The sequence below is a fragment of the Canis lupus genome, chromosome 2 (assembly GCF_003254725.2).
Source record: "Canis lupus dingo isolate Sandy chromosome 2, ASM325472v2, whole genome shotgun sequence".
NCBI classification, from domain to species: Eukaryota; Metazoa; Chordata; class Mammalia; order Carnivora; family Canidae; genus Canis; species Canis lupus.
The window spans coordinates 63814029-63885543 of NC_064244.1; the positions used below are offsets into that span (position 1 = coordinate 63814029).

A 71515-nucleotide genomic window follows, 5' to 3' on the forward strand; every position below is an offset into this window, starting at 1 on the left:
AAAAAAGAAAGTAAATGATGCCAAGTCAGAGCATTCTAGGAATGGTTAGCCACTCAGAGAGGGAGTAGTCTGTGATTGCGATTTTCAGGGATTTTTTTTTTTTTTTTAACATAACACTCCTTCTATTCATTGCACCCATTAGCATGCATGCCCTCCTGGGAAGGTGAGTGGAGGTGGGTACAGGAAATCCTGGGAACCCTGCCTCCGAGGTTGAATGCCCTGAGAAGAGTTCAGCTTCTTTCAAGTAGTACTTTTAGGGAAACCTCTGCAGGCTAAGCTTTACACACGGGTTTTGTCACTCTTCCATGGACAGAGTTTTTGCAGCCAATCAGTACTGTGCCACTAACCCACCGCGTGAGTCAAGGAAGTTACCTAAGCTTCCTGTGCCTCTGTTTTTCCTCTTTAAATGTTAATAACAGGGACACCTGGGTCGCTCAGTGGTTGAGCCTCTGCCTTTGGCTCAGGTCATGGTCCTGGGGCCTGGGGATCGAGTTCTGCATCAGCCTCCCCTCAAGGAGCCTGCTTCTCCCTCTGCCTGTGTCTTGCCTCTCTCTGTGTCTCTCATGAATAGATAACTAAAATCTTAAAAAAAAATGTGAACAACAATAAGAAAACTCTATTACAGGATTAGCATAAGCGCTGAGCACGAGAAAGCATGCGAAAATGCTTAGAGAAGTCCCGCCCTGGTTCATAGTAAGCGCTATGGAAACGTTAGCTATTAATATTTTTATTATCCATCCAGTTACTTAAGCCGGAAATCTAGGAGTTGTTCATGCTCTTTCTTTCCCCTATTTCCATTCTTCAGAATGGATCTTAGAACCGTTTTCTTTTTCTTCTAAATATTCTCAAGTTTTGCCTATCCTACTAATCTTTAACCTGTTCAGAAACCTATCCAAAGTCTCTTCGTTTTTACGTGGTCTACCAGTTGTTCCAGCGCCATTTACTCGTGGCCCATCCTCTTTCCCTGTGATCTACCTGGGCAGTGCCATCTGATATCAAGTTTCTACCTCTGCAAGGGCCTGTTGTTTGGAGTCTGTTCCATTGGCTGGTTTACTGATTTTCCCTTTTCCTCGTTCCTTACGGATACCCCAACAGCAAGTCCATTCTACCTCCAAAATAGCTTTCAAATCTGTCTTCTCCTTGCATTGCCACACTGCTGTCATTTCTCAGAGAGACGATTGGAATGGCTCCAATCTACTGCCTACCCACCTCTTTCTCTCTGGAACTCTCCTACCTCTGGCCATTCTCCTTAGCAATATAGGAAAGATGTTAGTGTTCTAAGCTGACGGCCATGTAACAATTCTTGAGAGTTCTTTGGTGAAAAAAGGTGGTTTTATTAAAGCATCGGGACAGGACCCGTGGGCAGAAAGAGCTGCACCGGGGTCACGAGAAGTGGCCCATTATATACGTTCAAGTTGGGAGGGGTTAGGGATAGTGTGAGTCTCTAAGGAATTTTGGGAGCAAAGTTTCCAGGGCCTTGAGGGGACTAGCTATTGTTGGTCATTTATTACTGTCCAATAAAATCTGAGTCACGAGATGTAAATCGATGAGTCATATGCTTGGGGGATGATTGCAACATATATCTTGGGGAGGGTAGAGATAAAGGAAGTTTTGAAAGGAATTTTATGTTAAAGTACATTTACAGGGTCCTAGGGGGTGGGCTAAGATTTCCTTTTGCCCCTAGCAAAGTATCAATGTCAGGTTTGATCCGGTTGGCGAAGTGAGATAGAGAGGCCAGGCAAAGGTGGACGAGGCGAGCTTCTGGGCCCACAAGGGAGTGAGACGGGGGAGTGGCCGTGGGGAACACAGGCAGGCTTTTACAGGGAAGGGCAGGGTGGCGCGGGGAGCGGGGGATAGCTGCTGCTGTCTATATGTGGTACGGGGTTGGGCAAGGCTCGGTTTCTGTTTCCTGCGAGGGTCCTGTTTTCCCATGATGACGTGTCCTTGCGGGTCCGCTAGTGGCGGGAAAGTCCCGAGGCGAGGGTGACAAGATGGCGGGCCGGCCGCCATTTTGTCGGTGCCTCTGGGTCCGTCCCCCTTGATCCCGCCGCCCCACGGTATCGGGGCGGAGGTAGTTGAGCCCCCAGAGGAAGACCACTCTGCCTCTTCCAAGGGCTTGCCAACGGGCTGTAGGCGGGAAGGAAATTCAGTAATTTTTCCTCTGCTTTTGTTTCCCACGCCACTTAGTGCACTCCAAGAGACCACTTTTCTCTCTTAAAACGACAAAATGTTTGATATGTACAGACATTTAAAAGAACTGCATGTGGAGGTTAAGAAGCGTGGCAACAAAACAATCTCTGTGGGCCTACCTCCCTACCTAGGAAAGGGAACAGTCCCAAATGCTTTGGTGTCCTGAGTGTCCTCAACACTACTGGGAATTTGGCCTTTTAAAAAAAATTGTTGGCTTGAAACTATTCCCTTGCTTTCTTTTATCTATCTATCTAAGTATCTATCTATCTATCTATCTATCTATCTATCTATCTATGTAATCTCTACCCAAACTTGGGCTCTTGAACTGAGATGAAGAGGGGCGTGCTCTTCCGACTGACCCAGCCAGGCACCCCATCCTTGTTTCTTTTATAGTTTTACCATATATATGTGTGTGTATTCTTGAGCGATTTATTACTTGCTTTTGTTTGTAAATTTTACAAATGTTAAGTTTTTTTAGTAACTAGATGGAAATGAGACCGCCAAGGCAAGCGAGGGTCCAAGAACAGATTTTATTGCAGGCACCCTCGGGCGAGGTTCCACGACTCACGGGGGAAAGAGAGTGAGTCGAGGAAGTCGCGCCAAGACAAGGTGGTCGGGGGTTTACATAACCTTGTAAGGCAGAACGGTTTCCTATTGGTTGGCTCATATGCAAAGGAAGGATTGCAATTCGACCAGTCAGAGTGACCCTCGCTATGCAAAGGAAGGATTGCAATTCGACCAGTCAAAGGTGTCTTCGTCCTCTGGGGTTTGAAGGGCATTGGGTTAGGTTGGGGAAGTCCAAAGGAGAGGTGTAAGGGTCTGCTCAAGCTGTGAGCAGTTCATTGGTCCATTGGCGTCCCAAGTGGAGGTGGTGACAGGAACCTCAGCCATTTTGGCGTATCCGCCATCTTGAGGAGTTTCCCTTCCCGCCTGGCCCCAACATTCCGACCTTTTGTTTTCTATAATGGTGTCGGGGGCGTCAACTCTGCTCTGGCTACTTCCTGCTGACGGTGGGGCGTCGTTGTAGGGGTAGTCGGATGTGGGCAGACGAGAGTATGGGTGAAGTAAAAGTTGGTTGACAGATACCCGGGTGAGTTCTTGCAGGCGTTCCAGTCTTGGGGTACCGGCTGCTAGGGGATCGGCTGGTTTGAGAAAGTTCAGACATCCAAAAGGTTCCTTCGGCATATCTTGAAGTACAGGTGATGGGTGTCTTCACTGAGTAACAAGTTCTGGGCATGTGGGTATAAGATGAAAAGTAGCGCGAGGTACCGCTGCCTTTCATGCAATCACATTCTACCCCTTGTATCGGGGGGCTCAGGAGAAGTATGAAAAGGAGCCCTAGCCAGGCGGAGTTTGGTGGGTCCCACCATCTGGGAGGTCCATTCGATACCTGTGGGTGCCCGTTTAAGGTTGTTGATGTGCACCCATGCCGTATGTCCCAGCAATTTTGCTGCGGTTGGGGTGGTGAGCATGACCGTGTGAGGTCCGGTCCATCGGGTCTGCAGGGAGCCTGGCTGCAGATTTCTGAGAAGGACCTGGTCCCCTGGGGATAAGTCTCATGGAGAGGCTTCCTCGGAGGCATTGTCGGTCGGGGCCGGAATGACAGCATCGGCATGGGCTCTCAAGAGAGCCCGGAGGAGGGTAAGGTAAGTCAGATAGGATAAAAGAGGTGGAGGAATGGCCGGGAGGTTGTGGTTGATAAGGAAGGGCCGACCGTACAGTAACAGTAACTCAAAGGGACTCAAACCTGATGGTCCTCGCGGGGACGCCCGGAGTCTGGTGAGAGCTATAGGTAACAGTGTGGGCCACGACAGGCGAGTCTCCAGGGTAAGTTTAGTGAGTTGAGCCTTAAGTAGCCTGTTTGCCCTTTCCACCTTATCCGAAGACTGAGGGTGGTAGGGGATGTGCAGCTTCCAGGTAATGTTGAGGCTCTCGGCCACCTGTTGGGTCACACTGGAGATAAATGCCGGCCCGTTGTCTGACGGTAGGGTCCGGGTAACCCAAACCTCGGGATGATGTGCTCGATGAGGATTGTGGCCACCACATCTGCAGTCTCTCTGGGTGTGGGGTATGCCTCAATCCATCCTGTAAAAGTATCAACCAAAGTCAGTAGATAACGAAAGGCTTTATGGCAGGGCATGTGAGTGAAGTCCAGCTGCCAGTCTTCACCGGGCTGATGGCCTCGGAGCTGATGGTTAGGCCCCGGCCTGTGGATTCCTCCCTGTGCATTTACGGCCGAGCAGGTTTTACAAGCCTTATGGACAGCCTCAATCACCTTAGGTAGGGATGGATAGTAAAACAGGGGCTGGAGAAACTGGTTCAGTGCCCTTGGGCCAATATGGAGAGATTGGTGGATATCAGTAATTAGGGTATGGGCCAGGTTTTCTGCGAGGGCAATCTTCCCTCGGATGTAAATCCATCCTTTACCTTCTGCCTTTCCTCCCAGGGCCTGGAGGGCTTGAGTTTCCTTTATAGAGTAGGAAGGTCGATGAGGGGTATTAAGGAAGAGGATGGGAGATATTGTGTTACTTAAGGCCATTTCCCTGGCCACTGAGTCGGCCTTTGAGTCGGTGTAGATGGTGACTCGTTGTCCCTTAGATAGATGTAGAGCCCTGGTGAGAGCTATAAGTTCAGCCTTTTGGGAAGTAGTCCCAATTGGGAGGGGGGACTGTCTCCACTACCGTCTCTGGGGTGACTACAGCATAGGCGGCGTGTCTCCGACCATCCGCAGCCAGGAAGGAGCTGCCATCTACAAAGAGTATACGGTCAGGGTTGGATAATGGCTGATCAGAGAGTCCAGGGTGGGGAGAGGTGAGATCCTCTATGAGCTGCGTGCAGGAGTGAGTGGGTTCAGAGGTGGGCGAAGGTGTAGGCAACAGAGTTGCAGGATTTAAGCGGGGAGAGGTAGAGAGGGTGATTTGAGGGTTTTCGATGAATAGCAGATAGAAGAATTGGAGACGAGAGGGGGTTAGGTGGGCCAGGGATCGGTGGCTAAGAAGATCCCCAAGTCGATGGGGGGAGTAAACCACGAGGGGTTGTCCCAAAGTCAATTTGAGAGCCTCCTTAGTTAAGGAGGCAGCAGCTGCGAGCGCCCTAAGGCAGGGCTGCCATCCGCGGGCGGTGCTGTCTAGCTGCTTAGATAGATAGGCTATAATCCGGTAAGTAGGTCCAACCGGTTGGGCCAAAAGGCCAGTAGCTGAAACCGACCGCTCCTCAGTGTAAAGGTGGAATGGTTTTGAAGGGTCAGGCAAAGTTAGTATCGGCCCAGCGGTGAGACAGTCTCTTAACTTGGAAAACAGGTGGCGGACCGAAGAGGGATCAATGAGAGGACCCTGGGGAGTGTCCTTTGCCGCTTGGTATAAGGGGCGGGCCAAAATAGAAAAGTTTGGAATCCAGTGTCTAAAGAAGCCCGCCAACCCGAGGAAGGAAAGTATTTCATCTGCCGTCTGAGGGGGTTGGAGCTCTCGTAGGAGGCGGATACGGTCTCCGGTAAGAGATTTAGAGGTGGGGGTCAGGTGGATTCCCAGATAAGTGACCGAAGGGGTGCAGAGTTGTGCCTTAGAGGGTGTGACCCGATACCCTTTGCTCCCTAGGAAGTTAAGTAGGGAGGTGGTGTCATCCTGGGAGATGGTGAGGGCAGGGCTCCAGAGGAGGAGGTCGTCTACATATTGTAGTAAGGTACTAGCCTTAAGGAGGCATTGCTGTAAATCCGCAGCCAAGGCCTGACCAAAAATATGGGGGCTGTCCCGGAACCCCTGGGGTGAGACAGTCCAGGTTAATTGTTCAGAGGTATGTGTGTCTGGGTCTTCCCAGGTGAAGGCGAAAAGAAAGTAGGAATCGGGGTGTAGGGCAATAGTAAAAAAGGCATCCTTCAGGTCCAACACCATACAGTGAGTGGTGCTTGGAGGGATATGGGATAGCAGGGTATAAGGGTTAGGAACCACTGGATGGAGAGGGACTATTGCCTCATTAATGAGTCGGAGGTCCTGAACCAATCGATAAGCTCCGGAGGGTTTACAGACCGGCAGGATGGGGGAGTTACAGGGAGAGCTTATGGGAATCAGAAGTCCCTGACGCTTTAGTCGTTCTATGATCGGTTTGAGGCCGAGGTGATGGAGGAGGGAGATAGGGAACTGGGGTCTAGAGGGGAACTTGGAACCGTCCTTGAGTTTTATTTTGACGGGAGGGTGGTGGGAGTCCACTACAGGTTCCGAGGTATCCCATACTTGGGGGTTCACGAAGGGTAGGAGAAGATGGAGTGGAGAGATATAGGACGAGACGAGCTGAGGGTGAGGAGGGAGGAGAGGGGGACAAATGAATAGTTGCCCCTAGCTTTTGGAGGATATCCCTACCCGGCAGGGGCACTGGGCATGAGGGAATCACCAGGAATGAGTGAGAGAAGGGGAACCCATCCAGGCTACAAGTAAGGGGAGGTGTGGCCCTAGGAGTGGAGGGGTTCCCGTCGATCCCCATAACAGCGACTGGTGAGGGTCGAGTAGGTCCCGCGTAGGAAGGCAGAACAGAATAGGCAGCCCCCGTATCCAGCAGAAAGGAGATGGACTTGCCCGCTACCTGGAGCATGGCCCTGGGCTCGGCCTGGGTGAGAGGGGCGGCCGAGCCTGGGCTCCGTCAGTCTCCTCCAGCCCGAGCAGTTGGAAGCCTGGACTCACCGTCTGGGTCTTCCCCCGCGTTGAGGCGCCGAGGATTCCCTGAAGCTAGGGCAGTCGGATTTCCAGTGGCCCATCAAATGGCAGAGAGGGCATGGTCGGGTTGGTGCCCTCGGGGTGGGGCACTGACGGGCCCAATGGCCTTCAGCCCCGCCTTTGAAGCAGGCCCCGGAGGGGTGCGGGTGGGTCCCCCTCTCTGCTGGCTCCTGGAGCCGCGGCCGCAGGGCTGCTACCAAGGCCTGGGTTTGTAGCTGAACCTTCTGCTGGAGTCTGGCCTGTCGCTTCAGCTCTGCGGCTTCCTCACGGGAGTTAAAGACCTTAAATGCCATTCTCACTAGGTCAGAAATGGGGGTCTGAGGGCCTTCCTCGACTTTCCTTAATTTTTTGCGGATATCTGGGGCTGACTGAGAGATAAAATGTGTGGCTAGAACCGTGGCCCCCGCGGGACAGGCCGGGTCCAAGCGAGTGTACTGAATTAATGCGTCGGTCAGCCGGTTAAGGAATATAGCCGGGTTTTCGTCAGGGGCCTGTATGATTTCCCTGATCTTGTCATAATTTACGGCCTTATTAGAGGCCGCCCGCACGCCAGCGATGGGACATCGGACCACGTGGTCGCGGCGCCGGCGGCCATCTTGACCGTCTTGGTAATCCCGGCCTGGCTCTACGGGGACCGCCTGAGCGCCGACCGGCATTGTGGCGTCGGTCAGGTGGACCTGATCAGCGTGTCCCCGGGCAGCAGCCTGGATACGTTCCCTCTCCTCAATGGTGAGGGTGGTGGTCTGGATGACATGTAAGTCATGCCAGGTTAGGTCATAGGCCTGCGCCAAGTATTGGAATTCCTTGATGTAGTTGTCGGGATTGGCCGAAAAGGAACCTAAGCGTTTTTCTATTTGGGATAGGTCTTGTAGAGAAAAGGGCGCATGGACTCGGACAACCCCTTCAGCCCCTGCAACCTCCCTCAAGGGGCAGACCAGGTCTGGGGAAGAGTTTTTGGATCTGGTACGGGCAGAGATAGGAGGGGAAGGGAGGGGGCTGGAAGGTGGTTGAGGTTCTGGGGCTGGGAGGAGAGGAACGGTTGGAGAGGGTACGCTCGAGGCTGGGCCTGGGCCTGGAGTGTCGGAGATTGAGGAAGGAGTCGGGGACACAGGTTGTTGGGGAGCGGGTTGGTAGGGAGGAGGAGACAGGTGTGGGGCCCTTACAGGGGGCCTGGAGAGATCTTCAGGAGGCTCGGCGAGGGGGGATGGAGGGGCCAAGTTGGAGTCTCTAGAGGTGGAGTGGGGAAGAGTCCGCGGGGGAGAGCGGGCGAGGAGTACCTGAGAGGTTGAGCAGCTAGAGCAGAGTTCTGGTCTGGAGCGCAGGGTCCAGAAAGCCTGGACATAGGGCACCTCAGACCATTTGCCTTGGCGTCTACAGAGATTATCAAGGTCCGTAAGTATCTGATAATCAAAAGTGCCTTCAGGTGGCCATTGTGATTGGTTATTCAGCCGATATTGAGGCCAAGCGACGGTACAGTAATGGATAAGGCATTGCCTTCGTAAGTCCTGGTCTAACTCCAGAGTTCGGAGATTAGCCAGTAGGCATCCTAAAGGCGTTTTGGAATCGAATTTGGTCTCCTTTACTCCCCGGAACCGCGGAGCCACCAGGTGGCGGAGGAGGGTTTGCCCTGACACGGCCGCGATTAGGACAGGGCGCCCCGGGAGAGGGTCGGAAACCAGGGAACACTCACCGCAAGGAGTCCGGTGACCCCAGCAGAGAAAGAGAGCGGAGTCCCAGTCCGACGGAGGAGGAGAGAGCCTCCGTGCTGTTGCAGGGGCTCGATCTCCTCCCGGGTTTCGGCACCAAATGTTAAGTTTTTTAGTAACTGGATGGAAATGAGACCGCCAAGGCAGGCGAGGGTCCAAGAACAGATTTTATTGCAGGCACCCTCGGGCGAGGTTCCACGACTCACGGGGGAAAGAGAGTGAGTCGAGGAAGTCGCGCCAAGACAAGGTGGTCGGGGGCTTACATAACGTTGTAAGGCAGAACGGTTTCCTATTGGTTGGCTCATATGCAAAGCAAGGATTGCAATCCAACCAGAGTGACCCTCGCTATGCAAAGGAAGGATTGCAATTCGACCAGTCAAAGGTGACTTCCTCCTCTGGGGTTTGAAGGGCATTGGGTTCGGTTGGGGAAGTCCAAAGGAGAGGTGTAAGGGTCTGCTCAAGCTGTCAGTAGGTCATTGGTCCATTGGCGTCCCAAGTGGAGGTGGTGACAGGAACCTCAGCCATTTTGGCGTATCCGCCATCTTGAGGAGTTTCCCTTCCCGCCTGGCCCCAACAACAAATATAGGATCAACTTGTGAGTACTCCTTCGCAAATTGGTTTGCTTATTTCCTAGTCCTAATTCTAAGATTCATTTGTGTCGATGTATATGGCTATGAGACAGTCATTTCTGTTGCTATTTAGTAATCCAAGGTAAGATGCATTATTTTTTTATTCTTATTACTACTGATAGACATTTTGATTGCTACTGTATCTTTTCTCATTCCTTTTTTTTTTTAATTTTTATTTATTTATGATAGTAACAGAGGGAGAGAGAGAGAGAGGCAGAGACACAGGCAGAGGGAGAAGCAGGCTCCATGCACCGAGAGCCCGACGTGGGATTCGATCCTGGGTCTCCAGGATCGCGCCCTGGGCCAAAGGCAGGCGCCAAACCGCTGTGCCACCCAGGGATCCCTCTTATTCCTATTTTGAACAGTACTTCTACATGTCTCTTGGTGCACTCCTATAAGGGTTTCTTGTGAGTAGTGGCCTTCATTTTTGCCCTTATATTCCTCTCTGTGTTTATGTCCTGACCCATTACGCACACATATATTTATCCTGATTTTTGGGGAGGCACCTTGGCATTTTCTATACTACTCTATTTCACTTTAATTAGTTAATTAAGTTTTAAAGATTTGTTTATTTGACAGAGAGAGGGCATGCAAGCAGGGGGAGCAGCAGAGGGAGATGGAGAAGCAGGCTCCCCGCTGAGCAGGGTACCCTATGCAGGACTCCATCTCAGGACCCTGGGATCCTGACCTGAGCCTAAATCAAAAGTCGGATACTTAACCAAACTCGGACACTTAACCGAAGTCAGATGTTTAACTGACTGAACCACCCAAGCTCCCCTCTATTTCATATATATATATATATTTTTTTAATATTTTCTTTATTTATTCATGGGGGGGCGGCGGGCGCAGAGACACAGGCAGAGGGAGAAGCAGGCTCCATGCAGGGACCCCTTGTGGGACTCCATCCCAGGTCTCCAGGATCACACCCTGGGCTGAAGGCGGCGCTAAACCATTGAGCCACCTGGGCTGCCCTCTATATTTTTTTTAAATATTTATTTTATTTATTTTATTTTATTTATTTTATTTATTTTATTTTATTTTATTTTATTTTAAAGATTTATTTATTTATTCATTCATTCCGAGAGAGAGAGAGAGAGAGAGAGAGAGGCAGAGACACAGGCAGAGGGAGAAGCAGGCTCCATGCAGGGAGCCCAGTGTGAGACTCGATCTTGGGACTCCTGCGCCAAAGGCAGATGCTCAACCGCTGAGACACCTAGGCATCTCTCTAGAATTATTTCTGTCAGTTTCTAGAATTATTTCCCCCTTTTGGGAGAAATAAATTCTGCCATGATATTTTTCTTTCTTTTTTTTTTTTTTTTTTAAGATTTTATTTATTTAAACATGACAGACACACAGAGAGGAAGGCAAAGACCTAGGCAGAAGGAGAAGCAGGCTCCAAGCAGGGAGCCCGATGTGGGACTTGATCCTGGGACTCCTGGGTCACGCCCTGACCCGAAGGCAGACAGATGCTCAATTGCTGAGCCACCCAGGCATCCCCTACCATGATATTTTTCTAAGAAATCTCTGTCCAATAAAAATAGGGGAAAAGAAACTAAGGAGAAAAGGATGGGTAATTTAAGCAGCCTAATCAAAAGGGAATAGGTTCAGGGTGCCTGGGTTCCCTCAATGGTTGAATGTCTGCCTTCGGCTCAGGTTGTGATCCTGGGGTCCTGGGATTGAGTCCCACAACATGCTCCCCACAGGAAGCCTGCTTCTTCCTCTATGTCTCTCTCTCTCTCTCTCTCTGTTTCTCATGAATAAATAAATACAATCTTTAAAAAAAGAGGGGGAATAGATTCAAAATTAGGAACCTGTTGAAGTTTATTAGAGACCCCTACTATTTGAAATATTTTAATATTCTGAGGCAGGGCTTGCTGTGTAGCAGTGGGGTTAAGCACTGCGTGTGTAGCTCTGGTATCAATAAGAACACAGAGAGATTCATTCCTAATCTGAAGACTTTTTTCTTCAACCTGAGTAAGAGGGAGGATTGGGAAAATCCTCTATAGTTCCCCGGAGCCCCATCATTGGGAATTAGGAGGCCGCTGGAAAGGCTAGAAAGGCTAGCTGGAGGGCTGATGGCGCTATAAGTTGGTAACAGTCTTTTTTCCAATGTTCTGGCTTTTTGCAATAACAGCAGAGATCATGAGGTTTTGCAGTTTTGTTTAGGGACTTCTATTTGCCGGAGTTAAAAATTCAGAATTTTAGTGGTCTCTCTTTTTAGGTGACTCATCTAGCATGCAGGTGAGCCGGTTTGCCAAATTAACTCAATCTGGAGTGGACACAGTTTCCCATTTCCCCCTGTCCTTCAACAAAAAGAAATTTCCTGGCTCAGCCCATTAATAAATATGGGGTTAAAGGCTTACCCAAGTGGATTCAACATCTAAAGGAAGACCAGAATTTTCTTTGAAAATCTGATGTAAAATAGTCATGAACAGGTTCCTCAGATTTTGTGTGCAAGTTTGAATTTTGTTCCAGTCAAAATTTGACTGGTTTGGAGAAAGCTACTGCAATTTTTCGGTGGAGGTTTTCAGCATGTGTTTTTAGTATTTTGCCAAAAAGTTAGGGGTTTGTTTTTCTAAATCCCATTTAGCATGCTCCCATGGGCAAATTTCATCCAATGTTTGGCTTGGCTGTCACTGGCAAGCATGTGGGCTAAGTGATAGAAATCTGAGAAACCGGGTTGGTAAGTTTGAATAACTGTGTTAAATTCTTCAGCAAACCTATGGGGGTCCTCAGTCACTTTAGGAAACTCTTTAACTATGGCTCACAATACAGCTTTAGTCCAGGGAACATAAGAAATTTGGGATTTGTTTGTCCCCCAGAAGCCTTTTTCTCTTTTCCTAATTGTTTGCCTCACTTAGTCTAGAAATTGTATTCAGCAGAGAGGCAATTTTAGATTCCTGATGACATTTGGAAGCTTCAAAATACCAATCAAAATAGGCATCCCATTCAGCTTTGACAACTTTAAACCTGTGGCTGTCCAATTTGGTTTGGAGAAAAATAAGTTCGTCCAGATTGAAAGTTCCCTATAATGGGCATCGGTGTTTGAAATTATTTTTGGTTAAGTCGGTCCATTTGCTTAGAAATGTGTACGAGGAACCACAGGTTGTTTTTTTTTTTTTTTTTTATAAAGTTGATTGGTCTATTTTCCTTTTTAAAGGTTTTATCTATTTGACAGAAAGGGAGAGAGAGCCAGAGAGCACAAGCAGGAGGAATGGCAGAGAGAGAGAGAGAGAAGCAGGCTCCCCACTGAGCAGGGAGCCCAACACAGGACTCAATTCCAGGACCTGAGATCATGACCTGAGTGGAAGGCAGGTGCTTAACTGACTGAGCCACCCAGGCACCCCGGGATCACAGTTTTTAAACATAAAACTGTCTGGAATCCAGAAGGGGGATGCCTCAAAACATTTTGCTGACTGGACCCCATTTCTTACAGTTGAGTTGGGTTTTTTTTAAGTATTCTCTACATCCCCCATGGGGTTTCGAACTCACAACCCTGAGATCAAGAATTACATGTTCTACTGATTGAATCAGTCAGGTGCCCCTTAGAGGTTTTTCTCTAGAGTGAAAAGAAAAATTCCTAAACTGCTACTTTAATAGGAATGGCCCATTTCCAAAAGGAATCAGGCCAAAGGCCAGCACAGTTCTGATAGGAACAGTACAATTCCAAAATGGAGTCAGACTAAAGGCCAAATGAGTACTCTCAGAAAAGACAGAGCCTTCAAATAGATCCCAAATAAAGGCCAGGGAGCTCAAAACGCAGAGTAGACTACTTAGCAATTCAGGAGAGACTTACTCACTCAGACTCCAGGATGGGCAGGAAAGCAGTGGGCTCAATGGGCTCTATAGGTACCAGCACCTGTTTGCTCACCATCCTTGGAGTTGGGGGTGGGGTGGTGTCCTCTCCAGATCCCACTTATGACACCATGTAATTTCATTAAACAGTTATTTTACCAACAAATATGGTTTTACTTGGGAATCACAAAAAATTGCCATTCTGGACAGGCAGGCTACAGTAAAAACCATAGGCTAGCTAGTACAACAAATAAAGGAATGAGAAATGTTATTTTATGGAGGAGGAGGAAACTAGGAAGAGTTATTTTGAACAAAAATCCACTGATGAAGAGCAAGATTTCAGGGTGATGATGTTTCTCATTGGCTGAGTTGCTGGAGCTGTTGATTTCTTGTAGGTGATGCAGTGAACGTCTTTTCTTTTTGGGGCCTATAATTGATGATCCTTGTGACTATTCTGTTGGGGTCTGTAATTGATCATTCTTCCTGTGATTGACATCAAGTGGTATGGCATAAGAGCTCCCCCTTCTGGCCTCCTGGCTTTATTTTAGTGAGATTTCCTTTTGTTAATTTTCATACCCTTGAAGATGACCTAAAACATCTCAAATTGCATAGGGAGCCAAAGGGGGTTAGTGAAGCTGCAGATGTTTGGTGTTCTTTTTTTTTCTTTTTAATAATAAATTTATTTTTTATTGGTGTTCAATTTGCCAACATACAGAATAACACCCAGTGTTCATCCCGTCAAGTGCCCCCCTAAGTACCCGCCACCCAGTCCCCCCACCCCCCACCCGCCTCCCCTTCCACCGACCCTAGTTCGTTTCCCAGAGTTAGGAGTCTTTCATGTTCTGTCTCCCTTTCTGATATTTCCTACCCATTTCTTCTCCCTTCCCCTCTATTCCCTTTCACTATTATTTATATTCCCCAAATGAATGAGACCATATAATGTTTGTCCTTCTCCGATTGACTTATTTCACTCAGCATAATACCCTCCAGTTCCATCCACGTCGAAGCAAACGGTGGGTATTTGTCGTTTCTAATGGCTGAGGAATATTCCATTGTATACATAGACCACATCTTCTTTATCCACTCATCTTTCGATGGACACCGAGGCTCCTTCCACAGTTTGGCTATTGTGGACATTGCTGCTAGATGTTTGGTGTTCTGCAGACAATTTCCTGTGAATATAGATTAGGATCTTACCTTGACACAAAAGCAAGAAAGGTGAATTCATTGAAGATATAAGGGAGAGACTCTTTAACACTTTATAACTATTTTTTAAAGTGTACAATTCTGGTGCATTAAGTACATTCACATAGTTGTGTAACCATCATCACTATCCATCTCCAGAATACTTTTCATTTTGAGAAACTAAAACTCTATCCATTAACACTAACTCCCTGCCCTCCCCAGCTCCTGGTGATCACTGTTCTACTTTCAGTCTCCATGATTTTGACTTTAAGTACCTCATGTCAGTGGAATAAAATAGTATTTGCCCTTTTGTGAATGACTGATTTCACTTAACATTTGGTGCTCAAGATTCATCCACATTGTCATGATTGTGGAGAATATGTCAGAATTTCCTTCCCTTTGAAGGCTGAATAATATTCCACTGTATGGGGGTGCTTGAGTAGCTCAGATGGTTGACCGTCTGCTTTTGGCTCAGGTCATGATGTCCAGGTCTAGAGTTTGAAACCTCCGTCAGTCTCCCAGCTCAGTGAGGAGTCTGCTTCTCCCTCTCCTATCCCTCCCCCTGCCTGTGATCTCTGTCTCTCTCAAATGAATAAATAAAATCTTTAAAAAAATATTCCACTGTATGTATCTACCACATTTTGTTATCAATTCATTACCCTTTGACAATTGGGCTATAATTAGAAGATTCTCGGTTCCTCTAAAAGCAAACAGTATGAAAAGAAAAATTGCTACTCCAAGCCATCAGACCAAGTAGATGAAATGAAGAGTACTTTCCACCTTATCTTTCTGGTTTTGCTCTTCAAATCTTTGGTTTATTCTAGTCATGTTGCTCTTCATTCTCTGCCCATTTACTATAATATGTAAATGGAAAATTGCTTTTATGTTAACCTTTTTTTAAGGTTTATTTATTTTTTTTTCTGAGTACGACATTATAGCTGGTTACAAATGGCTCACTCAATACCCAATCTTCAGAGAAAATCGATCACTATGCATGTTTCTATTCTGCTGTATATGCTGATTACTTTCTAATATTTCCCATTTCCTAGCCAAAACAGGTAAAACACCTTTTCAGAGACAAAAACATGGGGGAAAATGACTTTTTTGGAAGTTGATACAGTCAAAGACCTAAGGAACACCAGCTTAATTCATGTTATGATGTGGTTTGCATAAAAGGAAAATGCGTTTGGGGAAATTGGGCCCAACTTTGAGACCCCAGGTTGGCACTAGAGAGTACAAGAAAAGTTATATTTAGGTTTCCCTGCCAGGAGGAAAGTTTAATTGGCAATGATCAGCCAATCCACCTGGGCTGCCTCTCCTGTATTCCTCTTCTTTCTTTAGCTCAGAAGAAGGGACTCCTTATTTTCTACATCATCCAAATGTGGAGGATTTTTTTTTTTAAGATTTTATTTTTTATGTAATCTCTACACCCAGTATGGGGCTTGAACTCACAACCTCAAGATCAAGGGTCACGTGTTCTACCTACTGAGCCAGCCAGGTGCCCTCAAATGTGGAGGATTTAAGATGGTTACGCTCTTTGATATTCCTTACATCAAGAGATGTGGTCTGTTGCCCTTTCCTTGAGTCTGGGAGCTCTTTGCTATTGCTTAGACCTGTAGAATACAGCAAAAATGATGCTGTGCTCAGTAAGATAAGGCTATAAATCAATAAATAATTGTTTGGTTTAGGAATTTGTTCAGACCTATTTTTCTGGAGTTTGCAGGATGGGCTCTTGAACTAGGAATCTCATTGAGATTACTCGTCTGGGAAAACACATTCCTGTCAAATAGCAATTTTACTGACTGAGACTTGCTTTAAGATCCTTGCCTTGTATTCACTAATCCTAAAATTTACTCCAAGACGTTTGCCCAATCCCAAACAATCCCTATTTTTAAAAATAATTCAAAATGTAGGGGTGCCTGGGTAGCTCATTTGGTTGTGTCTGCATCCTGCTCAGGGTCCTGGGATGGAGCCCCACATGGGCTCCCTGCTCAGCAGGGAACCTACTTCTCACTCCACCCCTCCCCCCTGCTTATGTACTTGCTCTCTCTCTGTCTCTGTCTCTCAAATAAATAAATAAATAAATAAATAAATAAATAAAATATTTAAAAAGTATTTCAAAATTTATAATTTATTTAGTACATAAATATCAAGGAAATTACATTTAACATTTCTTTAAAATTAGAAGGATGTTATTTACTAAAGCTACTTACTATAGGGTGCCTCGGTGGCTCAGTTGGTTGGGAGTCTGACTCTCCATCTTTGCCCAGGTCTTGATCTTGGGGTTATGAGTTTGAGCTACATGTTGGGGGCTCTGTGCTGAGTGTGGAGCCTACTTTATTTATGTATTTTAAAGATTTTATTTATTTCTTTCCACAAGAGACACACAGAGAGAGGCAGAGACATAGGCAGAGGGAGAAGTAGGCTCCCATGGGGGCCCGATGTAGGACTTGATCCTGGGACCCCAGGATCATGCCCTGAGCCAAAAGCAGTTGCTCAACCACTGAGCCACCTAAAAAGCCCTGGAGCCTGCTTTTAAAAAAAAAAAGAAGGACAAGAACAAGAAGAAGAAGGACAAGAACAAGAAGAAGCTATATTACTAAAGAGGAAGTTCTATAGCCTTTTAAACTCATTGATAGCCAATACACTTAAGGAACTAAAAATGTCCTTTTAAAATTCAATTTTTCCGCTTTCTTGATAACATCTTTCTTGCTTGTTAGGTCTCACAGACTCCCAGTCACTCCTTATCTTGAAAGACCTGCTTGAACTACCCAAGCCCAGACCCCGACCCTATATACATTTCTGTTGGGCAGACTGAGGTAGGGCCTCTCCAAAATGGGTGACCTAAGGCTACTAGGTGGGGTCACCCTTCCACTAGATGTCACTACGGATAAGGTCCTGGAACTCCTCAAGCCACAAACAACTCACGACCTACCGAGACCCGCCTAAAAGAGGAAGAACACCAGAATCAGCCAAAAACAAGAGCATGCACCCTGCTTCACCCTATCACAAAAAACCTTATGTCCCTAAGCACCCAGAGTGCTTCATGTTAAAGCACTCTCGAACCTGGCGCTGCCTGGCTCTGCAGTCCCTAATTCTTCAGGCCGACCATGTAAAACCTAACAATTTCTTTCTTAAGATTATTTATTTATTTATTCTTGATAGAGAGAAGCGGAGACACAGGCAGAGAGAGAAGCAGGACTCCACACCAGGAGCCCGACGCAGGACTCGATCCCGGGACTCCAGGATCGCGCCCCGGGCCAAAGGCAGGCGCTGAACCACTGGGCCACCCAGGGTTCCCCCTGAACCTCACAATTTCCTTTCCTTGTCCCTCCATTCCGAGATCCTACCCGGATTGTCAAGGTTAGCGTTTTCCATTACTACAGCAAAAGCCTTACAGAGTTAATTGTGGTTGGTCGCAAGTTTTTCTGGTTGTCTTTTGAGGAGCTGCCAATCTCCTGGGTAAGTATTGCTCCATGAAGCCTGAGCTTGAGTTTTAGGTGTGTGTGTGTGTGTGTAAGTGTCCTGGGAAGGGACGGGGTAAAAGGAGTCGCAACGGCAGCTGGGAGTAACAAGGCTGGAAAGCCACTCCTCTGCTGTCCTCTCCTAGAATGTAAGCTGATGGGCACAGGCATTTTGTCTTCTCTGCTTTATCCTGCGAACAGTTTCTGGCACACACTTAATTGTTTTTTGGGGGGTTGTTGCTGTTGTTTTTGGCACACAGATAATTATTAAGTGTAAGAATGAGCACTAGAATGACTGTGTGACTGAAAACTTGAAAGACCAAGGAAAAGCCAGGGAGGGAGGGAGGAAAGGGGAAAAGCCGCAAGAAGGGCCTAGAAGACAGTTAGCGAGCCTGCGCCTTGCAGCCTTCGCAGCCTCCCAGCCTCCCAGCCGGCAGGGGCGCTGTGGGCGCTATGGGTCGCCCGAGCGGGCGGGGGCGGGGCCTGCGGGGGGCGGGGCCGCAGGCGCGCAGGGCAAGGCGGGAGCGGAGAGGCTGGAGAGGAGGCGCGAGAGGCCGTCTGAGAGGCCGCCTGAGGGGCCGCGGCTGTCCGCCTTGGTCAGGCCAGGTGAGTGCCTCGCGCCGAGGGCAGCGGCTGGGCCCCGCCTCGGTGCTTCCCTGTGCCGCTGACCACCTCCGGCAAGGAGAGCTGAGGGGGGCTGAGGAGTCCGGTGCTCAGAACCCGCGTTCCGGCTCCTCAGGGGCCTCAGTTTGCCCAGTTGAGAAGCGGCTGGTGGGCCCGCCGCGCTGCTGTGGGACGAGCCGGGCCGGCCCTGCCCCGGCTTCACTCTTCCTTCCGGGATTTACCGACGGGCAGATTAGGGGATTACCTCAGGCGTCTCGAGTCGGGCCGCGCGTGCGCCTGGGCGGGCCACCGCCCGGCGGGGTGACCCCGGGCGCGTCCCCTGACCTCTCTGTGCCCACTTTTTCTCATCCCCCAAGTGGGATAATCCTAGAACTTACCGTATAGGGTCTTTTGATGATTAAATGAGTTAATATGGATAAAGATTTAGAGCAGACACAGTCTCCTGTCGCACCATTTCCAAAGCGCCTCCACTTCCCCTGCCCGTTACCATATGTAGTTGTAAGTTTGCTTCAGGGATTATTTAATAACCGTTTTTGGCTGTTTAATGTTTGGTTAATTTTTTTTTTTTTTAAAGACTTTATTTACTTATTCATGAGAAACACAGGCAGAGGGAGAAGCAGGCTCCGTGCAGGGAGCCCCGTGTGGGACTCGATCCAGGGACCCCAGGATGCCGCCCTGGGCTGAAGGCGGGCGCCAAACCGCTGAGCCACCCAGGGATCCCATAATGTTCGTGGTTAATAAATTATTCCCGTTGAGGGCAGGGCCACGCGCTCACTTGCTCGCCCTATGTTCCCTGCACCAAGCTGGTTGCCTGAGTCGGGGAGTCTGAAGCCAGGGTTGCCCGGGCTGGGAGTACATACAGGGGTGATCAGGGTTGCACCTTCAGTCCGAAAGGCGCATTGGAGCGGGTCTGGCATGGTTGGGTCTTATTTGGGGAGCTCAGTGTCTGGGGAAAAAAATCAGTTAAGGTTAATGTTACTCTTGAAGGAAAGGTGCCTGGCTGGGTCAGGAGGAGGAGCATGTGACTCGACCTCAGGGATCCTGAGTTTGAGCCCCTGCTTTGGGTGTAGACAATACTTAAATAAACTTGAATTAAAAAAATGCGACTCATGAAGGAATTGAATCTTGAAAGCTCCAAACTGAGATTTCTGGGTTTTTTGGTTGGTTCGTTCGTTTTTTGGGGTCATCTCTGTATTTCAACTTTGTCCCAGTCCTAGGGGGCAGTAGGGTCCAAGAAGCTACCTATTTTGCAAGGTAAATGCCTGCTGCCTTGGATCGGCCATAATGGAGGAATGAGAGCAGACAAGAGGCTGCCTGCAATTCAGTGCTGGTTTTCTAATTCTGCTCTTAGTTAAGTGTTGACAACGCCATTGCGTTCTCACTACCCACTAGTGTGGGTAGTTTCTAGGGTGAGGTTTTATTTTGCTAGTTCCCGTGGCAAGGCTGACCTGTGGTATGACCCTGTTCAGGAGCTCCTGGTGGGAAAATTTGTTTCCTCCTTACATATTTGTCAATTGACAACTACAGAATTTTTTTTGTTATACTTCTAAGGAGTTGCAAAGGCTATCACGACCATCCTGTTCTGTGGTTTTCATGTGCGGTGTTTTAATCCTATTGGAGTAAAATCTAGAAATTGTAGATTTCACTCGTTTAGTTTATGGAAATTGTATTTATGGCAGAACACCTATCTGACCAAATTGTCCCTCACTGTCCAACCCAGAAGTCTGAGTTCGCTTTTTAAAAACAGCTTATTGAGATATAGAATTTACATATCACATAATTTGCTCATTTTAATGATTTTTTTTTAAGATTTTATTTATTTATTCATGAGAGATACAGAGAGAGAGAGAGGCAGAGACAGGCAGAGGGGAGAAGCAGGCTCCATGCAGGGAGCCCGATGTGGGACTCGATCCCGGGTCTCCAGGATCCGGCCCTGGGCTGAAGGCAGTGCTAAACCGCTGAGCCACCAGGGCTGCCTAAAATTTAATGATTTTTAGTAAATTTACATAATACCATTACCACAGTTCTTTTGGAGGATTTCTGTGACACCAGAAAGATGCCCCATGCCCATTTTCATTCCCTTCCCAGTCCACCATAGGCAACCAGTGATCTTTCTGTTTTTTTCTTTTTTTCATGAATTCACACTTTCTGTATATTTCATATAAATGGAACATAATTATATAAATGTTGGTTTGTAAGCTTCTTTGGAGCTTCTCGGTATAATCTGAAACCGGTTGAGGGTAGAGAGAGACCAAAGAAAGGTGAGCCACTCCAGATTGGTAAGTGACAGGTATAGTAAGTAAAAGAACTTAAGATACAAGGTGTGTCTTGGGCAGCTACAAGATAAGTAGATCTCTCACCCAGCTGCCAAATCTCTCCCTCCCTCCCTCCCTCCCTCCCTCCCTCCCTCCCTCCTTCTTTCTTCCTGTTTCTTCCTTCCTTCCTTCTTTCTTTCTTTCTTTCTTTCTTTCTTTCTTTCTTTCTTTCTTTCTTTCTTCTTTCTTTCTTTCTTTCTTTCTTTCTTCTTTCTTTCTCTTTCTTTTCTTTCTTTCTTTCTTTCTTCTTTCTTTCTTTCTTCTTTCTTTCTTTCTTTTTCTCTTTCTTTCTCTTTCTTTTCTTTCTTTCTTTTCTTTCTTTTTTATTTTTTTATAAGATTTTGTTTATTCATTCATGAGAGACACAGGCAGAGGGAGAAGCAGGCTCCATGCAGGAAGCCCAACGTGGGGACTCCATCCAGGTCTCCAGTATCAGGCCCCGGACTGAAGGTGGCGCTAAACCGCTGAGCCAGCCGGGCTGCCCCCTACAGTATCTATAAAGATCTTACCTGCATTCAGTTCTGTGTACTGTTCAGATGGTCTCAATACCACATCACTATCTTAAGGCTTTGTTAGGGCATCCTCTAGAAGTGGGAACGAGAAGCTGGTTGCACAGCCTAAGGATAGGGAAGTGGGTAAGGAGCCTCAGCCTGTGGTCAAGTCCTCTCAATGACCTCCGACACCAATAATATGTAGTCTTTTTTGATTGGCTATCACTTTAGCATACTGGTTTTGAGATTCATCAATGTTGTAACATCTCAGTATTTAATTCCTTTTTATTGGTGAATAGTATTTCATGGTATGAATATCCCACATTATTTTCTTTTTACCTGTTCACCAGTTGATGGACATTTGAATTGTTTTCATCTTTTGGCTATTGTGAATGATGCTCCCATGGACATTCACACACAAGTCTGTGTGTGGACTTGTGTTTCATTTTTCTTGGCTAGGTAGGTTAAATTGCTATTTATGTTTATTTAACTTTTTAAGAATCTGCCAGACTGCTTTCAAAGTGGCTTTTACATTCCCACCAACAATGTGTGAGAGTTCCAGTTTCTTCACATCCTCCCTAACACTTGTCCTTTTGATTATACCCATCCTAGTAAGTGTGAATTGCATTCTCATTGTGATTTAAACAACAAAGCAAAAACTGAGAACATAGTCTATAGTGTTGTAATAGTGTTGTATGGTGACAGGTGGTAGCTATACTTGTGGTGAGCACAGCATATAGACTTTCTGAGTCACTTAGTCACGGGGTAGTGCACCGGAAACTAATGTAATGTGTATCACCTACACTTCAATTTAAAGAATCATGTTAAAAAAAAAAAAAAAGAATAGTGGTAAAACGCACATGACAAAATTGCCATCTTAACTGTTTTTTTTTTTTTTCAAAGATGTTCATTTATTTTTAGAGAGAGAAACAGAGTGCATGTGTTGAGACCACACATGAGGAAGGAGGAACAGAGGGAGAGGGAGAGAGAATTTCAAGCAGATTACTTGCCAATCACAGCCAAAATCAAGAGTCAGAAGCTCAACTGAGTGAGCCACCCAGGTGCCCCCATCTTAACCACTTTTTTGTGTTTAGTTAATGGTGTTAAGTATGTTCCCCTAATTGTGCAGTCAAATCTCCAGGACTTTTTCATTTTGTAAAAATGGAACTCCTTGCACATTAAACAACTCCCTACTCTTCCTCCTAATCCACCATTCTACTTTCTGTTTCTTTATATTTGACTATTCTACATATCCCATATAAATGGATTGATACAGTATTTGCCCTTTTGTGACTGGCTTATTTCATCTAGCATAATGTCCTCAAGATTCATACATGGTGTAGCATATGTCAGAATTTCCTTCCTTTTTTAAGGCTCAGTAATATTCCATGGTGTGTATATACCACATTTTGTGTATTCATTCCTTCACTGGTGGACTTTATGGGTTGCTTGTACCTTTTGGCTATTATGTGTGAACAATGTTGCTATGAACATGAGTGTACAAACATCTCTTGAGACCTTGCCTTCAGTTCTTTTGGGTATATACCCAGAAGTGGAATTATTGAATGATATGGTAATTCTATTTTTAATTGTTTGAGGAACTGCCATTCTGTTTTCTATAGTAGCTACACCATTTCACATGCACCAACAGTGTGCAAACATTCCAGTTCCTACACACCTTAACCAATGATTATTATTTTGTTTTTTGATAGTTTTTTGAAGAATGATAGCCATTCTTGTGGGTGTGACAACATTATAGTTTTGATTTGCACTTGCCTTATGACTGATGTTGAGCACCTTTTCATGTGTTTTATGCCATGTGTACATTTTCTTTGAAAAAATGTCTACTCCAATCCCTTGCCCATTTTAGGGATGCCTGGGTAGCTCGGTTGAGGTCTGACTCTTGGTTTTGACTCAGGTCATGATCTCAGGGTCCTGGGATTGAGCCCCTAAGCTGGACTCCATGCTCAGAACAGAGTGTGCTTGTCCCTCTTCCTCAACTCTTCCTTCCTCTTGTTCTCTCTCTTTCTCAAATAAATGAATAAATAAATAAAATCTTTTTTTTTTTTAAGATCTTATTTATTTATGAGAGATACACAGAGTGGCAGAGCCATAGGCAGAGAGAGAAGCAGGCTCCATGCGGGGAGATGTAGGACTCGATCTCAGGTCTCGAGGATCACACCTGGGCCAAAGGCAGGCGCTCAACTGCTGAGCCACCCAAGCATCTCATTAAATAAAATCTTTAAAAAAACAAATCTTTTGCTCATTTTAAAATTTGGTTATTTTTCTTTTTATTAATGAATTGTAAGAGTTCCTTATATGTACTGAACACAAGTTGTTTATCATTATAAGATTTACAAATCTATTTATTTATAAAGATTTTTTTTTATTTACTCATGAGAGACACAGAGACAGAGAGGCAGAGACACAAGCAGAGGGAAAAGCAGGCTCCAATGCAGGGAGCCTGACGTGGGACTCGATCCCGGGTCTCCAGGATCAGGCCCTGGGCTGAAAGTGGTGCTAAACTGCTGAACCACCCGGGCTGCTCTATAAATCTTTTTAAATGATATCTTTTCAAGCCCCAAATTTTAAAATTTTGAAAAAAATAAACTTTTCAATTTTTTCTTTTTTTTTTAATTTTTTATTTATGATAGTCATACAGAGAGAAAGAGAGAGAGGCAGAGACACAGGCAGAGGGAGAAGCAGGCTCCATGCACCGGGAGCCTGACGTGGGATTCGATCCCGGGTCTCCAGGATCGCGCCCTGGGCCAAAGGCAGGTGCCAAACCGCTGCGCCACCCAGGGATCCCTGCTTTTCAATTTTTTAAGGTGTTTTTTTTTTTTTTTCCTTCTTTTAAGAGAGCATGAGGTAGAGTTGAAGGGATAGAGATCAAGGGAGAGAGAGAATCTTAAGCATGCTCCACGCTCAACGCAGAGCCCGACGTGGGGCTTGATCTCATGACCCTGAAATCAGGACCTGAGCTGAAATCAAGAATTGAACACTTAACTGACTAAGCCACCTATGTTCCCCCCAACTTGTCAACTCTTTAATGCTTGTGCTTTTGGTGCTATATCCAAGAAATCTTTCTCTGACTCAAGGTTGTGAATATTTGCTCCTGTGTTTTTTTTTCCCAAGAGTTTAATACTTTTGACTTTTTCATTTAGGTCTGCAGTCCATTTCTTTTTTTTTTTTTTTTAGTCCATTTCATTTTTAGTTGATTATTGGTTTGGTGTAATCAAACTTATCCATCCTTATGTTGAACATTCCACTCTTCTAGGATGGACAATGCTTAGAGCCATTTAGGAATTAGATGAAATAAGGCTCTGTTCCTTTCAGTATCTCTTATTGAAATTGTTTGCATTACTCTGCCTTCTCCACTTACTTTAATCTCATTCTGAATTTTTTACGCTGGGGCAATCCAAGTAAGATTCTGGGTGGTGAGCAGTTGGATCTTTCTTTTGTGCAGTGGGATAGGGTGATTGAGCAACAGGAGAGGAGAAGGAGGTCACAGGTCTTTTCTCGGCACGTTAGATCAAATCCATGTGGGAAAGGGCATTATGGAAGCAGAGGGCCTGAAATTGTATTCAGAGTATCCATTATGCTCATGCTCTCCACAGAATGTCTTCCTTTCCCTAGCTCCATGTACCCAATTTGAAGACCGCTGCTTAAGATTCATGTCAAGTGTTGGCAAGGTTGGGGAGAAATTGAAATCTTCATGGGTTATTGGTGAAAATGTAAAATAGTATAGCATATGTGGCAAACTGGCAGTTCCTCAAAGAGTTAAACATAATTACCGTGTCACCCAGCATTTATATAAGATGTCTGAAATACATAATTCCAGAGAGACTGGAAGTACATTACTGGTTGCCAGAGCATAGAGAGTGAGTGACTACTGCTGAATTTTTTGTCAGGGGTGGGGGGGAGGTGGGCGTTGATGAGATAGTTCTGGAATTATGTAACTGGTGATGGTTGCATAACTATGTGAATGTACTGAAAAACACATATGATAAAATTTACCCTTTTAAAGGTAAATTTTATGGTGTGTATTATGTCATTTAAAATAATGGAGGGGTACCTGGGTGGCACAGTCCGTTGAGCAGCTGAGTCTTAATTTCTGCTTTGGTTATGATCTCAAGGTTGTGAGGTAGAGCCCCACATTGGTCTCTGTGCTCAACGTACAGTCTGCTGGAGATTCTTCCTCCATCCCTCCCCACTACCATATGCACGCACACATGTGAGCTTGCATGCTTTCTCTCTAATGAATAAATCTTTAAAAAAAAAATAATGGAAAGCCATCCTTGCTGGCCCCAGATCTGGCCAGTATGCTGGACAGTATGTTTTGTGTTGGTTTGGCTTTGCCATGTCTCTTTAACAAGCATCACATGGTTCTAAAGGAAGACAGGACACCCAAGTTGAATAAAGTTTGTATGAACTAAAACTCACATTTCCACTGTAAGTTTTAGTTCTTACTTACTTCTTTTCCTTTTCTCCAATCTGTGAGCCTTTTTCCCAGTCCTCCCTGCATCTTCCCTAGGTGTTGTGTTGACTTAGACTTTTTCTGTAGCAGAGAAATAGAGCTGGGGAGTGTATCTCAGGGTTGTGATTAGCTTCTTGTTGTGTTTGCTTGAAAATTGGTATGATGGGATGCAGGGTGGAGGACCTTAACATTGCTGCTCATTAATGTTTCACAGTGCTATTGATATTGTGAAATGGTTTTCTAATTTAATCCTAAAAAAAAAAGGCAATTTATTTTCCTAGGACTTAAGATGTCTTCATCAGCTAGGCTTCACAGAAGACAATATGGAAGATCTTCAGTAGCTAAAAGGTAAAGTGAAATGTTCTTTGGTTTTTAGGTGTCCCTAGGGTAAAATAGTAAAATTAGATGAAGATGTAAATGCAGATATCAAGATTTAATTTTAGCACTTGTTGCTGATTTTGCTTTTAGTTTATATAATTTACAAAATGACATTCTTTTCAATCTAAGAGCAAAAATAATGCTTTTTTTTTTAAACTTCTTATTTTGAAATATATACTCATAGGAAGTGCAGTAAGTATTTGTTTTTAAATATTCAAACAACATGCATAACACAGAAAAGTGCAAATCTTCTATAAGCCCACTCCTGAGCATTTGCCACTGTTAACAGCTTGGTATGTGCTCTTTATGCTTTTTGTTATATTGCTTAGAGAAATCTGTGAACAAACTAACTTATTGATTTTTACATGTTTGATGGTAGTTTGCAAATTTAATTGTATACTCAGTGTTTTACCTCTGCAATCACCAAAACAGTTACCATCAAATCTTTGCACTTTTTTTTTCTTGCAATGTTATGTTTAGACATTCCTTAGAGGCTTTATGGCCCTTACTCAGAGCCTTGTTACTTCCAGAGAGCCGGGGTTGGGCCCCCAAGACCCACTGTGGCCTTGCTTCTCAAACTTAGGGCTGCCTAAGAGTGAGTTTAAGAGCTTGTTGAAATGCAGATTCCCAGGCCCTGGGCCTGCAAGATTTTGAAACCTCGGGCCCAGGGAGATGCACGTTTATATATTACTCAGCTGTTGGTATTGGAACCACTTCAAGAATCTTGTATCATCAAATTGCTGGTATCAGTTATCTGAGAAACTTGGCAGCCTGCTGAGCCTAGCTACACCCACCACCAATCACTAGTTGTGCTTGGTTGGAGTCAGGGTGCCTGACTAGTGTGGGTGCTACTGGAGGTCTGGGTACACGCACTAATCTCTTAGGATGGTCCCTGTTACAGCCCTGGTGTCCAGCTTACTGCCTGCCTTATACAGAGCAGGCACTCCTTGGATATCTGCTAATTGGTGTTGAACAAATGAACAAACATATATTTGCTTTCCACTCCCATAGCACATTTGAAATGGGGAATAAGCAGCAATCATAGACTATAGCCTCAAACGAAAGGAAAGTAGGGGAAAAATGTAAAAGGCAGACAGAAATATTAAAAGTCATAGATATTCTGGACCACGTATTAGTTTTCCATTTCTGCTGTGTCAGATTATCCTACATTTAGCAGTTTAAAAGAACACATTTGTTACCTTACAGTTCTGTAGGTCAGAAGTGCAACCTGGGTCTCACCAGACTATAAAATCAAGAAAGCAGAAATGAGGGCATGGGAGAGTGGAAGCAGGGTCACTCAAGTGGTCAGTCATCCAAATCACCCAGGATTTTCTGTAAGAGGAACTTAACGGGTGTGGGTGACCTAGTTCCTAATCTGGTTGTTTTACCTAGTGATTGTGTCATACATTTGGCAATATGTTTATTCAAGAGGGATATCTTTTGAAATGGATATCTTGACAATCAGAAGCTTAATGTCAGGAACTTACCCTACATTTAGTTACCTCATGTAAGTGAAATCGTATAATATTTGTACTTTTGTGACTGATTTATTTCACTTAGTGTAATATCCTCAAGGTTCATACATGTTGTAGCATGTTATAGGATTTCCTTCCTTTTAAGGCAGGATATTCCATTGTATATACAACAGTTAATTTTATGTATTAACTTGGCTGGATCATGGGGTGCCCAGGTATTCGATCAGACGTGGTTCTGGCTGTTTCTGTGATGGTATTTTAGGATGAGATTAACATTTAAATTGGTGGGCTTTGAGTAAAGGAGATTGCCCTCCAAAATGTGAATGGCCTTTATCCAATCAGTTAAAAGCCTGAATAGAACAAAAAAGATCCACCTCTTTTAGCAATTGAGAATTCTCCAGTAGACTTCGATTGGACTTCATCTGCCACATCAGGCTCTTGCTAGTTCTTCAGCAGACTACCTTCAGACTCAGTATGGAACACTGCCTCTCTTGGGTTGCCAGCCTGTCATGTTACCCTGCAGATTTTAAACATTTCAGCCTCTGTAGTCAAATGAACCAGTTACTTATAATAAATATGTGTGCATACATCATGTTGGTTCTGTTTCTCTGGAGAACTAACAAATACAGTATGTATAAACCACATTTTGTTTTTCCATTCTTCCATCGATGGACATTTTGATTGCTTCCACTTCTTGACGATTATGAATAATTTTGCTATGGACATGGATGTGCAAATATCTCTTACATGTTGCAGTTCTTTTGGATATATACCAAGAAGTGGGATTGCTGGATCATATGAGTGTTCTAATTTTAATTTTTTGAGGAGCTGCCAGATTATTTTCCATAGCTATTGCACCATTTTATAATCTCGCCAACAATGCAGAGGTTCCAACTGCTTCACAACCCCACCGATACTTGTTTCGGTTTTTTTGGTAGTAGCCATCCTAATGGGTGTGAAGTGGTAGTGTTTTTTGTTTGTTGGTTGGTTTGGTTTTTGGTTTTTTTCTTTACGTAAACTCTATGCCCAATGTGGGACTTAAATTTACAATCCAAAAATCAAGGGTTGCATGCTCTACAGACTGAGCCAGCCAGGTGCACCTTATTGTGGTTTTGATTTGCATTTCTCTGATGATTAGTGAAGTTGAGCATCTTTTTAGCTGCTGACTGCCTATTTGTATACCTTGGAGAAGTGTCTGTTCAAGTCCTTTGCACATTTTTGGGTTGGGTTTGTTTTTTTTGTTGTTGTTGAGTTGTAGGAATTCTTTATATATTTGGCATATAAGAGTCTTATCAGGAATGTCTGGGTGGCTCAGTGGTTGAGCGTCTGCCTTTGGCTCAGGGCATGATCCTGGAGTTCCAGGATCAAGTCCTACATTGGGCTCCCTGTGAGGAGCCCGCTTCTTCCTCTGCCTATGTTCTGCCTTCTCTCTGTGTTTCTAGTGAATAAATAGATAAAATCTTTTTAAAAAGACTCTTATCAAATATATAATTTATAGATATTTTCTCCCATTTGTGGGTTGCCTGTAATTGTGACCTTTAATGTGCAAAATTTTTAAATTTTCATATAGTCCAATTTATCTATTTTTTCTTTTGTCTTTGCTTTTTACTGTAGCATCCAAGAAATCATTGCCAGATCTAGTGTCAGAAAGCTTTCCCCCATTTTCTCCTAAAGCTTTATTTTTTTAAGATTTTTTTTATTAAAAAAAAAGATTTTATTTATTTATTCATGAGAGACACAGAGAGAGAGAGGGGCAGAGACAGAGGTAGAGGGAGAAGCAGGCTCCATGCAGGGAGCCTGATGTGGGGCTTGATCCCAGGTCTCCAGGATCATCTTTTAGGGCTTTAATAGCTTCAGGTCTTTTTTTTTTTTTTTTTTTAATTTTTTAATTTTTTTTTTAATTTTTATTTATTTATGATAGTCACACACACAGAGAGAGAGAGGCAGAGACACAGGCAGAGGGAGAAGCAGGCTCCATGCACCGGGAGCCCGACGTGGGATTCGATCCCAGGTCTCCAGGATCGCGCCCTGGGCCAAAGGCAGGCGCCAAACCGCTGAGCCACCCAGGCTGCCCTCCAACTTCATTCTTTTGCATGTGGATGCTAGTTTTCCCAGCACAATTTGTTGAAAAGACTGTCCTTTTCTCATTGAATGGTCTTGGCACTTAAAAAATTATTTAACCCTTATATGTGAGAGTATATTTTGGGCTTTCTTTTCTGTTCTTTTGGTCTATATATGTTTTTATGACAGTACCACACTGTTTTCATTACTGTACTTTTTATAAGTTTTGAAATTAGGCAGTATGAAACTTCCAACCTTGTTCTTTTTTTCAAGATTATTTTGATTATTTTGGGTCCCTTGGAATTCCATATGAATTTTAGGATGGAGTTTTCGACTCCTGCAGAAAAGTCATTGGGATTTTTTTTTTTTTTTAAAGATTTTATTTATTATTCATTCATGATAGACCTAGAGAGAGAAAGAGGCAGAGACACAGGCAGAGGAAGAAGCAGGCTCCATGCCGGGAACCTGACACGGGACTCGATTCCGGGACTCCAGGATCACACCCTGGGCCAAAGGCAGGCGCTAAACCGCTGAACCGCTGAACTACCCAGGGACCCAAGTCATTGGGAGTTTCATAGAAATTGTATTGAATCTATAGATTGTTTACAGTAGTACTATACATCTTAGTAGTACTAAATATTCCAATATATGAAGATGGGATATCTTTTCATTTATTGGTGTCTTCCTTCATTTCTTTCAACAGCACTTAATAGTTTTCAGTATACATAGTCTTTGACCTCCTTGTTTTATTCCTAAGTATTTTATTCTTTATCTTGCTCTTGTAAATGGAATTGTTTTCTTAATTTCCTTTGATATTGTTCATTGTTAGTGTATAGAACTGCAACTGGTTTTTGCAAGTTGAATTTGTGCCCTACAATTTAGCTTAATTTATTTATTCGTTCTAACAGGGTTTTTTTTTTTTTTTTTTTTTTTTTTTTAGTTGTTTTTGGTGCAATCTCTATAGGGTTTTCCCTACATGTATAACATCATGCTATCAACAGAGATACTTTTACTTTTTTTCCAATTTGGATACCTTTTATTTCTTTCTTTTGCTTACTTGCTATGGCTAGGACCAGCATTATGTTGTAAAGAAGTAGTGAAAGTGGGCATGTTTGTCTTGGTCCAGATCTTAGAGGAAGAGCTTGCAGTCTCACCATTGAGCATGATGTTAGCGTTGGGCTTTTCATATGTAGCTTTTATTATGTTGAAGTAGTTTACTTGTATTTTTAGTTTGTAGAGTGCTTATATAGTAATTTTTTTTTAAATCATGGAAGTATGTTGTATTTTGTCAAATGCTTCCTGCACCAATTGAAATGTTCATGTGAGTTTTTCCTTCATCCTGTTAGTGCAGAGTTTCACATTGATTGATTTTAAATATATATATATATATATATGTTGAATCATCCTTGCATTGAAGGGATAAATTGTGCTTGGTTATGGTGTTTAATCATTTTCTTTATACTGTTAAATCCTGCTTGTGTTTTTTTTAAGATTTTTACAGCAATGTTTATAAATCACAGGGGTGTATAGTTTTCTTGTGTCTTTGTCCTGCTTTGGTATTAGGGTAATGCTGGCTTTATACAATGAGGGAGAAACTGTTCCCTTCTCTTCAGTTTTTTGGAAGTTTGAGAAAGATCTGTGTTAATTCTTTAAATGTTTGGTGGAATTTACCAGTGAAGCCATCTGGTTTTGAACTGTTCCTTAAGGAGATTTTTTGTTTGTTTTTTCTCTTGCTGTCTCAAGTGAGAGAACAGTCCTCAGTGGCAAAAGAAAGCTGCAGAAGCACCACCCAATGTTGGCTTCACGCTAGGGAGAAAATGCTATGCCTATGCCCCCTCCTCATGGTTTTGGGTACTCTATACATTCAGAGAAACTTTCTAGTAACAAACTATCGAAATGATCCCTGAATGAGGTCCTCTATGGAGTCTTTTAATTAATGATTCAGGCTTCTTACTAGTTACAGATCTATTCAGTTTTTTATTTGTTCATAATTCAATCTTTGTAGGTTGTGTATTTCTAGGCTATCCAATTTGTTTTGTATAATTGCTCATAGTAATCTTTTTTTTTAATAGTTATTTTAGAGAGAGAGAGAGAACTCGAATGTGCTCACAAGCGGGAGAGGGAGAGAGAATACCAAGCAGACTCCTGCGCTGAGCTCCACGTGGCTCTTGATTCCAAGATCACATCCTTGAGATCACAACCTAGGCTGACAACAGGAGTTGGAAGTTCAACTGATTGTGCCACCAATGTGCCCCCATAGTACACTCATAATCCTTCTTATTTGTGTAAAACTGGTAAAACTCTTTTTTATATTCTTTTAATTATTTGTGTGTTTTTTATTTTTTTTAATCCAGCTAAAGGCTTATCAATTTTGTTGATTGTTTTCAGAGACCCAACTCTTCATTTCATCAATTTTCTTCTATTGTTTTTCTAGTCTTTATTTATCTCTGATCTAACCTTATTTCCTTCCTTCTGCTAGCTTTGGGTTATTTGTTCTTTTTCTAGTTCCTTAAGTGGTAAAGTTAGGTTGTTGATTTGAGATTTTTTTTTTTTAATGTAAATGTTTACAGCTATACATTTTTTCTCTTAGCATTACTTTCTCTACATCTCAGAAGTATTGCTATGTTGTGTTTTCATTTTCATCGTCTCAAGGTATTTTCTGATTTTCTTCTTCTTTTTTTTTTTTAAGATTTTATTTATTTATTTATGAGAGATACACAGAGAGAGGAAGAGGGAGAAACAGGCCCCTCTCAGGGAGCTGGATGCTGGATCTGGACTTGATACCAAACCCAGGATCACGACCTGAGCCAAAGGCAGACGCTCAACCACTGAGCCACTCAGGCATCCCTATTTTCTGATTTTCACTGTGGTTTCTTTGACCTGTTGTTGTTTAAAAGGGTATGAATTTCTCTGTTTTTTAGGATTTTTCAGTTTTTCTTCAGTTATTAATGTCTAATTTCATTCTATTATGACCAGTAAAAGATACTTTTTATGATCTCAATGTTTCTAAAATTATTAAGACTTGTTTTGTGACCTAACATGGTTTGTCCTTGGCAATGTTCTGTAGTGGTTGATGTCTCTTACGTCTAAAACCTATAGGTTCCCTCTTTTTTTTTTTTTTTTTTTTTTGTATTTTGTTGTTATTAAAGAAGCAAGTCCTTTGTCTTCTAGATAGAGTTTCCCACAATCTAGGCCAGTTGCATCTTGTGGTGTCATTTTTTTTTAATATTTTACTTATTTATTTGTGAAAGAGAGCAAATGAGAAGGCACAGCAGGGGGTAGGAGCAGAGGGAGAGGGAGAAGCAGACTCCCCTCTGAGCAGGGAGCCTGACATGGGGCTTGATCCCAGGACACCAGGATCATGACCTGAGCTATAGGCTCAGATGCTTAACCAACTGAGCCATGAAGGCACACCTTGTGGAGTCATTTAACTTGTCTTTCTCCCTCTTGTATTTCCAGCAAATTAGAGACAGGTCTAGAGTTGTGACAGGATTCATGTTCTTTTTTTGGCAACATAATTCATTCCAAAAGTGATCTGCACTTCTATTGAAAAGGATCTTAATGCTGGGCAGCCTCTGTAGCTCAGCGGTTTAGCACTGCCTTCAGCCCAGGGCGTGATCCTGGAGACCTGGGGTCAAGTCCCACGTCCAGCTCCCGGCATGGAGCCTGCTTTTCCCTCACCTGTGTCTCTGCCTCTTTCTCTCTGTGTGTCTCTCATGCATAAATAAATAAAATCTTAAAAAAAAAAAAAGAATCTTAATGCCTAGTTGTCTTTCTGTATATGTTGTTAGCAACCATTGATTTTTGTCTAGGTCCATTTATTTACTGGTTGTTGCAGGATGTTTGATAATTTTTTATTCCATTATTTTCTCATTATTTATTAGTTGGACTACTTCTATAATATCCCCTTGTAAACAGTTTGGTTATTCTGAGATATAGTTCCAATTGGAAAGAAAAATCATTCATCTTAATAGTAGCTTCTTTTTTTTTTTTTTTAAGATTTTTTATTTATTCATTTGAGAGAGTGAGCGAGAGCATCAGTAAGGGGGGAGGGTCATAGGGAGAGGGAGAAGCAGACTCCCTACTAAGCAGGGAAGCCTGATGCAGGGCTTGATCCCAGGACTCCAGGATTATGACCTGAGCCAAAGGCAGCCACTTAACTGAGTGAGACACCGAGGCACCCCTTAATAGTAACTTTTAAAAGGAAAATACACAACATCAAATGTATGTATTATTATAAGAAGGATCCCTAATTTCATATATGGAAAACAAAAAGTGCAGGTCTTACATTTGAGAAAATATGGTCATGTTGGTCATAATTGACCTTGAATAGCCAACAAACAGACAAAGGATGAAAGACTTTCAGCTGTTGAAGAAGGACAAGGGGAGTTTAGTACATTTTAGAAAGGCCCATTAGAAAAAGTGTAAAGTGAAATGCTTTGACATTACGTGCGTATGTGTGTGTCTGTGTGTGTGTGTGTATGAACTGTCTTAATATCCCAATGATACTGCTTTTTTTAAAATTTTTATTTATTTATGATAGTCACACAGAGAGAGAGAGAGAGAGAGAGGCAGAGACAGAGACAGAGACATAGGCAGAGGGAGAAGCAGGCTCCATGCATGGGAAGCCTGACGTGGGATTCGATCCCGGGCCTCCAGGATCACGCCCTGGGCCAAAGGCAGGCGCTAAACCGCTGCGCCACCCAGGGATCCCCCAATGATACTGCTTAATGAGAGGTTAACATATGTCAGTCGACTTTGTTAGGTAGCACCTGTAAGGTTTTTGGAAGAAGACAGAATAAAAAACACAAAGTAAAATTTTCCCAAGGCTATCTGTTTGATACACTTAAAATTCATAAATTTTCCCAGAATATAGATTTGGCAAGGAATACTTCCTAAAGAGTATTTGTTTTAATATCTTGTAGTTGCATGGGATATATAGAAGAGTAGAAGCACTAGAAATAAATTTTCCATGTTTATGTAGCTCTTTCTCTCTTTTCTTTCTCTTCTCTTCTCTTCTCTTCTCTTCTCTCTTCTCTTCTCTTCTCTTCTCTTCTCTTCTCTTCTCTTGCTTCGCTTCTTTCAGATGGGAGAGGGAGAGAATCTTAAGCAGCCTCCATGCCCATTGTGGAGCCCAGCACACTACATGATCTCTTGACCCTGGGATTATGACCTTTGCCAAAATCAAAAGTTGGATGCTTAACTAACTGAACCACCCAGGCATCCCCCATATTGTTCATTTCTAATAAGGTTTTGAATCACTTCATCTTCATGTGTTCTGTAAGTATTTATTTAGAGCATAGTATATACTGGGCACTGGGTGAGTTGAGAAAGGACACATTTGAAGTTCATGCTTATTACATTTTATTTAGCAATTACTGGATTCCTGTTTGGTTATTGCTAAAGCACATGTTTAAAAGTTGCCAAACAAGTATAGTGAATGGGGGGATTCCTTGATATCTTTTCCTGAAAAGATACTCAAGAGGAAGGAATGAGTAAAAAATAGAACTGTCTATCTCATGTGACAGGCTATTCATGTCTCTCCATTTACACACTGCCATTCATGAGGTTTTCTAGCACTTGGTGTGGTTTCAGGTGATCAGCCAAGACCTAATCAGAAGAATCTGATTTGACCTGAAAGATTTCAGTCCTGTTTGTCACTTGCTAGATGACTTCTTTAAGTATTGGTGTTGGCATTTTTTTTACTTAATGTTTATAAAATAATAAGGGCAAAATGCAATAAAATATTCGAGTCATTGACCCAAATAAATACCATTCTGCAGAAAAATCTTTTGAGGTTGCTGAGAATGAGTATCAGCTCCCAAGTTCCCTGTGGGCAACTTGAAGTGTTGGACTGACACTGATTGTAGGGTCCTGTGTACAATGAAGTATGGATTTTCTGGGTGTGACAGTCACAAAAGGTTGAGGAAGTTCTAGTTCTGGTTCCTGTAACTAGAAAGTTACCTAACCTGGGGTATCTGGGTGGCTCAGTTGGTGGACATCTCAGGGTCATGGGATTGAGCCCTATGTTGGGCTCACACTTAGCAAGGAATCTGCTTGAGGATTCTCTCCCTCTGCCCCTCCCCACTGCTTGCATGAACTCTCTCACTCTTTCTCTCTCAAATAAATCTTAAAAAACAAAAGAATGTTACCTAACCCCTTGAGACCTAATTGTTTTCGTGTGTTAAATGAGAAGGACTGGATTCTATGAAACCTGAAAGTCTAGAGAGTTTTAGAGTTGAAAAAAATAATTCCTTTGAGCAAATTCATAAATTCTGCAGTTATTTGTTGAACACTTATATTGTGGCAAGCCCCGTTCCAGTTGCCGGAGAAACCATAAACAGACAGACAAAAGCCCTGTCTTCTAGAAACTTACCTTCCTGCTTGGAGTGAGATAATACACAAAGAAGTAAAAATATGTAGTATGTGGCCAGTGCTCCTCAACACTGTCGAGGCCATCAAAAACCAGGAAAGTCTGAGAAACTGCTTCAGACAAGAGGAGCCTAGGGAGATAGGACCAAAAAATGAAATGTGGTATCCTGGACCAGAAAAAAAGGCAGTAGGTAAAAACTGAGGAAATCAGAATAAATTATGGACTTCTTTTAATAATAGTGTATCGGTGTTGGTTCACTAGTTGTAACAAATGTACCCCAAATGTAAGCTGTTAATAATGGGGGAAACTAAGTGTAGGTTATATGGGAACTTTCTTATATGGTATCATCTTTACAATTTTTCGGAAAATCTAGAACTGTTGTAAAAAGTAAAGTTTATTTTTAAAATGTGTGTGTGTGTGTGTGTGTGTGTGTGTGTGTGTGTGAATGATGCTGACAAAAGTGAAGCTGGATCAGAGGGGCAGGGAGCACAGGTGGTGGGGAAGGTGAGGGAGAGCCTGACAGAGAAGGTGACATTTGGGCAGAGCCCTGGCTGGAAGCAGGGGAGCCAGCCATGTGGGTATTTGGGGAGGGGGTGTTGAAGACAGGGACCTGCAAGGGGCAAGGCACTGGAGGAAGCAGCTAGAAGGCATGCCAGTTGCCATGAGGAGAGCTCCCCAGGAGTACAGGTAGAGAATTAGGTCAGACGGGGATGGGGGCTGGGGGAGGGTGGGGGCTGGGTGTTAGGTATCTTTTAAGTCCGGATCAGGACTTTGGCATCGACTCTGGACCAGATGCAGGCAAAGCCATGGGTCTGGCCTTCTTCCCTGTGGCACAGATCCCACATCACATGGTCCTCCTTTCACAGGCTTCTGAAAGTTACCACTTGAGGGCCTCATTAGGCTTTAGAGCAAGGGTTGGAAACTACAGCCCTGGGCCAAATCCTATCCCACTGGGTTCTCTGCAAAGCTGTACAAAGGTGAGCTCCTACCTTTTCCCTCCCTCCCTTCCATGAGGTGGTTTCATACATTCATAGACCATTTGTAATTGTTTTGTCACATTCTGTATTCCATCCTGGGATTCTCTTGACTTCCTAAATGATTTGTTAAAATCTGCATACATTAAGGCTCACTCTTTATGCTGTGAAGTTCAGTGGGTTTTGACAAATGCATAGTGTCATGTATCCACCATCACTGTATCATGCAGGATAATTTCACCGCCTGGAAAAAACCCCTGTGCTTCACCTTTTCAATTCCATCCTGTCAAACCTCTGGCAACCACTGATCTTTTCACCCATCTCTATAGTTTTGCCTTTTCCAGAATGTCATATAATTGGAACTATATAGTATGTAGCCTATTTAGACTGGCTTCTTTCACTTAGCAATATGCATTTAAGATTTAGCCAAGTCTTTTTGTGGCTTGATACTCTTTTCTTTTTATCACTTAATAATATTCATTGTCTGGATGTGCCAGCTTGTTTATCTATGTCACCTATTGAAGGGCATCTTGGTTGCTTCCAGGCTTTGGCCATTATGAATAAAGCTGATATAAACATTCATGTGGAGGTTTTTGTGTGGATGTACGTTTTCAAATCAGTTGGGTGTGATTGCTGAATTGCATGGTGACACTGTGTTTAGCTGTGTATTTACCCTGAGTTGTGGGGTTTTTTTGTTTTTTGTTTCTTTTAGAATATCATAGAGGAAATCTGACATTTTTTTGGTTTGTGTCCTTTGACAATGCCATGATACTACTCTTTTCCTATTTCTGGAGGCTCGATTGAAATTTCTCCAGAGGAGTGTTAAAATTCAAATTGTTTTCAGTGAAATTTGAAATTATGATGGAACTTCTAAGAGTAGATTCTTAAAAATCTTTTTAATTTTAAAATTTATCCCCAGTGGGTCCTACCCTGAGAACTTAATAGATCAGCTGTCTAATAAGTTAAAGTAATTGAGATACAATAGTAACAAGTTAAAAATAATCGTACTAGCATTCCTGGAGGCTTTGGGACTGACATGTACATTTAATGAAATAACGAGAAAGTGTTTCGGTGGGCTGTTTCCATAGATGTGTAAAGTTCTGTGTAAGGTTCTCTCCATGTAAAGACCTCAGAATCTGCATGATTTCTGACCAACACTAAAACTTGAAACACACTGAAAACATGTTGTTGTTAGGGTGTGTGGCTGCCTTAGTCAAAACCATGTGACTCATGATCTTGGAGTTGTGAGTTTGAGCCCCACATTGGATGTAGAGATTATTTAAAAGTAAATAAGTAAACTTAAAAAAAAAAAAAAGGAAAGAAAGAGAATACATGTTAATAAAGAGTGAGAAAACAAAGCTGGGGGAGAAAGGCTTGGATTTTTTTAGCCTTATCAATATATGATTATTGATGTGTAACATTGATATAGTAAATACACTACACATATTTAAAATGTACAACTTGAGTTTTGACATGTGGATGACAGGCACTACAGTCAAGGTAATGAACACAGCTGTCCCCAAAGTTTACTTATTCGTCATTATCATTCCCCCTTCTCTTGGCAACAACTGGTCTGTCACTTTTAGCACGAAAGATTAGCTTGCATTTTCTATAAATTTTTATATATTGTGTATAAGATTTGAATTATTTAAATGGAATCATATAGTTATATTTTTATAAAGAAGTCTCTGGTTTCCTTCAGTACAATTATTTTGATTTATCCGTATTGTTTGGGCGAATCAGTACTTCCATTTCTTTGTTACCGAGTAGTACTCCATTTTATGGTGCCATGGACTGAATTGTGTTCCCTATAATCACATGTTGGAGCCCTAATCCCCAATGTGACTTTATTTGGAGATAGGGCTTTTAGGAGCTGGGTAAGGTTAAATAAGGTCACAAGTGTGGGACCCTAATCCTGTAAGATTGGTGGCCTTAAAAGTAAGAAGAAGAGTCCTTTCCATGCGCATGCAGTGTTGAACGGCTGTGTGAGGGCCCGGCAAGGAGGTGGCCTTTGCAAGCCAGGAAGAGAGCCGTCACTAGGTCTGGACCATGCTGACATCCTGATCCTGGACTTCTGCCTGCAGAAGAATGATAGAATAAGTTTCTATTGTTTTAGCCAACCAGACAATGGTGTTTTGTTATGGTGACTTGGGCAGGCTTACGACCTGTGGGTATACCACAGTTTGTTTTCCCATCTTCCTGTGGGTTAGACATTTCTAGTTTTTGACTGTTGCAAATAAAGCTGCTGTGAAGGTTCATGTACAAGTTCTTGTGTAGATTTGTGCTTTCATTTTTATTGGGTAAATATCTAGGAATGGACTGGCTGGATTGTGTGTCTCACCTTTTAGGAAACTGCCAGATGATTCTCTGAAGTGATTGTACAATTTTACTTTCATAGTAGTGGTGTATAAGAATTCTGGTTCCTCCACATCAGTCTTGAGGCTTGAATTTTGAATTGCTCTTCCTTAGGTGGTCCACCCAGATGTGTGCAGGAGGCGAAGGCCTGCTGGAGCATGGCCAGGAGAGGCATGGGCAGACAGCCATTTCACCGTGGAGCCCTCTGCCATACTCTCTATGTTCTCAAATGCGAGTTTTTTATGCCCACATGAATTTACTTTCCATAAAGAGATAGAATGACTTAACACCTCTATCCCTTATATTTGTCCTCCTTTCATTTCTTTTCCTATGTTTCTTTTACTTGCAGACCTCCTGCATTAAGCCCAGAGTTTTTGGTGTAGGAGTTATTAGAGGGAGCCTGGGTTTTAAAGTCAGACACATCTGGATTTGAATTTGTGCTTTATAGCTTAGCTGTGTAGAAAGTCGGGGGGCCATGACCCTTGGTTTCCTCATCTGTTTCTAAAAAGTATGGGGAGGTTGATAATACCCAGCTTTGGTTGTTATAAGGCTTAAATATAATACATTGAAAACATCTTCATTGAACATCTTGGGAACCGTAATTATTTCCCAAGATACATTTCTAAGTCCCATTTTCTGTTTGACAGAGACTGACCTACTACCCACTGAGTAGGAGAGGAACTAAAGTTAGTTTTTTTTTTTTTTTTAAGATTTTTTTTATTCATTCATGAGAGACACACACACAGGCAGAGGGAGAAGCAGACTCCATGCAGGGAGCCTAACGCAGGACTCGATCCCAGCACTCCAGGATCACGCCCTGGGCTGAAGGCAGTCGCTAAACTGCTGAGCCACCCAGGGATCCCAGAACTAAAGTTTTATTGGGTGCCACCAGTTAGGGTCCCAGAGTATATGGTAAATACAGTGGTATTGCCAGGGCTTAGGGTAACCTTACAATGATCAATAATTTCTAAGCCTTCCTTTGGCCATTTGTGTCATATTGTGGGTATATTTCATGTTTCAATTTATGTACTTACACAAAGACAATTCCTGCCTGAATGTGATTCCTCTAAGCAGCCCATTTGGGAACCCCCCAGCGTCCTGGTACTTAGGGGATGTTTTTAGGGAGGAGAAAAGGAACACTGTGGCTCTGGAGGGATGTTTCTCAGGTCTCTGGGATTCCAGCCAGCGTACACGTCTGCCTTTCTCAGTGCTTGGGCTGCAGTGTTTGAACGCGGGTCTTTTGGCCTGCAGAATCCTTTGTCCAGCTGGCTGAGGTGTGTTGAGTGCGTTGGGCCTTCTCTCCCATGGAGAAGTGGGAAGTTATTCTTTGATGGCTGGGCCAGACTGCTCATCTGATGTTACTGGAGTTTGAAAGGTTGTCCTGGTAGTCAAGTGGCTGTCATTAGTGTGGCCAGGGTAGGCTGGAGTGAGAACTACAAGGGAAGGGGAAGGTCCTGATAAGGTGGGAAGTGTGGGTGTCAGTAGGCACTGGATTTGTTTTGCCAGGTGAGGGTGTCTGGGGGCCTTCTCTCCCCTGCCCGACCGCTGGGTTCCAAGTGTCCTGCAGCGTTTCTCCTTAGAGCCGGCTGGCTTTCTTGGCATCATTCAGTCTAGTTGCTAGGAAGCCGAATAAGGCAAATGCAACTTCCTTTTGACTTACTCACATTGAACCATCTGCTTATTCCTTCTCATGGCCTTCAAACTTGGCTAGGATCATTGAGAAGAGGGTCGAGTGGAGCATCTGTGCTCCTGATCCTTTTTGGAAAAGGAAAGCTTTCTAATAACTCTTTAACCCTCTCGGTCCAAATTCATAATAATTAATCTTGTTCAACCTCTTGTTTCTCAGCTAACAATTTGGAGGAGACGTTTTCTTCTTAGATTTTGCCCCTGATTTTTGTCTTAGATTTCAATCTGTGTTATTTATTAGCCACACAACTTTTAAACGAGGAAGACGGTGTTGACATGTGTCAGATGCGTTTGGCATATAACATAACAGTGGTCTTAATCGAGGACCTTGAGTGCTTAGAATCGATGCACACAGATCATTCAGGAACGTTCTTTCATAAGCGCCATTGTGGAGTTAGTGTCAGATACATTATAGGTGGCAGATAATTAATGAAAATTTATGGTGATGTTGGTAGAGCATCTATCAAAGAGAAGCTTTAAAAAAAAAATAGACTTTTTAAAATTACCAAACACTGTCAGCATTGCATTCTTACTTTTCTTTTACGTTTAATTCAGTTCATTTGGGTAAATCTGGTTCATTATGTTGAAGCCCTTTTCTGCTGGTGAATTTATAGTGGTCTTTTCTTGTGAGCTGTGCCTTCAGTTGTCAACTCTGGAAAAGCAGTTGAACAAACAAACTAGACAAAAATAGAAATAGGCATTACAAAATAGAATAGAAATTCTGGAAAAAAAAAAAGTCTGGAGAAAAGCACTGTTCGAGTTTTAAAAATCCAGTTTAACTGAAGATTTAATCACCTTTGAGTATACCAGAACGTTGGAAGCTAACGTGTGGGCTATGGGAAATAATTTCTTCTTAAGTGTAATTTTGTCTTTGTTGGTTTTTTAGCAGCAAGCCATATAAACCTTTTCTGCCGACTTCTTATTCTCCCCAAGAGGGCTACTTAAAGGAGGGTGAAGACATGCTAAGGTAAAGTTTTATTGTTGTGGCTCAATTTGCTAAAAGCTTTAGTAGTAATTTAGATGTATTCTTACTGTGCAGACTTATGTGTTTGTTAAAATTGATGCTATTAATATTTGCTTTTGGGGAAGTCCCTCAGGTCAACTCAATTGTATTAAGCCATTCTGCTTTAACTTGTCCCTTTCCATAGTCATTTGGACTGTAGTTAACTAAAACAGACCCAGACTGAAGGGACTCGACTACTGGAGCCCCTCTGTGAGCTCCGAGTGAGTGACCTGCTGCAGCAGGCCCTCAACTCCCTTCTTCCCCACCTCCCCACCTTTTTTGTGCTACCATCTGCCCATGGGTATATGCTCTAAAAATGCAAATTTATTTTAGTTGTGAGGTGAATTATTCCAGTATTCCAGTATAAATAAAGTCAAAAATAAAAATGATTTGAGGCGCCTGGGTGGCTCAGTTGGTTAAGCATCCGACTATTGATCTCAGCTCAGGTCATGATATCAAGGCCATGAACTCAAGCCCCGTGTTGGGCTTGCACTTAGCTAGGAGTATTTGAAACTCTCTCTCTGCCTGTTCTCCCGCCCACTCTCTCACACGTGCCCCCTACCCTAACCCCCAGGAATGGATAAACAGATGTAAAAGTGTTTGATAATAAAAAGTTAAAATCCCTTTCAGAGCCCTCCCCAGTTCCACTCACCCCCTCTTTTAAAATAATTTATTTATTTGACAGAGAGAGAGCACAAGCAGGGGAAGTGGCAGAGGGAGAGGGAGAAGCAGGCTCCCTGCTGAGCAGGAAGCCAGACTCTGGGCTCATCCCAAGACCCTAGGAGTCATGACCTAAAGCTGAAGGCAGACCTTTAACTGACTGAGCCACCCAGGCACCCACCCCTTCCTTGTTGTTTTTTTTTTTTTTTTTTAAGATTTATTTATTTATTCATAGAGAGAGAGAGAGGCAGAGACACCTGCAGAGGGAGAAGCAGGCTCCATGCAGGGAACCCGACGTGGGGCTCCATCCCAGGTCTCCAGGATCACACCCCGGGCTGCAGGTGGCACTAAACCTCTGTGCCACCAGGGCTGCCCCCCTTCTTTGTTTCTAACTGAAGTAGCTCACACTGGTATATTGTTCTAGAACTTGCTTCTTTCATGTAACAGTAAGTCATGGAGGATTGTTGACCACCATGTAGGATTCCACAGTTTATAGACCAGTTTTGAAGGTGGTCTTACTCTGTTTACTCTTTCACATTCAAAGGTGGAGTTCTGAGTAACTAAGTAACATGGTACTTCAGGATTCTTGCTTTGGATCTACCTCTAGTTTTGGTAAAAGCAGTTTTCCTTGAACTGTATTTGAATTGATTTTTATATGTATGAACCTTGACAGGGCCTCTCTCTTGCCTGCATTAAAGATGAGATTTGTGTCAGATTAGATTAATAATTCAAAATTGAAAAATGCCTTCCTCGACTGCGGAAGCACTTGGAAGTATAGAATTCAGGAGTGACTGTTAATGGGGATTAGTCTGTCTCAGGTAACATTTCCTGACAGTGAGACTCAGAATACTTGCACTAGTAGGCGATCTTCTGAAGGAGGGATTTTCTTAACTCTGGTGTGAAAGAAGCCTAAAGGCAGAGATGGATGATAATGGCTTACATCTATTGAAGGCTTGTTGTGCATTAGACATTATTCTAAGGACTTTACCTGCATTAACTCATTTAATCCTCATAGCAGCACTTCCGTGTAGATTCTAATAGCCCCATTTTGTGCGTGGGAAAACTGAGGCATAGCAATGTTAAGTAACTTGTTTGAGCTTACTCAATTACTAAGTGATAGCACTGAGATTCATACCCAGGAAGTAAGAATTTCAGCATCATACTGCCTTTCCTGAATGACCACATACCAGGCTCGGGTGCACCCCTCCATCCCCATCTAATTACTTAGGGTGGTGGTCAACAGTTTACATACTACTTCATTAAAAGAAAACATTTAAAGTTTGAGGGAAAGCCAGCAAGAACACAGCCTAGCAAGAGGTAGAGAAAGGCAGCTTGAGGAATGGCCTCTGGAGGCAATGGCTAATGTTTGTCAGAGACAGTAGACAAAGATAAAGTTTGCATGGGGGAAGGAAACATCTCGTGTAGCTCAGGATTGTCAGGCAGTAGCGGAGGCATAGATTCAGGCAAAAGCTTTGCCTCTAAAAGTCTGGAACTGTGTCTCTGCTGTGTCAGGGAATTGGATGTGGACAAGAACCCAAATGAAAATTATACAGGGGAAGAGCAACGGGATCGACATTTGCTGGCAGCTTGCTGAATAGTCATGGTTTGAGCGTGTTCCGTGGCTGCTTTGCCATGCAGCGTGATGCCTCTGGTGAGAAAGGAACTAATTGCTGCCTGCCGAGGTGGTTCTCTCCCTGGCAGGACACTCCTTATGGACAGACACATTGGTGTCTGGATGCTGGAGAGGTGCAGTAAAAATGCCTGATTTAGGGTACAGAGTGCAGCGAATTCCCCCTTTCTTCTGTTAAATCACAGCAAAGGGGACTACTTTAGATGGCTAATAGATTACCCAGCATCTGTGCACTATTTTGCATGCCTTTAGCAAGGGAAAATAGCTGGCTCACAGGAGCTGTAGAGTGTTTAGGAGTAAGTGAACAGACCTCGTTGACTCATTTTTTACCCATATCCAATGAAGACCCTCACAGATAAGCACCTCTTCTTCAAAAGATATACATGTCTGATAAAATTATCTCCTTTTCTTTAAATTACACACCTTCAAGTATGAGTTTCTTAGTCTGACTTGACAAAGATCAGTGGCTCCATGTAGTACGTTTCGTCATAACAGGCAAGACGAAGTGAGTAGGAGAGGGCAGAAACATCCCAGAAACTCATAATATTTCTAAAATGAGAATGGATTATTGAGCGTCTTTCTACGTCTGTGTAAATACAGCCTTTCTTTTGGTGCATACATATTGTGCCAGGTGACCTGGTATTTATTTTTGGCTTTTGGGGACACATTTAGAGGGAAACTGCATTTGCACAAACTATTATATTTTCATGCATCCAATAGCATTAAAGAATTATGGCGGAATGTGGCTGATTATTCAAAAAGGAACGAAGAGAACCATGAGCGACCCCAGACCACTCAGTTAGGTAAGAGTCTTGCTGCGATTCTCCTTCTGTTTTCCTCATCTATTCTTTATAGAGGTGTTGCCTTTCATTTACACTTTTGTAAAAATTCTGAAAACCTTCAGTGATTGTTTTTGCCCTTGCAAGAGCATGAACATGTCAATATTTTTCAGATGATGCCAGCATTAGGGACACTCGGAAAGAGGGGCTTTTCCAGCACTTTTATCAAGTGGTTCAGAAAGAACGTGATCGAGAAAGGCCTTCAGATTGCGTTATTGTTTATATCAACAACGAACAGAGGTACATTTATTTTTTTTTAGCTTGCCAAATGAAAATGTGTACAAATGGAATAATAAGTATTCAGCCTTACATACATAAAAGTCACTCAGGGTTGAAAGACTCTTGAAATGCTGTTAGAACATTGCTCTAAGAATTACAAGACTCTGCTGTTGGGTTTACCAAACTGGTGGCTGGGGAGGTTTCTGATGATTACTACCTTACTCAGTTTTCTGAATTGCTCAAGTTTTCTACAATGAATATCTATCAATTTCATAATCAGGGGAAAAAAACCCAACCTGAAAATAGCCCTGGTTCCATATGCCAGGGACTATCTGGGGATACTTTAATGAAAATAACATACCAACCTTTGCCTTGGGGCATTGACAGTCTAGTGTGGGATACCACAAGTTGGCCTCACTGATAATTTCAGAGATGGGTTTTTCTCATTTCTTAACTACTTGTTGAATTCCTTTCATCCTTTGTCCTTGCTGTTTTTCCTTCAGTGGGGGATGCTCAGACCTTCTTCTCCATCTGTAACTTGTGCAGGCCAACTAACGTGTAACTTGTATAGGCCACTTAATACCTGTAATTCATGCAGACCACTAAAGCACAGTTATAACCTGGTCTCCTGCCCTCATGGCTGTCTCCAGCTCATCCTTTAGGTCTGTGTAATGCCCTGATCTTGAGCACTGTTGGCTGGCACTTGAAGGCAGACAGGGGTGATGTGTGACGATAATTGTGTCTCTGGGTTGTCAGGTTTCATAGTGCTTGGCAAAGAATGTGTAGACAAATGGTTGGTTGGAGGCATGCACACTTACTCCAGGCTAGGTGCTGAGTGCATGATACTGCAGACTCAGCCATGATAACTAATCATTCCTGAACAAGAGACCAAGCACTCACAAAATATAACTCAGCATGAAGCCAACATTGGTATTCTCACTTTATTTGAAAATCGGCAATCTTAAAATGACTCCGAATTCTTATTCTGTGATATTTGCTTTACAGACATCTAACTTATGTGTAGATAGCATCTTTACAGTAAGGTTTGTGAAAGCAAAATTATAGCTTCATTTCATTTGGAGGGTATTTGGGTTGGATCTTGGGAGACAGAATACTAGAAGAAATGAGGTCAGTCACAGCATGGGGAGGGTGGGAGAGGCCAATTCCTTTTACATTAGAAAATTATGGGATTTCCCTTTAATAATTGAAAGACAACCAGACATGCCCTGGATTAATTTCATCATGTGGTAATATAAACCAATTTTGAACCAGAGGCAGTAAAGACTCAGCATGCATAGTGGCTTGGTTTTCCCTCAACATTTAGCAACTTTGCTATAGTAGTTTGCATCAGCCAGGGAAACTACATTTTAATCTTTGACTAAATCAGCTTTCTTGGAACTTGTAGCATCACATCAGACCTGTGGTACCTCATAGCTCTTTTAGAATTGTGATGGGCTCCAGTGGCTGTTTGACTCCTGCACCCTCATGCCCTTGCCAGTCTCCCAACTCTAGAGTCAGGCTGGCTGATGTTGACTGGAGTGCAGTGTTGTGTGGTGGAGAGGAATCCTCAAGATTGCTTTTCTTCTCCCCTTCCATCTGGGGTGGTATTCAGAAACTGCTTCTCTGCCTGGCATTCACAGTTCTGGCATTTAGCCATGGATTAGGACCCTCAGTGGGTGTAGCTTAGGGATTCCTCTGCCACATGCATTTGCCAGAGAGTCAAAGAACTAGGCATTGCTGCCTGCTCTGTTGTCTTTGATATTGAAAAGATTTGTGATACACTGGTTGGCTAATTCATTCCTTTATACTTCAAAACAATAATTAATTTTCAAATCGTGTCTTCCAACATGAATTATTACTGTTGATGGTTTTTTTTTTTTTAAGATTTTAATTTATTTATTTGAGATAGAGCACAAGCAGGTGGAGGGGCAAAGAGAGTGGAAGAAGCAGGCTCCCCATTGAGCAGAGAGCCAGATATAGGACTTAATCCCAGGACCCTGAAATCATGACCTGAGCAGAAGACAGATGCTCAGCCAACTGAGCCACCCAGTCACCCCTATTGTGATAGTTTTTTTATATATATATTTTTTTATTTATTTATTCATGAGAGACACAGAGAGAGAGGCAGAGACACAGGGAGAGGGAGAAGCAGACTCCACGCAGGGAGCCTGACCCAGGACTCGATCCGGGTCTCCAGGATCAGGCCTTGGGCTGAAGGCAGCGCTAAACCACTGAGCCACCTGGGCTGCCCTATTGTGATAGTTTTGACTCCTGGGCTGTCATTGTGTAAATATGAACCATGGTATTGTTTTTCTTGTTTACCTCTTGAATTTGTTTTCTGAAATCACCCATACTCCTAAATTGCCTGGAAAGCATTTTTCTGGCTCTGATTTTAATTTTTAATTCACAGAACATGCATTTAATGTGTACCTGTCATATGTAAAACTCTGTGCTAAGCACTGTGAGGAACATGCAGATAATTGACAGTTCCTCTTTTGTACCACATTCAGCCTAGTAAGGTAAAACACATCCAAAAATAACAAGTGGAAGAAGGGATATGCTAAGAGTTGTTTCTGCTTTAAGCAGAGGATACATAAGAGGAAGAACAGACTACCATTGTAGGCTCCAAGGAGGTGAATCAATGTTTCAGGGAATTATGTCATTTGAGGCTTCTAAGTTTCTGTGCAGGTTTCTAAGCAAGTATTGGGCAAGGAGGGAAGCATTAACCCAAAGGAGAGGTCTGGGATAGATTCTTTGGGAGTTGAAGACCAAGGCTGAGAAATTGGGAGTGAGACGACTCTGGGGTTTGATCCAAGGTTGGTTAAGGGATGGTTGATAATGGTAGAGATAGATGGTTAACTCCAGTATCATCCATTTATTCATTGTTTGTCTATACATTTACTTAATTATTTGTTTATTTATTTATGTACCCTCATCTTGAGGCTTGAACTCAACAACCCTAAATCAAGAGTTGCATGCTCTACTGTTTGAGCCAGCCAAGCACCCCTCATCCATTTACTTGTTAGCAAGGAATTATCACAGTGGTAGTGATCTCAACAACATCGGTCTGTCCTAGGAACTAGTTGTAGATGAGCATTCTTATTATTCTGAAGATAATCTTATCTGTTCTTTCAATCTTATATTTCTTTCATGGTCTTTAAATTGAAATAAATCGAATAACACTTGAATGATTCCATCTTGAAAAACATGGGCCACGTTTGTGGTGCTTATCCATTGTATTATGCCACACAAAAACATGGCTTTGACGTACTCTGCTTTCTTTGTAAAATTCTGTACATAATCAACCATATGAGAACACCACATTTTTTTAAAAAGTAAGTTTCCTTTGGTTAGAGTTGCCTCCAGTTCTCTTAACCTGTTCCATCAAACAGATAATGTATTATTATTATTATTTTTAAAGATTTTATTTATTTATTCATGAGAGACACAGAGAGAGAGAGAGAGAGGCAGAGACGCAGGCAGAGGGAGAAGCAGGCAGAGAGAGCAGCAGGCTCCATGCAGGAAGCCCGACGTGGGACTCGATCCTGGGTCTCCAGGAACATGCCCTGGGCTGAAGGCAGGCGTTAAACCGCTGAGCCACCTGGGCTGCCCGAGATAATGTATTATTGTTAATGTTTTCAGTGTGTCTAAGAATGAAAACAAGTTGCAGGGTATGCACAATTAAAAAAAAAAATACAGTATCTTCTACTTCACTTATCCAAGTACAGCAAAAATATAGTATCTTACATGTCACTTAAATTTGTCATCAAAATATCTATTCCACAGCTGCTTGGTGACATTGGCTTTTTTTTTTTTCTTCTTTTGTTTAATTGAAAATAACCTACCTTTTACGTGTGTGTTGTGTGTGGTGTATGTTTTGTTTTTAAGGGAATATGCGACAGGCATAGGTCATCGGTTGCAGGATCATGACCTTGTGGTGGAAATGATTCACCTCTCCTCTGAGTCGAGCCTTATGCGAGCGCTCCAGGAAGTTAAGGATGACGGGTCCCCGTTTTGCATTCTTGTTGAACAGTCTAATGTAAAACTTTCCTCTTGCACCGTAATTATGCTTCATGAGTCTATCAAAAGTAAGTTTAGCTCAATCTAGAACTATCACTTAAAATGGATTCTGCTTTTAAAAATGTAATAGTTTTTCTTTGTATGCTGGTATACTTTGAAGGTTCACATTTGTCAGTAACTAAACTGGATCTAGTTGAGAATAAAGTGACTTGAATAGGTATCACAAAGTACTCTCTTGTGTATTAGTGTAATTAAAGCTTAAATCATCTTTATTGCTTCTTATTTAAGAATCTAGAATATTTTGTCCAAAATATTATGTAACAAGTCAGTTCTCTTATGCAGAACTTTTGACCAAATCTCACCACCATCTTTTCTGCCCTCAATCGAAGTCTAAAAGATGTTATGTTCGTGCATTTTCTTAGACTATCTTTCTTGCTGACTTTGCCTTTCCTGTGATCTCTCAAACATTTCATTATTCTTAGGCTCAAATAATGCACAAAAATGGAGAATGCACAAAAATGGACTCCTTTTTCTTCCCTAAAATACATAGACTTAGGCAGATGCACACATCCTAGATCACACTCATCTTTCCTCTGCTGGTCAAATCTGTTGCTTTTAGAGAGGAGGGTCTGCCTTATGGAGGGTCTCTCAGTAGCTTCCTTAGAGTCAGACCCAGATGAGCATGAGTTCTGTAGTCCTCTTGTCTTTATAGAAGGTCTTGATGCTGCTCTGTGCAGTCCACACTTACTAAGTTCCTCATGTGTGCCAGGCTGTACAAGATGCAAGCCAACCCTGCTTCCTTCCTCTCTGGGTAGGCAGCAGCCAGGCAGGCTTTTCCAACAGGCCCATCTCAGCTTGAGTCTCCATAGCAATGTAAGATTCTCACTGCTAAGTCAGGAGACCATTCCCCTGGGCAGAGACCTAGTGGAGCACTAGTAGTTGCCTGTGGCTTCTGGAGCCTTCAGAGAAGTCTGTCAGATGGATATCCTATAATTCAGCTATAATGTTGGGTTTGAAAAAACAATAGTGAGAAACAGTTGGCTCCCCACAATTGGGGGGATGCCAGGACATCTTTTCCTGCCATTCCATTTGTTTTGCTTCTTTGTAGCCACCTATACCCACCTAGCCAGCTCTTGTTCAGTACTGTTCCCAAGAGTGTGAAACTATGGTTTTTCTAAACTAGAAAATGTCTAATGTGTTTTAAACAAATAATAAGACTAAATCACATTTATGTAACATGTAAGTTCTGAAAATGTGAAAGAAAAGGCATACTTTCAAAATTACAAATCCCAACCTGGTGGGGGTGGGGATGGGGAATGATTTAAGTTAACAGGTTGTGCAGAAGACTAATCACATATGTTTACATTCGTGCAACACCATTTAGGAAATTACTACAAAAGTAGATAGGTTGAATAATTTGTTAAATACTAAAACACTTGTAAAAACCAGCACTAGTTCAAAAAAGCATGTGATCTATTTTTACCATGTTTCAAATTCAGAGAAGGGTTTTTCATGTCTAGAATAGTATTAATAGGTTCATATTTCATTTCTCATCCATGAATTTAATTATTGAACTCAGATGATACGTAAAAAGGACACTCTGTTTTCTCTTATAAGCTAATAATTTTAGCAAAATTAGTCTTTGCTGGCTTCTCTTTCACATTGTTTTATTGCTGACAGTTTGTTTTATACCTTGCGTGCAGCCATTATTAAGAAGCCCATGGAGCTGCTTCTATGCTAAGACAAACATTTAAGACAGTCAAACAATGAAACCTTAACACCTGTAGGCAAATATACATTCATATTTCTTCCTAAATGTAACCTTAATAAACAGTTTAAGATTTAACCAAATACCATAATCTCTGCTAAAACTTCATAGTGTCCTTTGGGTCCTAAATTTGTTCAGAAGTCAGTTAAAAATGGCAAGACAGGGTAGGGGCCTCCCATCTAAAATTAAACTTTTATGAAGTCTTATTCTCAGTAGGTATACCTAGGAGAGATTAGAAGACACCTGTGCATTGACTATAGCCATTAAGTTATGTAAAAGTCATTCCTGGAGTCTAGAATTTATTTTATATGTAATATTTAGGGCCCAGAGCACTACTGACCCTATCTGGAAAGGCTTTTAACACGATTTAAGATCCCATATGCCTGAGCTAAAGACTGCAGAGCCAGGTAGAGGATTGTGGGTTACTCCTTAGCCTACAGTGACATAGCCTTGAAGTCTGCACCACATTCTGTCTCTCTGTCTGTCTGCCTATTATCAAAGTATTACTATACAGAGTGAAGAGATGAACACTACAATGTGTGTAATGAAAACCAGCAGCCTCATTTTTCACCTGCTCACCTCTCTAAAGGTTCTGTTCTTCCACTTTCTTCTGTGAATCTGTCTTATCTCAAGTTGTCCACCCAGTTTGCTGGAACTAAAATACCTTCACTTTTAGGATTTTTCTCCCCTTAAACTTTTCTAGTAGCCAGTGATGGTTGAGGTTGCATCCTGTCTTTTTTTAAGCTAGATATAATTAGCATTAAGAATTCGCATTGGTACACGTGGCACCTGTTTCCCCCTCCCCCTCCCTCCCCCCCCACCGCCTTTCTGTCTCATCTGTGGGTCTGTATGAAAACTATAAACTAAGCTGCACATTTTATAATTTTGAAACAATGTTATGTTTGATTTTGAAATCGACAGGGCACCTGCTTTGGAGGGTCCCAGTCCAGTTGGATCAGTAGATGGTCAAATCTGTACCAAAAGCTGACACAGCTTAAACAACATGTAGTTGATTAACTATGTTATTTTCTGATTTTAAAAGGAATCAGGGCACCCATTTGATATAAAGCAGGCTCTTTCTCATCCCTAGTTCATCGCCATATGCCCCTGGAAGATGCCCTGGTGCTGGTGGCTAAAGAATACAGGAGGTTTTTCTCTAAACGGGAGCAGCAGGAACGTACTAGAGTTGCTCTGCGGGCTGGAGATCTGGTGGATGACTTCTTGGCTCGGGAGCGCCTTACCAGCTACTCTGTCCCTTCAGACATTCAGCACCTTCTCTTCCTATTGACTGAGGGAAAGCATCTGTATGGGAATGAGTTGAACCTGCTTATTGACTACCTGACAACCAGGAAAGGGCAGCTGGAAGGTATTTGGCACTGTTCCTTCTCTTCCCCATTTTAAACCACAGGAAATCCTTTCCTGAAAATCTGTATGTGAAAGAAAAATAAGAACTTTTTATTTAATTGAGAGACTATTCTTCTGTAATATAAAGGTATCTGATAGAAACATATTCCACGTAGGAACTAGACTATTTTAATGTGTAACCTTTATAGACTAAAATGCTTCTTTTGAAGCTAAATTTCCTTTTTTTTTTTTTTTTTTTAAAGATTTTATTTTCTTGAGAGAGAGAGAAAAAGACCATGAGCATGCAAGAGTAGGGTGCGGGGGGAGAAGAAGACTCTCGGCTGAGCAAGGCTCGATCCCAAGATGTTGGGATTATTACCTCAGCAGAAGGCAGAAGCTTACCCAACTGAGCCACCCAGGCGCAACTAAACTTTGTTTTCAATCCAATTTTTAATATATAAATGGAATGACTTCTCTATATAGTTTCTATTCCCCTATCAGGTTAGTTTTGTGATTTGCAGTTTCAGCTTGTTAATTGATACATTTGTAGATTTTTTTTAAGTGTGGGGTAAACATAAAGAAGTTCCTAATCTTGAAGGATGTAATGAGCATTCCAGATACGAGCCAAACTCCTTAAAATGGTGACTTCACTTTACTTGTTTTGAGTTAAAGTAGGTGAGAAGAAAATAATAACCACTTGTCCCTGTGGGAAAACATAGCTGAAAGTTCCAGGGCCATGTCAGAGCTTTCAAGAAATCATTCATCTTATTAAATATGGAATATATTTTATTTTTTGTACATTTTTTGTTGTACTTTGTCAAGGTTTTAAAATTAAAACACAATAGGGTTTTTTTTTTCTTGAGTGCTTATGTAGTTTATTAACTGATTAATTGATTGATTGAAGTATGATGGACAGATTATATTACTTTCAGGTTTGCAGCGTAATGATTTGATATTTGTATATATATCTAATGATGACTGCAACAATCTAATTAATATCCTGTCTCTTTGGTCATAGAAACCTCTAAGTCAGAAAAATGCTAGTCTTCCTTGAATTCCCTGGGTCCTTTGTACAGCTCACCAACCTCTGCAGCAGACTTCTGGTGACCATTCGTTTTCTTCATTTTTCCAGGCTTTGAAACTCCCGAGTCTTTGGCTAGCAATCATTCCTCATTTCAAGGCAGGAACACCCCTGTTGTGGGCAAGCTGCCTCCACTTCTTCCAACCCCTGGAAAGCAGTCCTTCCCGGGCTCTCATCTCCCCCTTCCTGCCAAGTCCCCGTTGTTAGGGGACAGACCAGGAGGGGCTCTCCTTCCACCACCAGGTCAGTGCTTCCTTCTAGTAATAAGAGACAGCCGTAGCTCTGCTGCCTCTACAAGCTCTGCTCTGAGAGAGCAGGGCAGTTTATTGAATGTTAAGATTTTAGGAGACCAAGAGAGACACTTGGGGGTTCAGTGGGTGCTGTTCCTCTTGAATGAGTGGCTTAAGTTTTAATATGGGGAGGGGGAAATACAGAGGAGCTCTTCTATCAAGGTTGGTGGCCACGTTTAGAATGGCTTAAATGGAGTTCCTTTAATATGCACTCTGAATTCCATAGTGTTTTTGAGGCTTTTCTGAGTAGTTGGCACTAAATAGTGTCTGACATCTGCCTAAAATGAGGTTGTATTACTGTGGACCCCTTCCATTGTAAGTGACAGCGACCTAACTCAGTTAGCTTAAAACAAGGAGACTTGACTGGCTTACATAGCTGAAAATCCCCAGAGTTGACTAACTTCCAGCCAAACTGGATCCTCCTGCTCAATTCTGATGTTCATCAGACATCCATAGCTTCCCTCTGGGACAAAACTTGGACTAACCACTTACAGAGTTCCAGTCAAGCCCAGTGTCCAGTTCTGGACCCTACATATGCCTCTGGTTCCTGGGTGTGTAATATCACAGCCTCGCCTGCCTCTTGAGGGTAAAGAGGTTTTTATATTTATTTGTTTTATTTTGTTTTAAGATTTGTTATTTATTTATTTGAGAGAGAGTGCACGTGCATGCATTGGAGCAAGGAGAGGGGGTAGAGAGAGGAGAGAAACAGACTCCCTGCTGAGTGCAGACCCTGACACAGGGCTTGACCCCATGACCCTGAGATCATACCTGAGCTGAAATCAAGAGTAACATGCTAAAAAAAAAAAAAAAAAAAAAAAAAGAGTAACATGCTTAACCAACTGAACCACGCAGGTGCCCCAAGGGTAAAGATTTTGAACTCTGTAGGCACCTAGAATGCAGCTAATGCAGCTTCTTCTACTCAGTCCCTATTTTCTGTGTTCCTCATCTTTCCAGTATTGTTCATACATGCTTGTCTCCTCTCCTGTTCTCCTTGTGTATTAACAGTGGGAGCAGAGAAGAAACTGGATAAAGCATGTTTTCAGTCTGCCATGTTAAATACAAAGTTGGCAGTGAAGTCTTTGTGGAAAGGTGGCTTTTCTCGTGGGCCTTAAAGAACATATGGACCTGGGATGCATTTGTGCATAAGAGTCAGATATTACTTTGGTCTTTTATATGAACACGGATTATTTTACACAATCATCTTTCTTACAAGCACTACTTTCTTACAAGTAGTATTTCTACCTTGACTATATTGGGGATCAAAATAAAGGGAATGTGTTCTTTTGCTTTGGTCGCTGTACATGTGGATGTCTTTTATTGGCAAAGTCAGTCTGTGTTGAAGATCCACAGCCCACAGGACAAACATATCTATGCCTCTGTCCCTTTCAGACCTGGTGACTTTGGGGATGATTGAGAATATAGTTTCAAAAAAGAGAGAGAGAGAGAATATAGTTTCAATTTTTTTAAAAAAGATTTATTTATTTATGATAGAGTGAGAGAGAGAAAGGCAGAGACACAGGAGGAGGGAGAGGCAGGCTCCATGCCGGGAGCCCGATGTGGGACTCGATCCCTGGACTCCAGGATTGCGCGCTGGGCCAAAGGCAGGCGCTAAACCGCTGAGCCACCCAGGGATTCCCGTCATACATAGTTGGGGTTTTCTTGTACCCTGTGTTTGTTCCTTCCTTTCCTTCTGCACTCACCATGTTCCCCTGTGCCTCAGCCCAGCCCCTTGATCCATCCTTACACATTCTTACCACCTGGTTCCTGTGAGAAGTAAATGAATTAAAAAGAGAAGGGCCCAGGAGGAGATCTCTTTGCTCTGAATTGCTTCTCATCCTTGCTGAAAGTTTAAAAACAAAATTCTTTCAGACCCTCGGAAAGGGCTAGGTGCTTGCTTCAGGCCCTTGGCATGAGCTGTGAAAAAAAAAAAAAGCCCCTGTTCAACAGCCTAAGAATGGGGTAGGGCAGACTGACTGCCCAAGAGGGAGTGACAGCGTGCTAGGCTATGTGTGAGACCCCTGTGACTATGTCCAGGCCAAGGTTCTGGGCAGACAGATGTTAAATTCTCAGGAACAGAATGCTTCAGGTATGTTCTGGATCTGCCTTTATGACCTGTCTGGGAACCTCACTGATTTGGATGTTTGAGAAAATATATTCCAAGTGTCAAATACAACACTGGGAACAAAACTCACTTACGAAAAAGTGAGGGTGGAGAACCGGGATAATCAAGACATGCATGCATGCCCGCACTGACTAGACAAAGGGTTTGCAAACTTCTTAAAAGACAGATAGTCAATATGTTATTTTTAGGGCTTATAGACCAAGAAGCAAAATTAAGGATATTATGTACATACTTATATAACCATTTAAAAAGTAAACATTTAAAAATGAGAACCCTCACCCCTACTCGCGCAAAAAAAAGAGAGAGAAAACTATCTCTGCTCATAGGTCCTACCAAAACAGATAGTTAGCTGGATTTGGCCCCCAGACCGTAGTTTGCCAGCCCCTAGACAAGCACTGAGGCCCAGTCTGGGCCCAGAGAGGACTTGGTAGAGCTTGGAGGAGCTGGGGTTTGTGTGTGTGGCAGGTGCTCCCCACTCAGCCCCTTTCTGAAGATTAAGGGAAGGTCCCTTTGCGGAGAGCAGCTGGAACCAGGTTCACATATCTCCTGTTTATGTTCTGGTTTTTTTTCTCTGCAGGCTTGGTCAATCCCAAAGGTCTGTTTGCCCCTCCCCTGCTTCCAGCAGCCATCTCCAAGAGACCTGCTCCTATGGGGTGCCCCCAACCCAAGTGTGTCAAGCGTCCCCTACTTGGGGAGAAACCAGGCCTTCTAGTACCACCAACAGGTGAGTAGCCAGGTGAGTGGGGGAATGGTATTCTAGACTCATGCTGTCTAATGGAACTTTCTGCAATGGAGGAAATATTCTACAGCTATATGGTCTAGTATGGTAGCTGTTGGGCTACATGTGGCTATTGGAACATGGCTGGTAAGACTGAACAACTGAATTTTTAATTGTTTGATTTTAATTAATTTAAATGAATATGATCACATAGTGATCACATAGTCACATGTGGCTAGTGGCTACTGTAATGGTCAGCATAGTTCTAGGCTACTGGAGGTGACAAGAGGCTATAGCAATATGCAGGTAAGTGTGTTTTTACCATGTAGAAATCTATTCTTTCCTAGTTTTTTTCTCTCCCTTTTTTAAAGCTGCAGATGTACTTAAAAAGGGAAACATATCTCTAACACGAATGGATATTATTGTCAGTTGCTGTAAAAAAGAAGGTAACCCTAATAAAGAGAACAGAAAGAATATTCCTGCTAGAAACTATTGCCTGTATCAGTCTCTGAGCTTAAGGCTTGCTTTCCCTCTGGTTAAGAGAAGAGATTACTAAGGGTCAAGGAGGTGGTAATAGGACACCAGCGCTACTAGAAACTCCCTCCTTGACTGTGACTCTTCAGGAGTATTGGAAGAAATTGGCACAGGGAGTATCTTATGAGGTTGAATGTCTTATAATTGTGTGCCTGTGTATCCCTGATGGCATTTGGTGGTGTGCGCTTTGTTTCTTTTTGACTCAGGGAGATGCACAGCCTCCCCAGGACCTGACCTGTCATACTTAAGGTACTGACTGATTGATAACACAGCCCTAGCTCCAAGGCAGCACAGGAAGAGAGGCTTTTCCTCTACCTTCCCAGTGCAGACCTGGCCAGCTCTTCTCTGATGCTGCCTTTCCTCCTGTATGTCTGGGAGAGATGAGGCCAGAGGCCCCCAATCTGCCCTCAACCCCACTAAGGTACAAAGGTGGTGGTAAGAGCTGAGATGCACTCTGGCTTGGGTGGAAGGCAGCCAAGCAGGCATTTTTGCTGACTTCATTTTTAGTCACTCAGGCTTACTGAACCTAAGTAAAGGCACTGCCCAGTTTCTCTTACTTCACTGTTACATATGAGTTCTCTTCCGAGATTTGGTGCCAAAGCCCCTGCTCTTAGGAAGGTGACCTTTTGTCCCTCTCTGTTCTTCATGCAAGAGATATTAGGATACTTACTGCCATTTTAAAGTTTCACTCCTGAGCACACCTGGCTGGTTCAGTTGGTTGACCTCAGGGTCATGGGTTCAAGCCCCACATTAGAGACAGAATTTACTTTTAAAAAAGTGAGTGAGGGATCCTGGGTGGCGCAGCGGTTTAGCGCCTGCCTTTGGCCCAGGGCACGATCCTGGTGACCCGAGATCGAGTCCCACGTCGGGCTCCCGGTGCATGGAGCCTGCTTCTCCCTCTGCCTGTGTCTCTGCCTCTCTCTCTCTCTGTGTGACTATCATAAATTTAAAAAAAAAAATGAGTGAAGTTTCAGTCCTCTATGTTTTAGTCAAACATAATTCTGTAAGATACACATTGCTGTGGTTGTGGTATGAAAGATGTATGTTTAGAAAATGGTGGCAAGACATGGAACAGACATAGGTCAATGACTCTGACCCTCCTGGAAACCTAGACAGTCTGCATCATTCTGAAAGATCCTCATCTGACAGACCACATTTTAGGGAAATTTTGAGAATTTTCCTTACCCCTAAGATGGCCATTTATGATGTCTGAGGAGCCTCTAAGCCTCAAATTCCAGGACTGATAGAGAAAATATTTTTTTAAAAAGTGAAAACATGAAGCATGCCTATGTGAAGTGTAACCATAATAGTTACTATGCATTGAGTTATCATTATGTGGCAGACATTGAGGGAATTTCACTTAGTCTTCAAGCAACCCTGTGAGCTACGTAGTGAGATGATCTTCCTTTTCCACATGAGTCACCTAAGGCTCACAGTGAGTAGCCTGCCAGGGCCACACAGTGGTACCTGGTGGGGCAGAGACTGCACACCAACCATGGGACTCCATGCTCCGTGCTCTTACCCAACACACAGTCCAAATTTTTGCTTGGATTTCAAGTATATCATTCCATTCACTGTGTAAGCACTGCAGAAATTTTGCAGGAAGGAGTGGTTATAGTTTAGCAGGGCTGCCATAAAGCCAAGAGCTGGCCTTGGAGGAAGTCAGGTGTTAAGGTGTCTGGAGAGAAAAGGCACTGAGACTCCTGTGGATAGAGAGGGACCTCTGGGTGAAGGCTTATACTCCATGAAGAAGGTGTCCCATAGTCCTTTGTCAGACGAGGCTTGGTACCAGGCACCAGGATTAAATGAAATAATGTGCACGAACAGCTTTTAACATGCCCCAAGCATGGCACAGATGTCCGTCTGTGGAGGCTGCAGCTAGGTCAGTGCAGGTGCGGCTGGAGGGCTCTGTGGAGTCGGCACGGCACGTACACTGATGCTGCTTGTTCCTCCTCTTTGTAGTTCTTCTGTCGGTGCTACACAAGCAGGCGGTGCAGCCCATGTCTCTGCTCAACTAAGGAAAGCTCCCTGGAGCCAGGAGAACAAGGTGGCTGCTGCCCAGATGGCAGCTTCACCCTCCTTCAAGGACCGAGGCCCCGGTTGGACCTGCAGCCCTGGTGCCTGGGCAGTGGGTACGAATGTGCTTCCCTTCTGTTTGGTATGTGGTCCCATGGAAACCTGTTTCCTGTTCAGAGTCTCTTTGTGCCAAACTAGAGATATATGGAAGGTCATTGTAGTAGAAATTGGATCTTGAAGTTGTTTGATTATATACATGTTAAATACAATAAAACTTTTAGCTTTTACATATTGGTTGCCACTTTTCAAGGACTTGTTATTTTGGAATGATTTTAGATTTACAGGAAATTCCCACAGATAGTCTAGGTAGTTCCCTCGATCCAGCTTCCCCTGATGCTGGTGTCTTACAAAGCCATGGCATCTTACTGGGAAATTTGCATTAGTACAGAAACACTAACTATATTATAGACTTGACTCGTATTTTACCAACTTTTCTGTTAATGTCTTCTTTCTGTTTCAGGAAGATATTGCATTGCATTTAGACTCCTTTAACTTTATTATGTTCCAGTGTTTTTATTATGAAACATTTTAAATATACAGAAAATTTGATGTGGACAGTGAACATCCATATATTCTGTATCAACAACTGATATTCCGTATCTGCCATTTCTTAATGTCATATGTCTGTGTAAATAAAAACTTGTTCTTAATCATGAAAGTAAGTTGCAGAGTTCGTGATATCCCACCTTTAAATACTTAAGCCTGTAGCATGCATCTCCTAAAAATGAGAACATTTTCCTATATAGTTATGATATATAGTTTGTGCATTACATTTTTTGTTTTTGTTTTGTTTTTAAATAATTTACCTTTCCCCTCCTTTTTTTTTTTTTTTTTATTAAGCAAGCTCTACACCAAACGTGGGGCTTAAACTCATGATCCCAAGATCAACAGTCACATGCTCTACCTCTTGAGCCAGCCAGGCACCACATTTGGTTTTTATGTGTGCCTAGTTTCTTTTAATCTATAACAGTCTTCTCACACCCTGCCTCTTCACCCCCCATGGATACTGACTTTGAGTCTAAGCCACTTGTTTTGTAGAATATCCTACATTCTGGATTAGTCTGATTTTCTTCATGGTATCACTTAACTATTCTTCTGTTCCTTGTATTTTTTGTATCCTGGAGTTTGGTCTAGAGGCTTGATTACATTCAAGTCCTACATTTTGGAAAGGATGTTTCATATGTGGTGTTAATTCCTATTGCATTGTAATAGAAGGCACATAACCGTTGTCCTGGGAATGTTGTGAATCCTGGTTCCTTGGGGGGAGGTAGTGACTGCCATGAAGCAGGTACATTTTTCCCTTGCGGCATGATGCTTTGGCATCAAGCAAATATCCCGTTCTCCAAAAACTTTAACTAATTGTTTTAGTATCCTTTGATGATTCTTGCCTGATTTAGTAATTATATTGGACCCTCCCTCTTAAATGAAGTATAACATCTTAAATGTTATGTTTACTGAGTTTTAAAAATTGTATAGACCTAGGTAACCAGCACCCAAAACAAAGTATAAACATTCCCATCACTTCAGCCCTTTCTGACTTTCTGTCATCTTAGTTTTGTCTGTTCTTTTAGTTTATGTAAGTGGAATCATGTAGTTAACTGTGGTGATCATTTCACAGTCATCGGTATACAAATACTGAATTGTATTGTACAACTGAAACAAATATATCAATTATACCTCAACAACAAAAAATAAATAGAAATATTTTTTATGGATATTCAAGTAAACTATTTCCAGTGGAAGTTTTATCGACTTCCCTTCTCCAGTGTAGAAGGATCCAGTTTTGCTTTGGTTTGTGCACTCATTTCAATACTTCTGATGTAAAAATGTGACTGTAGGGACACCTGGCTGGCTCAGTAGGTGGGTGTGTGACTCTTGATCTCCAGGTGTGGTGAGTTTGAGCCCCACATTGGGTGAGAGATTACTTAAAAAATAAAATCTTAAAGGACACCAGGATGGCCCAGTCAGTTAAATGTCCGACTCTTGGTTTCAGCTCAGGACTTGATCTCACTGTCATGGGCTCTGTGCTCAGCTCAGATATGGTCTGCTTGACATTCTCCCTCTCTCTGCCTCTGTGCCTGTCAGCACTTGCGTATGTGTGCATGCATGCATAGCCTCTCTCTCTCTCAAATAAATAAATAAAATCTTTAAAAAATGAATTAATTGGGGATTTCTGGGTGGCTCAGTGGTTTAGCGCCTGCCTTTGGCCCAGGATGTGATCTTGGAGTCCCGGAATCAAGTCCCACATGAGGCTCCCTGCATGGAGCCTGCTTCTCCCTCTGCCTGTGTCTCTGCCTCTCTCTCTGTGTGTCTCTCATGAATAAATCAATAAAATCTTTTTTAAATTAATTAATTAATCAAAATCTTTAAAAATAAATAAATAGGGGTGCCTGGGTGGCTCAGTTGGTTAAGCATCTGCCTTCAGCTCAAATTGTGGTCTCAGGTCATGGTCCCGGGGTCCTGGGAGATAAAATCTTTAATAGATAAATAACTATGTGACTTTGGATTATTCTTTCAGCTGTTTGCAACACCTTACTGATTTCTTCTTTAATAGTGATTTAAGTAAAATCTTTAACACATGTTTTTTATTTAAAAAGCAGAATTCAAAAAAAAATAAAAATAAAAAAATAAAAAGCAGAATTCAGCAGTATGCATTTTATTAAGACTAGCTTCCTTTGCTTAATAGAATGTTCTAGAAGTTCACCCTTACTATCGCATGAGCCCATAGATTGTTCCCTTTTGCTGCTGAGCAGGAGGTCATTGTATGGATTTGCCACAAGCTGTCCATTCCCCCTGATGATAGACTTTGGGTGGTTTTCAATATTTGACTATTATAAATAGACCTTGCTTATACAGGTCCTTTGGTAGACATATATTTTTGTTTCACTTGGGTAAATACTTAGGAGTGGAATTGCTGGGCCATAGTGTAGATGTATATTTAATTTAGTAAGAATTGTTAGAGTGCTGCTACCATTTTATGTGGCCACCAGCAGTGGCTGAGAACTCTGGTTGTCAGTTTTTTTGAGGAACATAAAATGTTTGTCATTATTTTAGTTTGCAGTTCTTTGATGACTAATGATGTTAAACACCTTTTTCTTTTTCAGTATCTGTTTAGGGATGGGCTACTAAAGACTTACAGAGGCTTTTTTGTGAGTATATTTGTTTCTTTTCTTTTCTTTTCTTTTCTTTTCTTTTCTTTTCTTTTCTTTTCTTTTTTTCTTTCTTTCTTTTTTTTTTTTTTAAGATTTTATTTATTTGACAGAGAGATAGAGCCAGAGAGCACAGGCAGGGGGAATGGTAGAGGGAGAGGGAGAAGCAGACTCTCCGCTGAACAGGGAGCCAGACGTGGGGCTTGATCCCAGGACTCTTAAGTTCATGACCTGAGCCGAAGGCAGATGCTTCACCCAACTAAACCACCCAGGTGCCCCAGTGTATTTGTTTCTGAGGGCTGCCTTAGTAACAAAGTGCCACAAACTGGGTGACTTAAAATAATAGAAATTGTCCCACAGTTCTGGAGGCTAGAAGTCTGAAATCAAGCTGAGCCATTTCCCCCCATGAAACCTGTTAGGGAGAATCCTTTCTTGATTCTTCTAGCTCCTGACATTTGCCAGGAATCTTTGGTTTTCCTTGGTTTGTAGAAGAATTGCTCCCATATCTCCCTCTATTGTCATGTGGTGGTCATTCCTCATGTATCTCCATGTTATCTGTCCCCAGTGCATGGTTTTTCCTTCCACAGCATTGAAAAGAAACCTTTTTTCCCTTTGTCTCAAGGCATCAATCTCCCTAGATGACATGAATTCATGTCTTTTCCTACAGAGTGTGAAGGCTTACATCTGTCTGGGAGTGTTTTGGCTTGCTTTTTGACATTAGGGTCCTGCCCCACCAAGTGGGTAACACAGGGCAAGGTAGGAGCCCTAGCCAGTGGCCACATACCAAATTGTAGAGGGACAGGAGGTTGAGAAATTCATCCATGTGGAGCCCTTGTGTTGTGTCCTGTGAGTCTGCTTTCATGTGCCTGCTGGTGTTCATCATCAAGTTCTCATCCCACTTTTAAGAGACTCCCTTAGGGGCACCTGAGCCCTCCCTTACATAATAAATATATATAAACTTTCTGGAGATGATCAGAGTTGTTAGATGAATCACTAGGATCTACAGAGGAGACTTTATTTTCTTATAGTGACATAAATAATTTAGTAGAACAAGATTAGAACAGTAACTTGTGTTCAGGTTTTGAAGACAGTTTGTGTATTTCTTAAAAGCACAGATTTTTCTGAAGTTGGCTTATTCTTTTTTAAAAATTAGTATTTTAAAAAATAGAGGATACATACACAATACAAAATTCAAGAGAAATGAAAAGGAAACAGTAAGAAATAGTTCTCTCACTTCTGTTTCTTAACTTAGTAACAGTTTCTCACAGATATTTATATAGATATTTATCCACGTGGAAGCAAGCTTATACAGACTTACACACAAATGCTAACATCCTGTCAACACTATCATACCTCTTTAGATTTTCCATTGTATCTTGAAAATAATTATAAAACCAGATGTATCACTGCCTCTTTTTAATGATTACATCATCCTGGAGTATAGATTTGCCTTAATTTATTTCATCAGATCTTTCTGATGGACAGTTTAGGTCATTTCTAATCCTGTGCTGCTTAAGCAACAAGTTTTAGAGCCAGTTTCAAATATTCCTAATTCTTACTCAATAGGAAATATGTAAGTGGGTTTTTGCTATTAGGAGTATAAAGAAAACTAAGGTTGTGAATTTTACAAATAAAGGTGTATCACTGTGGCTAAACATTTACGCTTATCTTCAGGCTTTAAATTAGTAGGATATGGACACCTGGGTGGCTCAGTGGTTGAGCGTTTGCCTTTGGCCCAGGGCCTGATCCTGGGGACCCAGGATCGAGTCCCACATCAGCCTCTGCATGGAACCTGCTTCTCCCTCTTCCTGTGTCTCTGCCTGTCATGAATAAATAAATAAAATCTTTAAAAATAAATAAATAAATTAGTAGGGTAAGATAATATTTGGAAAGGAGGTCTAATGATGTATACTTTCTGGCCTTACAGTAGGAAATTTTGGGTATAATGATAGACCCTAATTTATCCCACATGGATTTTGGATTAAAAGTTTATGAAATTGAAACTGGTAATACTAATTTTTCTGCAACCCGTTGAATATATTTTTATTTTCCACTTTGGTCTGTGATTTTTGTTTCTTTTTCTTTTTCTTTTCTTTTTTTTTGGGCGGGGGGGGGGGGGGATGATGGTTTTTGTTTCAAATGCCTTGGAAACAAAGCAGGTCCATCTGAGCTATTGTGTGAGCCAAAACAGAACCTGGCTAAAGGCTTTGACCAGATTTTTCATGGTCTTTTGATATGTGGGTATATTAGTTTCCTCTTGCAGTGTAACAAATTATCACCAACTTAGCAGCTTGAAACAATTCACGTTTTCTTGTCTTGCAGTGTCCACAGGGATAAGTCTGGGTATAGGTTAGTTGGGTCCTCTGTTCACTAGACTGAAAAGCAATGGATGGGCAAAGGTGGGTCTCATCTGAGGCCCAGGGTCCTCTTCCAAGCTTACTGGTTGTTTGTTTGTTTTTTAAGATTTACTTATTTGAGATTGTGGAGGGGTAGACACAGAGGAAAAGGGAGAATCTCAAGCAGGCTCCCTACTGAGCAAGGAACCTGATGTGGGGCTTGATCCCATGTCCCTGAGATCATGACCTGAGCTGAAATTAAAAGTTGGATGCTTAACCCACTGAGCCATCCATTCACCCCTCAAGCTCACTGGTTGTGGACAATTAATTAACGTGTGACTGTATGACTGAGGGCCTCATTTTCTTACTGGTTGGCAGCTAGCTGGAGACACTTCTTAGCTCCTGGGGATTCTCAGGAGTCCCTTACCATGTGGCCTCTCCTCAGATAACATGGCTTTTTGCTTTCTTCAGGTCACCAGGAAAGCCTCTGAGGCCTTTGAGAGTTCACCTTTTTTTTAATTTTTTTAAAGGAGATAGAAATTTATTGAATAAAATGCAAGGGAACAGCAGGCAGGACAGCAAAGGAGAGACCGTGCCAGGAGGCACTGGTGGGGGGTTGTACTTACGCGGGGGAGATAAGGAAATATAGAAATATTTAGAATTTTCACTCTTTTGGTACTTGTGCTCAGTTGTACGTAGGCCTTTGGTCAGCTAGGACTTATGGGTTTTTTGAGGTGTGTACCCTGATAGGCCTGTTTGCTTTCAGCCCAGGGGTCAGTGTGGGCCCTTTTGCCTTATTAAGGCTTCTGTTTCCATTGCTCAAGCCAGCAGTCTGTACAACCCCATTGACAGATAGACAATGACAAATCTTTGGAATTTGGGTGAAGTCTTCAGTAATTGCTTCATGCTGGTCGGGGGCCCATGCTCTCCCTACCTAAACTTGTCAGTCCAACAGGGATTCTGTGCAGGTAGAGACCAGAGCATGGTAGTAGATTAATGTGCTGAGAGCAATTTGAGTGAAACTCCTTGGTGGACAGGTCCATGGAGTTTGGGCTGGGTGATGGACCAGGTTGGATTCCTTTTTGAATCATCATTCATATGTGGAGTTGTTGGATTCACTCAGACGCATAAGAACGTATTTTGCCTGTAGATCAAGGTGGCAGCTGGACCCACAGGAACAAAGGAGTAACAGGGGAGGAGGCCCAAAGAAGTGAGGTGGTTGAGAGTCGGCCAGCATCAGGAAGGGTCCTAGCTGAGTCCATCAGGTGTGTGGATTTGCCCTCGAGGAGCTGCAGAGGGAGTAGGAGTGGAAGGGAAGGTGTTCTTCGCCCTTATAGGAAAGGACAGTCCAAACTCTTTGTCCCCAGACCTTCAGACCACACCAGGGAGCTGCCCTAGCCAGAGACCTCCAGTTGTCTGAGGAGTACTAGGGTTAGACTGCCCAAGGCCTGAAAATAGAAAGGAAAGGGAGAGAAGGCCCCTCTGAAGGGCAGTAGTGGAAATCCCTCACCCTTTCCAGCAAGGGTGGGCCGATGGGTTCCCCCTGGGGCTTGGGATCCTCACTGAAGGGTAATCTTGGCCAGAGGTCATCACTTCCCCCAAGGAGTGCTAGAGCTGGTCCACTGAGGGAAAGCCCAGGTAACCCAGAGAATCCAGGGAGAGCCCCAGGGCTGGCAAAGTCTCCCTGAGTGGGATCCAAATGTGGGGCAAGCCAATTGGGTGGAGGTTCGCAGTGGGGGGTGGTGAAAGAATTTATCCCAGGAAGGACTGAGGAGATAGAATTTTACTGAATAAACTGCAAAGGAGCATCAGGCAGCACAGCAAAGGAGAAAGGAGAAGCCTGCCTCACCTTTTTTTTTTTTTTTTTTTTTTTTTTTTTTTTTTGATGAGAAAAGCAGGTAAGTTTAATAACATGTATGCCTCCTGTATACATGGGGCACATCCACAAAAACTGAGTGACTGATGGAGGCTTCCTTTTACTTCTTGATTTTTTTTTTTTTTTGAAATTTTATGTATTTGAGAGAGAGCAGGCTTATAGTTGGGGGAGGGGCAGAAGGAGAAGCAGATTCCCCACTGAGCTGGGATCCCCAACGTTGGGCTCCATCTCTGAACCCAGAGATCCTGACCCAAGCTGAAGGCAGATGCTTAACCGACTGAGCCACCCAGGTGCCCCTGGAGGCTTCCTTTTAAAGTCTTGCCTGATTAGGTCAGGCCGACCCACCTAAGATCCTAAGATAATCTGTTTGGTGAACTCAGAGTGATCTCCCATAATATTAATTGGTCTGGCCTACACTCGAAGAGAGGGGATTATGCTAGGCATGTACACTGCGGGGCAGGAATCTTGGGGGTCATCTTAGGTTTCTGCCTACCCCAGGGGATGGTTGTGAGTGCTGCAGTCATAGGGAAAGTAAGCTAGAATTGTTACACCTTTTTTTCTACACAAAGAATTAGTAATTGGGCAATAATTAAGCTTTGCCTTTTTATGTGAGACTGTCCCTAAACCCCAGTGGACAGGTGAGCGATTCTCATCTCCACCTTGATTGCATCCATTTTATTCAAAAGCATTGGCTTTTCAGAAGGGATCTCTCCTGTTAGAGTCTTCTCTGTTTCTCTCCTTCAACCCTAAAACCTCATGTTCTTTTCCTTACAAGTCAACTATCTGGGCTGCTAATGGTTCTCAAGACATGTCCAGCAGCAGGAGGGAGTCCTCGATACAAAGTCTATACAGCAGGAAGAATCACAATGCTGGATACTTGTTTCCCTTCACTGCCATCTGCACATGCCCGCACATACCCTCTGGAATTCTTTAAACTTAACTCTGCCCCTTTCATAGGTCTTAAGGAATCCAGCTCTGGGGGCTGGTGTGGGGAGAGCCCTTTCTGCCAGTCTGTACGAACAACCTCTGAACTTGTGCTTGGGGCTCAAATCCAACCAGGGCTGCCAAAGGGAAGCTATGGAGCGTGGTTAGGATGCCCTTAGGGAAGGATGCTGGGCGGTGATGTTCAGTTGCAGATAAGAAGGTACAAGTGGAAAAAGCCACCTGTCTCTAGCAAGAGAGAAAGCAGACATCTATAGACTAAAAGTTGAGGGTGGTTTCATAAGGGAAATATTTATTTTCAGCATCCAGTCAGAGGAAAATAATCAACCTTTAAAAGCAATCGAAGAGTTTGCTTTTCTTTTCTTTTTTTTTTTTTTTTTAAAGATTTATTTATTCATGAGAGACACAGAGAGAGAGACAGAGACACAGGCAGAGGGAGAAGCAGGCTCCTTGCAGGGAGCCCGATGTCGGACTCCATCCCGAGTCTCCAGGATCACACCCTCGACTGAAGGCGGCGCTAAACCACCAGGCCACCGGGGCTGCCCAAGTTTGCTTTTCTGAGTGGAGAAAAAGTCTGCATGCTAGAACCATCATCAGGTCTCACGATACCAAACCATCCTGATTTCTGCATTCAGAGGAGGTGCAACTTCTCTGGGATTAGAAACCAGACCCCGGGGGAGGGTGACAACAAACCTAGATGCACTGAGATTTCCTTGAGTCTGTCTTGGTGCCCGGGAACATGCACTGTGCAGCTCTGTGAGCACTCTGGGAGGACAGGTAGAGAGGCTGGCCTCTGCAAGCAGGACCTGTTCCTTTGATTGCCAACACGTTTCATGCATGGTGTTTCCATGGGTGTCCCAATTTTCCAGGCTTTAAAGTCTTAAGTTCTCACTCACCTTGAAGTCTTTCCTGTGTAGAGTGGACTTGTTTTCTGAAGGACAGTCTGCCCTTCATAGAATCCTACTTTTTCTAGTTTTTGTTTATTTTTAGTAGGCTTCACGCTGGGTGTTGCAGGCTTTGAACTCATGACCTTGAGATTAAGACCTGAGCTGAGGGCAGCCCTCGTGGCGCAGTGGTTTAGCGCCGCCTGCAGCCTGGGGTGTGATCCTGGGGACCTGGGATCGAGTCCCACATCTGGCTTCCTGCCTGCGTGGAGCCTGCTTCTCCCTCTGCCTGTGTCTCTGCCTCTCTCTCTCTCTGGGCCTCTCATGAATAAATAAATAAAATCTTAAAAAAAAAAAAAGAAAAAAAAAAACGACCTGAGCTGAGATAGAAGAGTCAGGACACTTTACCAAGTCACCTAGGCGCCCCAAATCCTGCTTTTTCTAATGGGCATTTTACTTTTTGGTTTTGTTTTTGCATGTATATGTGTATATATGCATTTATACTGAGGTATGATTGACATACAAGAAAGCTGTGCATAGGGCAGCCCCGGTGGCACAGCGGTTTGGTGCCGTCTACAGCTTGGGGTATGATCCTGGAGACCCGGGATCAAGTCCCACATCAGGCTCCCTGTGTGGAGCCTGCTTCTCCCTCTGCCTGTGTTTCTGCCTCTATCTCTCTGTGTCTATGAACACATAAAAATAAAATCTTAAAAAAAAAATAAAGCTGTACATATTTATGTGCATGTCTTAATGGGCCTGAAGATAAATAAGGGCCCATGAAATTGTCACCATATACAATGCCCTGAACTTACATATTACCTCTAGAAGTTTACTCCTTCCCTCTTTTTTAGTGTTTTGGAAATGAACATTTAACATAAGATCAACCCTCTTAACAAATTTGTAAGTATTCAATACAGTGTTCTTCACTACAGGCTCTATGCTGTATAGTAAATCTCCAAGATTTATTCTTCTTGCCTAGGTGAAACTTTGTGTCCTCAACCAACATCTCCCCAACTCCCCCTCCCCCAGCTTCTGCTTTAAACTTGTCATATAAGGAAGATCATGTAGTAATTGCTCTTCTGCACTAGCTTATTTCCCTTAGTATAATGTCGTCCAAGTTCATCCCTATTGTGGCAAATGGCAGGATCTCCGTTTTGTTTTGTTTTGTTAAGATTATTTATTTGGGAGGGAGAGGGGGAGAAGCAGAGAAGCAAACTCCCTATTGAGCCCAGAGCCGGACACAGGGCTTGATCTCACGGCTCTGAGATCATGACCTGAGCTGAAATCAAGAGTCGGATGTTCAATGGACTAAGCAACCCAGGCGCCCCAGCGTTTCCTTTTTTAAGGAAAAAAAATATATATGTGTGTATATACCACATTTTCTTTGTTGTTTTTTTTTTAAGATTTTATTTATTTATTTATTTATTTATTTATTATTATTTATTTATTTATTTATTATTTATTTATTTATTTATTTATGAGAGAGAGAGAGAGAGAAGCAGAGACAGAAACAGGCTCCATGCAGGAATCTGACGTGGGACTCGATCCCGGGTCTCCAGGATCAGGCCCTGGGCTGAAGGCAGCACTAAACTGGTGAGCCACCCGGGCTGCCCGTATATACCACATTTTCTTTGTCTATTTGTCTGTTGATGGACTTTTTTGTTTAATGATTTATTAGATCCTTGGTAGCTCCTGACCTTGAACATAGAAGATGTCTAGAAATTGTATTCTCCTTTCCTATTCTCACTGCCTCTGAGGCTACAGGCACCCCCACACCAGTGCCTTCACTCCAGCCCTCCAGGCTGCTGTCAGCTGCAGTGTTCTATAACACCGAGTCAGTGTTAGAGAAATGGTGGAAATCTAATCCAGTTCCGCTTGTACGTTGCCCCACCCCAATTATATACTTAAAACCTTTCATTGCCCATAGGAGTGTTTTTCAAATTAGGGGCACAGACTCCTGGGGGTCTTTAAAATTGTACCAAGATGACTGTGAGTTCTATGAGGATATTTTGATTTTGTGTTTCAGTTTTCATGATAATCTTCAAGACATTTTTAATATAAACTTACACTAGATTATCTGGATCACTACTTTATAACTGATCCTGTTGTGCGATTTAAGTGCCTGCATTTCTGTTTGGTTGGCTTTGTTGCCAAGAGAACATCCAGAGTTATAGGGGTTTAACTGTTCATGCAGTGTTTTCCTCAGAGTGTGTGTGTATGTGTGTGTTTGTGTGTGTCTGTGTGTGTATGTCTTTGTGTGAGCTTTGAGAAGCCCTAGGTCATGAGCTAAAGGCAGATTCCTACACCCAGCTTATAGAGACCGCCATGTGTAGGCTCATATTCACCTCCCCAGTCTCTGGCCCCATGAATCCTATGGTAGAACTTCCACCCTTACTACCCCACCCTTAGTCTTTAGTATACCCACTCAATTCCTTTCCATCTTTAAGACTCAACACAATGTTCCATCCTCTTGGAAGCCTCCTCAGACATCTCAGAGGTGACACCTTCCTAGTTTCTATTGTTCCAGGAATGCCTTTGACGACACCATTTATCTCATTGATGCCATCAAAGGTCTGTCTGTCTCAGCAGCAGACTGAACCCCCAGGAGACAGGCCTGAGCCTGAGCCTGAGCCCTCTGCTTTTCTTTAAAAAAAAAAAAAAATTATTTGACAGAGAGAGTGAGCGCACAGGGAAGAGAAGGGGCAGAGGGAGAGGAAGAGCACAAGGAAGGGGAGAGGCAGAGGGAGAGGAAGAGGGATCAACGTGGGGCTTGATCCCAGGACCCTGGGACCATGACCTGAACCAAAGGCAGATGCTTACCGACTGAGCCACCCAAGTGCCCTGAACCCTCTGCCTTTCTATGCCTGGAACCTAACAGGTGCATAATATACTCTGTCAAGTGATTTTTTTTCTATGCCCAGGAGCTTGTGGTCACACCAGATATCCTTTCATCTTGCTTCCCAGGTTAGTCTTGGATCATGTGCCCTACCTAAGGAGCTGGAAGTTATGCTGTTGTCTAGCATCCTGCCATGTATATATAGTAGATGCTTAATTAACATTCTGTGATTTCTCTGTTCAAGATGGATTGAGGTTAATTTTCTTCCCCTATGAGCAAATGGTTTGCAAAAGGAAAAAAAGAAAGC

At 42.9% G+C, this 71515-nt stretch overlaps 1 protein-coding gene, 1 long non-coding RNA gene and 1 other non-coding gene across 3 annotated transcripts; 1 reads left to right on the forward strand and 2 right to left on the reverse strand.

Moving 5' to 3' along the window:
- Positions 1-7202: 7202 nt before the first annotated feature.
- LOC112660202 (uncharacterized) lies at positions 7203-59266 on the forward strand. The gene is made up of 10 exons (XM_035714025.2): positions 7203-7208; positions 7358-7647; positions 41768-41848; positions 44895-44977; positions 45127-45253; positions 49121-49320; positions 52093-52386; positions 53497-53688; positions 56435-56581; positions 59072-59266. Exons 1-10 carry the CDS (start codon positions 7203-7205, stop codon positions 59125-59127), a joined length of 1476 nt encoding a protein of 491 aa, XP_035569918.2. The 3' UTR covers positions 59128-59266.
- LOC112660740 (small nucleolar RNA U3) lies at positions 31206-31410 on the reverse strand. The gene has a single exon (XR_003137177.3). It is a non-coding gene; the product is annotated as a small nucleolar RNA U3 (small nucleolar RNA).
- On the reverse strand, positions 34291-36900 carry LOC118354139 (uncharacterized). Its single transcript, XR_004814151.2, has 3 exons — positions 36856-36900; positions 35870-35996; positions 34291-34666 (listed from the first exon to the last, which is right to left on the reverse strand). It is a non-coding gene; the product is annotated as an uncharacterized LOC118354139 (long non-coding RNA).
- Positions 59267-71515: the final 12249 nt, after the last annotated feature.

Coding starts and splice junctions, on each gene's coding strand:
- LOC112660202 (XM_035714025.2), top strand. Junction 44,978..45,126: donor ACCCCAGACCACTCAGTTAG/GTAAGAGTCTTG, acceptor AATATTTTTCAG/ATGATGCCAGCATTAGGGAC. Junction 56,582..59,071: donor CCTTCTAGTACCACCAACAG/GTGAGTAGCCAG, acceptor TCCTCTTTGTAG/TTCTTCTGTCGGTGCTACAC.